Source organism: Anolis sagrei, chromosome 4 (genome assembly GCF_037176765.1).
Source record: "Anolis sagrei isolate rAnoSag1 chromosome 4, rAnoSag1.mat, whole genome shotgun sequence".
NCBI classification, from domain to species: domain Eukaryota; kingdom Metazoa; phylum Chordata; class Lepidosauria; order Squamata; family Dactyloidae; genus Anolis; species Anolis sagrei.
In genome coordinates, this window is record NC_090024.1 from 123,606,215 (window position 1) to 123,678,303 (window position 72,089).

The 72,089-nt window shown below is 42.9% G+C and overlaps 1 protein-coding gene across 3 annotated transcripts; it reads left to right on the forward strand.

Moving 5' to 3' along the window:
• Positions 1-10,844: 10,844 nt before the first annotated feature.
• GLUL (glutamate-ammonia ligase) lies at positions 10,845-41,938 on the forward strand. Of its 3 annotated transcripts, XM_060774467.2 has the most exons (8): positions 10,848-10,955; positions 14,512-14,569; positions 21,869-22,058; positions 29,285-29,446; positions 34,747-34,893; positions 36,572-36,699; positions 36,838-37,037; positions 40,159-41,938. In XM_060774467.2, the coding sequence occupies exons 3-8, from the start codon at positions 21,893-21,895 to the stop codon at positions 40,475-40,477; spliced, it is 1,122 nt and encodes a 373-aa protein (XP_060630450.1). In that variant the 5' UTR covers positions 10,848-10,955; positions 14,512-14,569; positions 21,869-21,892; the 3' UTR covers positions 40,478-41,938. The 3 variants fall into 3 exon arrangements, with proteins under 3 accessions (XP_060630451.1, XP_060630450.1, XP_060630449.2); XM_060774468.2 differs by lacking the exon at positions 14,512-14,569 and having other exon boundaries at positions 10,845-10,955; XM_060774466.2 differs by lacking the exons at positions 10,848-10,955; positions 14,512-14,569 and adding an exon at positions 11,099-11,252.
• The last annotated feature ends 30,151 nt before the right edge of the window (positions 41,939-72,089 follow it).

Here is a 72,089-nt window from a genome sequence, read left to right on the forward strand (position 1 = left end):
GTAGAGTGCGTTGCAGTAATCCAATCGGGATGTAACAAGAGCGTGGACCACCGTGGCCAAGTCCGACTTCCCAAGGTACGGGCGCAGCTGGCGCACAAGTTTTAGTTGTGCAAAAGCTCTCCCGGCCACCGCCGAGACCTGGGGTTCCAGGCTCAGCGATGAGTCCAGGATCACTCCCAAGCTGCGAACCTGCGTCTTCAGGGGGAGTGTAACCCCGTCTAACACAGGCTGTAACCCTATGCCCTGTTCGGCCTTACGACTGACCAGTAGGACCTCTGTCTTGTCTGGATTCTTGTCTGAAATGCCTCTAGAACATGGCCATATAGCCCGAAAAAACCTACAACAACCCATTCTTCATATTGTCATTTTCCAAAGCCACTGTTTTTGTTTTTTTATTAGTGATTCAGGATTTCAGTTCATCTTTCTTTCCCCTGAGGACTGGGGGAACTTGGTACCTAACTCAGAAGGATCAAATGGCTTCATGTGCCATTTCAGTAATTTCTTTCATGTTCTAACTAGTTCAAGATCTAATTAGCCAAGGGGAAAATACACCTTCATGTTTTGCAGATACGTTAAAAATGCAAATAGCAACCACTAAGGAGGGTGGGTAGGCTGCGAAAAGTAAATAAGAACCCAGCAGCATAATTTTAACTCTTGCATAGAAATACAATAATTTCCTATCAGCTGAATTTTTAAGGAAATTCATTCTTCTAGGGCTGATATTTCCATTGGAGTAATTTTCCAGAGGCATCAGTGGGAAATATACCATCCCTCCAACAAATACCAAATTCAAAAGAAGGGCTCTCTTGGGACTGCAGGGGTCAAGGGGTTTAACATCTTCCTGTCTTCTATCTCTGATCCTGATAGTTAACTAGCTTCTATTTGCTGTCCGAAAACTAGCATATTAAATACAAAGTTTAACTTCCATGGCTCATTCACAGGAGGGAAAGTTGCTCTTTTTGTTGCAACTTCTTCTCTAGTTCCTAGTGGTAATTCTGGTTCCCCAAAGTTGAAATATAGTCTTCCAATACAAGTGAAGTTGTAATGTCATTCTTATTTTTATAGGAAGGAACAATAATCGATGCGTGCATAATTCCATGTATTATATAGCATTATTTCCTATGACATTGATATAACACAGTAAAACGGAGACGTTTATGAAGGCATTTGAAATCCTTGTAGTTCATTTTTTACATTACACAGGATGAACTACACATTTGTAGTAAAGGTAAAGGTAAAGGTAGTCCCCTGACATTAAGTCCAGTCATGTGTGACTCTGGGGTGTAGTGCTCATCTCCATTTCTAAGCCGAAGAGCCAGCGTTGTCCGTAGACACCTCTGAGGTCATGTGGCCGGCATGACTGCATGGAGCGCCGTTACCTTCCCGCCGGAGCGGTACCTATTGATCTACTCACATGTGCATGTTTTCGAACTGCTAGGTTGGCAGAAGCTAGGGCTGACAGCGGTAGCTCACGCCGCTCCCCGGAATCGAACCTGCGACCTTTCGATCAACAAGCTCAGCAGCTCAGTGCTTTAACCCACTGTCCTCCAATTTACAGATTTCTTTTTGCGGATAGATAGATAGATAGATAGATAGATATGGGAAAGAGAAATGCCACTCTGTACTTTTCTCCACAACATTTGGGAAATTATTTGTGTAACTTTTTAAATTTTGCATTTGAAAATTTCTATAGTTTAGTGACTTGGGCCCCTTCTACACTGCTATGTAATCCAGATTATCAAAGCACATAATCCACATGATCTACTTTGAACTGGATTATATGAATCTACACTGCCATACAATCCAGTTCAAAGCAGATAATCTCAATATTATGATGGTAAATGAAAAGTAATGCCTCCGCCTTCATAACTCCTCAACAGATGGCAGTACTGGTATGCAGCAGGTACTGGCTTGTTCAGTAGACTCTCCCCTACAGTTCCATTTTGGCAGGAAGCCTTAGCATTGAATGGTTGTGTTGTTAAAGTGCAAAGTATGGAATCCTGTGCAGACGGCCGGCCAATGCAACTTAAGCAACGTGTAGTCATTGAATTCTTGATAGCAGAAGGTGTCACCCCAAAGGAGATTCATCAGAGAATGCAAGCTGTTTATGGTGATTGTGTTGATGTGAGTACTGTGCGTCGTTGGGTGAGTAAGTTCAAAGATGTTGAGGTGGGAACATCTGTCTTGAATGACAAACAAAGAGTTGGATGTCCTGTGACAGCAACCACCGAGTTTCACAAGCAAAGGGTTGACAGATTGATTCAGGATGATCCTCGTATCACTCAGAGAGAAATTTCAAGCATAATCAGCATTTCAAAAGAACGTATGGGTCACATTATTGCTTTGCTTTGTTATCGAAAGATCTGTGCACAATGGGTACCCAGGATGCTGACGCGATTATGGTGAAGACTGCAGTCTTTTTTATATGCAGATTTCGAAGGAGAAAAAAACATGTGCATGAAGGCAATTTGGAATTGCAGGCAAGAAATTTGTATAGACAGTCCCTAAGTATAGACAAGACAAGTTCCTTAGGGTTGTTCTTAAATTGAATTTGTATGTAAGTTGAAACTGGTACATTTTTATGTGTAACTCCAGCCAACTATGTGTGTGTGTTGCTAGTCAACCTGAATTAGAATAATAGAATCATAGATTTGGAAGAGGCCTCATGGGCTATCCAGTCCAACCCCCTGCCAAGAAGCAGGAATATTGCATTCATAGCACCCCTGACAGATGGCGATCCAGCCTCGGTTTAAAAGCTTCCAAAGAAGGAGCCTCCACCACACTCCAGGGCAGAGAGTTCCATTGCTGAACGGCTCTCACAGTCAGGAAGTTCTTCCTCATGTTCAGATGGAATCTCCTCCCTCGTAGTTTGAAGCCATTGTTCCACGTCCTAGTCTCCAAGGAAGCAGAAAACAAGCTTTCTCCCTCCACCCTGTGACTTCCTCTCACATATTTATATATGGCTATCATATCTCCTCTTAGCCTTCTCTTCTTCAGGCTAAACATGCCCAGCTCCTCATAGGGCTTGTTCTCCAGACCCTTGATCATTTTAGTCGCTCTCCTATGGACACACATATAATTGGATTCCTGTGCTGCAAAATGCTGCTCGTCGAAAAAGTGTGGCCCCAACATCAAATGTTTGGAAAACTCTGCTCCAAGCCTTCGACACTTATCTAAATGGAGAATAATCACGATACCTCGGCCAACCAGTGGCCATAAACAATCCCAATTTGGGAAATAGGAAAACAGCCCAAAGAGGGGACTCTCACCTCCTGTGGAAATACGTTTACTGTTGAAATTTCACTTCCCAGTAGCTGCATTAATAGCTAAACTGGTTTTACTTTTGGAAAGTGGGAGGGGAAAACTTCTTTGAGGAGGCCCCAGCTTCTTCTTGTTTTCCCTCTCAGAAGAGAAAGTTGAGCAAACATTTTGAAAGAAGCCCCAGAGCTGCTCCTGTCCTCACTTTCCAGGAACTCTTTCAGTTGTGCTTAGGTCAGGAGGAGGGCCATAGAGAACAAGCCGATCCATCCTGTTGAAGAACTGTGAACATTTCGTTTACATTGCATAGACGGAGCCAAGGAAGGCTCTGTGGTTTCGCAAAACACACCCAACGTAAAGGCCCAAGAGAACAACAAATACATGGAACGTATTGCCTTATTACCATCAGATCCTCTGAATATGCTAGCCACAGATTCAGGTGAAACATCAGGAGAAAATGCTGCTAGAACATAGCCACATAGCCTGGAAACCACACGAAATCTTTTTTGGGAGATAAGGGTGAGTTGCAATGCTCTGCACACACACTAGTCAGGGAAAACTAGTACCAGCCTGCATTGGGCCACCTCATCCTCTGCACAACGAGCAAACTCTATTAAATGCTATAGAACAGTGGTTCTCAACTTTTCTAACACCGTGACCCCTAAATATGGTTCCTCATGTTGTGGTGAATCCCAACCATAAAATTATTTTCGTTGCTCCTTTATAACTGTAATTTTGCTATTGTTACGAATCGTAATGTAAATGGCTTGCACCCTTGCTGGCCAGCGATAGGGTGAGGCAGGTTTTGCACGAAATGTGTTTATTTTGAAATAAACCCATTTCAAAACAGATATTATGGGATTTTCTGCCTTGATATTCTGGGATATAAGGCTGTGTAAAAGGGCTCTCAGACCCTTTTCCATACAACTGTATAAAATCCACATTGAACTGGATTATATGGCAGTGTGGAGTCTGATAACCCAGTTCAAAGCAGATATTGTGGATTATTTTAGGTCCCTTCCACAGCTGAATAAAATCCCACATTATTTACTTTGAACTGGAATATATGGCAGTGTGGACTCAGATATGTGTTCAAAGACACATTGTGGGATTTCCTGCCTCGTAGAAGGGCCCACAGTCTCCACTGCCATGTAATCTAGGACAAACATAATCTAGGATTGACTTCTGGGATATAGGGCAGTGCAGAAGGAGCCTTAGGCCACATCTAATTGATAACTGGGGCAACTTACAGGGAGAGGTCAACCCCCCTGTTTAAGGGGCTCCATTGGCTGCCATTCATCTTACGGTTCCAATACATGATTCAGGTTCTTACCTGTTGTTGTTCATTCGTTCAGTTGTCTCCGACTCTTCGTGACCTCATGGACCAGCCCACGCCAGATCTCCCTGTCGGCCGTCACCACCCCCAGCTCCTTCAAGGTCAGTCCAGTCACTTCAAGGATGCCATCCATCCATCTTGCCCTTGGTCGGCCCCTCTTCCTTTTACCTTCCACTTTCCCCAGCATAATTGTCTTCTCTAGGCTTTGCTGTCTCCTCATGATGTGGCCAAAGTACTTCAGCTTTGTCTCTAGCATCCTTCCCTCCAATGAGCAGTCGGGCTTTATTTCCTGGAGGATGGACTGGTTGGATCTTCTCGCAGTCCAAGGCGCTCTCAGAACTTTCCTCCAGCACCACAGTTCAAAAGCATCTATCTTCCTTCGCTCAGCCTTCCCTAAGGTCCAGCTCTCACATCCGTAGGTGACTACAGGGAATACCATGGCTTTGACTAGGCGGATCTTTGTTGCCAGTGTGATGTCTCTACTCTTTACTATTTTATCGAGATTGGACATTGCTCTCCTCCCAAGAAGTAAGCGTCTTCTGATTTCCTGGCCACAGACTGCATCTGCAGTAATCTTTGCACCTAGAAATACAAAGTCTGACACGGCCTCCATGTTTTCTCCCTCTATTTTCCAGTTGTCAATCATTCTTGTTGCCATAATCTTGGTTTTTTTGATGTTTAGCTGCAACCCAGCTTTTGCGCTTTCTTCTTTCACCTTGATTAGAAGGCTCCTCAGCTCCTCCTCGCTTTCGGCCATCATTGGTGTCATCTGCATATCTGAGGTTGTTAATGTTTCTTCCAGCAATTTTCACCCCAGCTTTGCATTCATCAAGCCCCACACATCGCATGATGTGTTCTGCATACAAGTTAAAAAGGGCTTTATAGGTTCTTACCTATAAAGCCCTAAACGGTTTGGGACCCACCTACCTTCGTGACTGTATCTCTCTCCAGGAACCAGTCCGAACTCTTCGATCTTCAAGGGGGACCCTCCTTTCGCCCTTGCCAGTCCCTCAGACTCGCCTTGTGGGTACAAGGGAGAGAGCCTTCTCCTCTGTGGCTCCCTGACTCTGGAATTCACTGCCTGGAGAGATTAGGAAAGCCCCTACTTTGGAAACTTTTAAAAAGAGTCTTAAGACCTGGCTCTGCCATTGCGCTTTCAAAGAGTAGCCACATAATTTAATGCTAGTGCTCCTCCAATGTTCTTGTCCCAGGAGTCTGTCTGTCCTTCCGTCCTCCCCCCCCCCCCCCAATACGAAGGTTGGTTTAATTTCCTATCTCTCTATGAGTTCGCCCTTACAATTAGTTCTCCCCCCTTATCTCACCCGGAGTTTTTTTAATCATTTTATGTACATGCGGCCTGCCCTTTGTCTGTCTGTCATTATGATTAGTTCCTGTGTTTTGTGTATATTGTTTTATATGCTTTGATGTTTTATATTTACTGTTATGTTGTTTATTTGACTGTAATTTGCATTGTTATATTGTATTTTTTGTTCAGGCTTGGCCCCATGTAAGCCGCTCCGAGTCCCCTTTGGGGAGATGGTGGTGGGGTACAAATAAAGTATTATTATTATTATTATTATCATCATCATCATCATCATCATCATCATCTATACTGCCATATAAAATACAGATTATCTATTTTGAACTGGATTATATGGCAGTGTAGACTAAGAGCGGAGCCCCCGGTGGCACAGTGGGTTAAAGCGCTGAGCTGCTGAGCTTGTTGACCGCAAGGTCGCAGGTTGGTTCATCAGGTGCTCTCTAGTTGAAGTAGTCTGCAATGCCTACAGCACTGTGGACACAACATATTATTTGAGAACACAGAAATGCTGGATCACTCTAACAACCACCATGTCACACCACACAGAGAAGCCATTGAAATCCACAAGCATGTGGACAACTTCAACAGAAAGGAGGAAACCATGAAAATGAACAAAATCTGGGGATCACAACCAGACACAGTGAAGACATCTGCCCTTGCGCTACGCTACTCTGCTGCTGAGTATGCATGCCCAGTGAGGAACACATCTCACCATGCTAAAACAGTGGATGTGGCTCTTAATGAGACATGCCGCATTATCACAGGGTGTCTGCACCCTACACCACTGGAGAAATTACACTGTCTAGCCAGTATCGCACCACCTGACATCCGCCGGGAAGTAGCAGCCAATAGTGAAAGAACCAAGGCAGAGACATCTCCAGCTCATCCCTTGTTTGGGTATCAGCCAGCACGTCAATGACTTAAATCAAGAAATAGTTTTCTTAGATCTACAGAGACACTCGCTGGAACACCTCAGCAAGCGAGAGTCCAAAAGTGGCAGGCTCAAACCCAGCACCTCAATCCATGGGTGATACCAGATGAGAGACTCCCCCCTGGGCACACAGAAGACTGGGCGACCTGGAAGGCGCTGAACAGACTGCACTCTGGCACCACGAGATGCAGAGCCAACCTAAATGGGGCTACAAAGTGGAATCCTTGACATGCGAGTGCGGAGAAGAGCAAATCACAGACCACCTGCTGCAATGCAACCTGCGCCCTGCTACATGCACAACGGAGGACCTTCTTATAGCAACACCAGAGGCATTCCAAGTGGCCAGATACTGGTCAAAAGACATTTAATTAACTACCAAGTTGGAAAAATTTGTGGTTTTTTATCTGTTTGTTTGTTTTGTTCTGTTAGAAATATAATACAATGGTATGGTTTATTTATTTATTATTTATTTATTATTTATTATTTATTATTTGAACTTATATGCTGCCACTCCCCTGGGGCTTGCAGCAGCTTACAAGAATGGCTAAAATCTAACAAAATTTAAAAGCAATTTAAAACGATTTGAAACAATTTAATCAAACATTAAAAGCCTGTCAAAACAGATATGACTTACATGTCCTGCGGAAAGCTTATAAGTCCCACAAGGCACGGATTTCAGGTGGCAGAGTATTCCAGAGTGATGGTGCCACTGCTGTAAAGGCTTTGTGTCTGGTTGCTGTTAGACGCAAGGTCTTGACACTGGGAATTTCCAATAGATCTTGGTCCTCAGAACGGAGGGATCTCTGGGGTTGGTAGGAGGTGAGGCGGTCTCTCAGGTACATCGGCCCCAGACCATGCAAGGCCTTAAAGGTGAGTACCATCACTTTGAAAGTGCTCAATTGGTAACCAATGCAGCTGTAGTAAGATTGGTGTTATGTGGCATCTCATCGGAATTCCCGCAAGAAGCCGAGCAGCTGCATTTTATACCGGATCACGGACAGAGGAAGGCCAATGTAGAGGGCGTTACAGTAGTCCAGTCTTGAGATGACCATAGCCTGGATCACCGTAGCTGATGACACGATAAATAAATAACAAAATCTGGCTATTAGTATTAAAAACTCTAAAATTACAACAGCAAAACAACAGAGGGGAAACAATCAGGCACATCTAATCACCTCTCAACAAAAGATTGCCCCAGGCACTGCCAGGCCATCAAATGCTAATCAAGGTGGTCAGCTGAAACATTCACACCTAGTTCCAACAGACAAGAGTCCTTTGGGTTGTTGTAGGTTTTTTTTCGGGCTATATGGCCATGGTCTAGAGGCATTCTCTCCTGACATTTCACCTGCATCTATGGCAAGCATCCTCAGAGGTAGTGAGGTCTGTTGGAAGTAGGAAAATGGGTTTATATATCTGTGGAATGACCAGGGTGGGACAAAGGACTCTTGCCTGCTGGAGCTAGGTGTGAATGTTTCAACTGCATAGATCTGGTGAGCCTGTGGTGTTTTGAAAGTCCTTTTGGCTGCGAGAAATTGTGAGATGGTATCTGTGTCTCTGCAGAGTGGAAGGAAAGTCAGGGAGCACAGTAGATGTGCTTTCCTGGTCCTTCGTTTTTCCAATTTTCGTGTGTCTTGGAACAGTTTGTCCCCGTAGAGATGTTCAATGTATTGTCGAAGGCTTTCATGGCTGGAATCACTGGGCTGTTGTAGGTTTTTTCGGGCTATATGGCCATGTTCTAGAGGCATTCTCTCCTGACATTTCGCCTGCATCTATGGCAAGCATCCTCAGAGGTAGTGAGGTCTGTTGGAACTAGGAAAAAGGGTTTATATATCTGTGGAATGACCAGGGTGGGACAAAGTAGTTTGCAGTGCCTTTCATGTTCCCAGTATTGTCTGCTGGAGCTAGGTGTGAATGTTTCAACTGACCACCTTGATTAGCATTTAATGGCTTGGAAGTACCTGGGGGAATCTTTTGTTGAGAGGTGATTTGATGTGCCTGATTGTTTACTCTCTGTTGTTTTGCTGTTGTAATTTTTGAGTCTTTAATACTGGTAGCCAGATTTTGTTCATCTTCCTTGTTTCTTCTTTTCTGTTGAAGTTGTCCACATGCTTGTGGATTTCAATGGCTTCTCTGTGTAGTCTGACATGGTGGTTGTTGGTGTGGTCCAGCATTTCTGTGTTCTCAAATAATATGCTGTGTCCAGGTTGGTTCATCAGATGCTCTATTATGGCTCACCTCTCTGGCTGAAGTAGTTTGCAGTGCCTTTCATGTTCCCAGTATTAAAGAACTCAAAAATTACCACAGCCAAAACAACAGAGAGTAAACAATCAGGCACATCAAATCACCTCTCAACAAAAGATTCCCCCAGGCACTGCCAGGCCATCAAATGCTAATCAAGGTGGTCAGTTGAAACATTCACACCTAGCTCCAACAGACAAGAGTCCTTTGTCCCACCCTGGTCATTCCACAGATATATAAACCCAATTTTCCTAGTTCTGTAGATAGTTTGTATGTTGTGTTTCCTCATCAGCTTTCCTATGTGGTCAGTGGTTCCCTTGATGTATGGCAAGAACACTTTTCCTCTGGGTGGATCTTCGTCTTTATTCTTGTGGCTTGTTCTTGGTCTAATTACCTCTCAACAAAAGTTTGCCCCAGGCACAGTCAGCCCATTGTATGCTAATCAAGGTGGTCAGTTGAAACATTCACACCTAGCTCCAACAGACAAGAGTCCTTTGTCCCACCCTGGTCATTCCACAGATATATAAACCCAATTTTCCTAGTTCTGTAGATAGTTTGTATGTTGTGTTTCCTCATCAGCTTTCCTATGTGGTCAGTGGTTCCCTTGATGTATGGCAAGAACACTTTACCTCTGGGTGGATCTTCGTCTTTATTCTTGTGGCTTGTTCTTGGTCTAATTACCTCTCAAGAAAAGTTTGCCCCAGGCACAGTCAGCCCATTGTATGCTAATCAAGGTGGTCAGTTGAAACATTCACACCTAGCTCCAACAGACAAGAGTCCTTTGTTACCACCCTGGTCATTCCACAGATATATAAACCCAATTTTCCTAGTTCTGTAGATAGTTTGTATGTTGTGTTTCCTCATCAGCTTTCCTATGTGGTCAGTAGTTCCCTTGATGTATAGCAAGAACACTTTTCCTCTGGGTGGATCTTCGTCTTTATTCTTGTGGCTTGTTCTTGGTCTAATTACCTCTCAACAAAAGTTTGCCCCAGGCACAGTCAGCCCATTGTATGCTAATCAAGGTGGTCAGTTGAAACATTCACACCTAGCTCCAACAGACAAGAGTCCTTTGTCCCACTCTGGTCATTCCACAGATATATAAACCCAATTTTCCTAGTTCAAACACATCTCAGTACCTCACTATGGATGCTTGCCATAGATGCAGGCAAAACGTCAGGAGAGAATGCATCTGGTTCTCAACCTGTGGGTCCACAGATGTTTTGCCTTCAACTCCTAGAAATCCTAACAGCTAGTAAAGTGGCTGGGATTTCTGGGAGATGTAGAGCAAAAACATCTGGGGACCCCAGCTTGAGAGCCACTCTAGAACATGGCCATATAGCCGAAAAAACCTACAATCCAAAGTATTATTATTATTATTATTATTATTTTCTTCTTGGTTTCCCTTTGAAGAAAAGGCAGAGAGGGACCACTTGCCTTCCTCACACACACAGGGCGCGCGCCCGAGCTCGAGGTGTTGATTTGTACTTTGCGCGCGACGCCTGGAAAGACATGTGGGCGCGCGCAGGGCTCCCCTGCTGTCTGTCCTTTGGAGGATCCTCGCGAGCAGAGAAGCCCCGCCCCCTCCCAGGCGGAGAAAGGGTGTCCCGCGCCCCCCTCCCTCAATTGGCCACTCTTCAAGCCTCGTCGCCCCCCTCCCCCTCGCTCCCCGCAGTTGACCCTGCCCCCCTGGCTCCGGAGGGGCCAATCAGCGTGCGGGGGGACTGGCGCTGGGCAGCCCTTAAAGGGGCCCGCCGCCAGCCTTGCGCCCCCAGAGCCAGGCATGGGCCAGGTCCCCTCGCAGTGAGCAAAGCAGGCCCCCGCAGCCCGTGTTCCTCTCTCTCTGTCTCTCTCTCTCTCTCTCTGCGGCTAAGGTAAGGAATAGAGTGTGGCTCCTGGGAGGGAGGAGGAGGAGGAAGGGGGGAGCCTATGGGAAACTGAGGCGCGGGCACGAGGCACCTCCGGAATTGGCTCGAGGCAGGCTCGCGACGTTTTCTCCCATGTCTGCGACGATGCTGTTCACACGGGTCTCGGGGGGCGGGTGGAAAGGGCTCGGCTTGGCTTCTTCCACCAAAGCCGCTTTCGGTTGTGGGGCTGCCTATAGGGCGAGAAGAAGGGGCTCCGAGCTTGGCAACAACCCCCGTCTCCTCCTTCCCGCTCCTTCTCTCAAGGTATGCAAAGGGCTGGCTTAATGGGGGGGGGGGGGGGGTTCAATGCCAACAGCTCTGGCTTTCCTTCCAACTGGGTGGCTCTCTCCTCCTATGTTTTGTATGCCTTAACTCTTTCATCCTTGCCATCTCATGTTTACTACTCATGTAGACCCATCTGATGCTGTTTTGGTCCCTTCCACACAGCCGTATAAAACCCACACTGAGCTGGATTATATGGCAGTGTGGATTCAGATCATCCCACACTGAACTGGATTATATATAAAAAATAATAATCATAAAAAACCATAGAATCAAAGAGTTGGAAGAGATCTCATGGGCCATCCAGTCCAACCCCCTGCCAAGAAGCAGGAATATTGCTTTCAAATCACCCCAGACAGATGGCCATCCAGCCTCTGTTTAAAAGCTTCCAAAGAAGGAGCCTCCACCACACTCAGGGGCAGAGAGTTCCACTGCTGAACGGCTCTCACAATGAACTGGATTATATATATAATAATAATAAAAAATCATAGAATCAAAGAGTTGGAAGAGACCTCATGGGCCATCCAGTCCAACCCCCTGCCAAGAAGCAGGAATATTGCATTCAAATCACCCCAGACAGATGGCCATCCAGTCTCTATTTAAAAGCTTCCAAAGAAGTAGCCTCCACCACACTCCGGGGCAGAGAGTTCCACTGCTGAACGGCTCTCACAGTCAGGAAGTTCTTCCTCATGTTCAGATGGAATCTCCTTTCTTGTAGTTTGAAGCCATTGTTCCTTGTCCTAGTCTCCAGGGAAGCAGAAAACAAGCTTGCTCCCTCCTCCCTATGGCTTCTTCTCACATATTTACACATGGCTATTATATCTCCTCTCAGCCTTCTCTTCTTCAGGCTAAACATGCCCAGCTCCTTTAGCCGCTCCTCATAGGGCTTGTTCTCCAGACCTTTTATCATTTTAGTCGCTCTCCTCTGGACACATTCCAGCTTGTCAATATCTCTCTTGAATTGTGGTGCCCAGAATTGGACACAGTATTCCAGGTGTGGTCTAACCAAAGCAGAATAGAGGGGCAGAGAGTTCCACTGCTGAACTGGATTATATGGGAGTGTGGACTCGGATGATCCAGGACACATCAACACAAGCATATAAACATATAAAGACAGATAACCCACAATATTTGCTTTGAACTGCATTACCTGAGTCCACACTGCCATGTAATCCAGTTCAGTGTGGATTTTATACAGCTGTGTGGAAGGGGCCATAGACCCTCTTTTCAGGGCTGTCCAGTGGATTTGGGCTTTGTTGGGTTTTTTTTGTCGTGTCAGGAGCGACTTGAGAAACTGCAAGTCGCTTCTTGTGTGAGGGAATTGGCCGTCTGCAAGGATGTTGCCCAGGTGACGCCCGGATGATTTGATGTATTATCATCCTTGTGGGATATAGGAGCCCCTGGTGGCTCAGTGGGTTAAACCCATGTGCCAGCAGGACTGAAGACTTGACAGGTCACGGGTTCAAATCCGTGGAGAGGCGGATGAGCATCCTCTATCAGCTCCAGCTCCTCATACGGGGACATGAGAGAAGCTTCCCTGACAGGAAGGTAACAGTACTCCATGTAGTCATGCCGGCCACATTACCTTGGAGGTGTTTATGGACAATGCCTGCTCCGGCTTAGTAATGGAGATGAGCACCACCCCCCAGAGTCAGACACGACAGACACTGCAGTACATGTCTTCTTTTAATAGGTATAGTAAAGTAAAGGTTTCCCCTTGACATAAGTCTAGTTGTTATGTCAAGGGGAAACCTTTACTTTACTATACCTATTAAAAGAAGAAATGTACTGCAATGCCCTAATAAAGTTAAGTCAACTTAGAGCAATGGGCGAAATTCTTCCATGGCCTCATCTATTGATACAGAATTAAATTTTTTAATTCTGCCAACCTAGCAGTTTGAAAACATGCAAATGTGAGTAGATCAATAGGTATCGCTCTGGTGGGAAGGTAACGGTGCTCCATGCACATGACCTAGGAGGTGTCTACGGACAACGCCAGCTCTTTGGCTTAGAAATGGAGATGAGCACCAACCCCCAGAGTCTGACACGACTGGACTTAATGTCAGGGGGAAACATTTACCGTACTTTTACCTTAATTTTTAAAAGACATTCCTTTGTATTGTATCATATTCGTAGAATAATCTTTGTAGTGGTGAAGGCTTTCATGGCTGGAATCACTGGGTTGTTGTAGGTTTTTCGGGCTATATATGGCCGTGCTCTAGAAGCATTATCTCCTGACATTTCGCCTGCATCTATGCAGAGGTTGTGAGGTCAGGCCATAGATGCAGGCGAAACGTCAGGAGAGAATGCTTCTAGAACATGACCATACAGCCCAAAAAAACTACAACAACCCAATTGTATTGGATCCCATTCATGTTGCATGCTAGGCATATTACTTTGAAGTTGTTACGGGTGCAGTGAACATGTATGATGTGGTGGTGATAAGCGAACAGCCTTCACAAACCTGGTTTTATGGGAAATAGCCCATTAAAATGGTGTGGTTAGTATCCAAGATTGCAGGCATCTTGGATTAAAAAGTAGAGCTATCTTGCATGTGATAAATAATGCCTGTCTGTGTATTAGTCAGCAAGTAGTCAGGATTTCCTTCTTTAGGAAGAAGTAGCAGTGATTGGATCTACACTGCCCTGTATCCCAGGATCTGATCCTAGATTATCTGCTTTGCACTGGATTATATGAGTCTACACTGCCAGATAGTCTGGGATCAGATCTTGGGATATAGGAGCAGTGTAGATCCAGCCATTGAGGCTATAGTGATATAATGAGGTCCCCTTCCACCCAGAATATCAAGGTAGAAAATCCCACAACATCTGCTTTGAACTGGGTTATCCGAGTCCACACTGCCATATACTCCAGTTCAAAGCAGATAATGTGGGATTTTATACAGCTGTGTGGAAGGGGGCTCAGTGGTAACTTGCAGTCCACCCTTCAGTTGGTGTGTTTAAAGGAAAAGGAATAATCCAGACTGTGAGGAAAGGGATTTGGATTATTAGACTCACTGGTAGAGAGCAAAGTTGGCAACATTCATTCTCAGTGTGATGTCTCCAAAGATATTAACTGTCTTAATCCCTCAGAATTAAAAGTTTAGAAAACGAAATCCATTTATCAAAGATGGGGACAAACGTCAACTGTTGGTTTTCTGATATAGAAATTTGTTATTAGAAATAGAAGGGTAGATCTGTAGTATTATTGATTTACTTTACTTGTATACCACCTTTCTCAGTCTATCGGTGACTCAAGGCGGTTAAAGGGAACAGAAAATCAGTGAAAATCAACAGGCAGTAAGTGTGACACTTGTAAAGTAGTTATTTTTGGTATGTTTAGTATGTGTTTAGTGCGGTTTTGTATAGGTTAAGATGATCGCTTTAGAGGTAGTTTTGTTAGTTGTAGAAAAAGTTGTGTTTTAGTCTATCTTTAGTATTATAACCATTAGTAAAGAAAAGTTGTGCTTTAGTCTATCTTCAGTATTATAACCATTAGTAAAGATCTGTGTTTTTAATGTGAATTTAATAATTCAGTTATTGAATTATGTCAGTAGTACATCATGCATATGTGTTCGCTATACTTGATTTTTTTCTGCTTCACAAAACACTGAGTATAATTGGAAAGCCTTGCTCAGTTTTGCATGTTATCTCTGCAATAACAACTTGGGTGCCACTTTGCATTACTGGACAGAGAAGCCAAAATCAGTCAGTTCTCCTGTGACTATATCCGTATGATAAAATATGCTGGTTATATTCCCGTTTTCACATTTGAAGTGTGATGATTGAAATGTGGCACTTTAGGAATGTGCAGAGTTTTTCTTCCATAGAATCAAAGAGTTGGAAGAGACCTCATGGGCCTGCCAGTCCAACCCCCTGCCAAGAAGCAGGAATATTGCATTCAAATCACCCCTGACAGATGGCCATGCAGCCTCTGTTTAAAAGCTTCCAAAGAAGGAGCCTCCACCACACTCCGGGGCAGAGAGTTCCACTGCTGAACGGCTCTCACAGTCAGGAAGTTCTTCCCCATGAAAACTTACTACAGCAGTTGTAAACATTTGTGAAGGCCGTAATGCTCCAGTCATAAATGTTTTTAAGTGCTGTAAGACTCTTTATAAAGGACACATTACGGGAAATTATGGAAAGAAGGAAAAGGAATTAATCGGTACATTATCTGATGCAGTTCCAGGAAGCGTTTAAAGTGGTGTCAAACATTGTCGTGCCTGAAACACACTCGGCAGGCTGTTAATACACAAATCAGGATGTATAAATGTGTATATTTGGGGCACCTTTAAGTTTTCAGTGTTTCAAGATGAATTATTCTTGAGTGATTTCCAACCATAAGTCCTACAGGTTTCAGGAGTTCAACTCTTAGAAGTCTTGGCAGTTTGGCCAACTGTCAAGATTTCTGGAAGCTGAAGTCCAAATCAGCTGGGAGGCCAAAGGTTGGGAGCCACTGTTCAAGGTTGCAGAGAGCTTTAAAGAAAGCTTTTCATAAGCTATTTATTGTGAAAGCAATCCATTACATGGCTACCAGCCTCCTCCCAGTAGACTCAAATCAAGGAAAAGCTTTATGAGATCTACCACTCCTCTTGGCATCTCCCCAGCAACAAGGGTATCCCTCTGGGCAGCTAGACCAGGAAATCCCAACTGGATGCCTCCCCCCCCCCCCCATGAGGGTCTTCCTCCAGGGGTAAACCTCCCCCCACCCACAAGAGTCTTCCTCCAGGGGTAAACGAAGAATGGGCAACTTGGAAGTCCAGGAACAGACTGGACAGATCAAAAGACAACCTGGCAAAATGGCACTACCTAAAAGAATTCCACACCTTATGTGACTGTGGAGCAGAACGGACAACTCTGCATCTGTATGCTTGCCCATTGTGCCCTGCCTCATGTACAGAGGAAGAATTGTTGGAGGCTACAAACAATGCCATTGCTGTTGCGCGTTTTTGGTCAAAGGATATTTAGCCACCTGTGCTCCTTCTATTTTATCTGTTTTATACTAATTTATGCAATGCTTTTCATAAAATCATATAGTTGGAAGAGAACTCATGGGCCATCCAGTCCAACCCCCTGCCAAGAAGCAGGAATATTGCATTCAAATCACCCCTGACAAATGGCCATCCAGCCTCTGTTTAAAAGCTTCCAAAGAAGGAGCCTCCACCACACTCCGGGGCAGAGAGTTCCACTGCTGAACGGCTCTCACAGTCAGGAAGTTCTTCCTCATGTTCAGATGGAATCTCCTCTCTTGTAGTTTGAAGCCATTGTTTCGTGTCCTAGTCTCCAGGGAAGCAGAAAACAAACTTGCTCCCTCCTCCCTGTGGCTTCCTCTCACATATTTATACATGGCTATCATATCTCCTCTCAGCCTTCTCTTCTTCAGGCTAAACATGCCCAGCTCCTTAAGCCGCTCCTCATAGGGCTTGTTCTCCAGACCCTTGATCATTTTAGTTGCCCTCCTCTGGACTCCAGTTTGTCAATATCTCTCTTGAATTGTGGTGCCCAGAATTGGACACAGTATTCCATGGCTATCACATCTCCTCTCAGCCTTCTCCTCTTCAGGCTAAACATGCCCAGCTCCTTAAGCCGCTCCTCATAGGGCTTGTTCTCCAGACCCTTGATCGTTTTAGTTGCCCTCCTCTGGACACATTCCAGCTTGTCAATATCTCTCTTGAATTGTGGTGCCCAGAATTGGACACGATATTCCAGGTGTGGTCCAACCAAAGCAGAATAGAGGGGTAGCATTACTTCCCTAGATATAGACACAATGCTCCTATCGATGCAAGCCAAAATCCCATTGGCTTTTTTTGCCGCCACATCACATTGTTGGCTCATGTTTAACTTGTTGTCCACGAGAACTCCAAGATCTTTTTCACACGTATTGCTCTCGAGCCAGGCATTGTCCCCCATTCCGTATCTTTGATACGTAATAATAATAATAAGCTATTTATTTACTTCATTTGTATAACACTTTTCTTGGGAGGGGGGCTCAAAGCGGTTTGCAACATACATACGGAAAATTCAATGCCTCACATACATAAAAACCTAACATAAAACAATAATAATATACAGCTATCAAATCATAAAAATGCAATTACATTTAAACATTAAAATGTGGTGTTAAAAACATATAAACATTAAAATTACACAATCTTAACAATCCTAGTCCAGGGCTGTTCCTTTAAGCTACACTGTTCAGGGGGTGGGCAGAGTCCTCTGCTAGGATGTTGCTGATTTTTTTCGAGTTTCTCTATGGGCCCTTCCACACAGCCTTATAACCCACAATATCAAGGCAGAATAACCCAAAATATTTGCATAGAATTGTGTTATCTGTGTTCACACTGCCATATATTCCAGTTCAAAGCAGATAATGTGGGATTTTATTCAGCTGATCCTCTGACTGTGTGCTTCTGTTTTTGGTAGGCTTGGCAAATTCATTCTGATTAAAGAGTGTTGTACAATTCCATATAGGAAAACTTCGCATTTCTAGTCTTTGGAGTGATAAAGGGCCACAGAAATTTAGGAAGCCAGCTTTTTCTTTTCTGTAAATGTTCTTCCTTCATATATTTGGGACAACGGAAAAATATGCTGCATACACTTTAATTACACTTTGGCACATTGAAAACATTTCACTGTGAGCCTTTCAGAAAACTGTTTCTTTGTACAATAGATATCACTTCTCGCAGCCAAGTATATCATGTTACAGGTATGGGAACAACGTATTCTTTGACTGGATGGTAAGAGGCTAAAAATAGTATAAACAGTGTTTTCGGTTTACAGTGCAGAGATAGATTTGGTTTGGATGTGAATTATTGAACAGAATCATTTGGGAACTCCACTCATAGGGGAAATCAGGGCTAGTTCTAATGAGGTTCTTATGCGGAACAACACTCAAAACATGCATTCGTCGCTATTGGTTTTACTATTATAGACACCATGTGTGTTGTAGCCTCACTAAACTTTTTTTCTTACAAGAATTGAGCATGTTTATTAGGTCTTTTCCTCATAACCCAAAATATCAAGGAAGAAAATCCCAGAATATCTGCTTTGAACTGCGTTATCTGAGTCCACACTGCCATATATTCCAGTTCAAAGCAAATAACGTGGGATTTTATTCAGCTGTGTGGTAGGGAACTCAGTGAATTTAAAACTTCTTAATTCGATCATCAAGACTGTTGAGATTAACTTCACAATTCAGCAGCACATCAGTTGCACAACTTCAGCGCTTTCCAGTAGCTTCTTCCTGCACAGTATTTTCAGTCAACTGCTCCCACAAACTGCAGTCACTCTGGAAGCTTTTACAGACACTTTTGAGCACATGCCCGACCATTGACAGTTTTACCATTGTCTTTCCCCCAGTCTAGATGATATTACAAACTTACCACAGCATACAGTTATATCTTGTCTTAGCAGACAGGTTCTTTTAATTACATATAGCCTTCGATGAACAACATCACAGCACAAGGAGAAATATACACTGTACATGACTTCCTTATATACAATTCTATACAATTACACATAGCAATCTCTGATTGGTTCCCAACTCATTAACTTAACTCAGACCCAGGATTGCATCATTCGCAATCACCTGGACTAGGCCAGAACACATTTCCCAAATGATTCCCTATATACAGTGAATGCATGACTCAGCATTTCCAATAGAAGCCCATTAGCAGTGCATGACTCAGCTATATTACATTACAATACATTGTAAAACTTGACAAAGACTATTATATTTTTTTACTAGTTAAATGAATAAGTATTACTGCTTGTTCGTTTTCCAGGTATGGATAGTATACCATACATAGTAAAATGCACGGTTATGGTGGAAAAAGAGTGCCATCCATTTCTAAGCCCCTTGGAGGGGTATGTCTACAATATCCTGCAACATTATGCAGTGGGCGTTGAGTGTCCGCTGAGCATCCCTTCTGGATACCAAAATCAATGTTGATATTATAATTATATATTTTATATTACATGCAATATTACTAATAATATTACAATATAATGGTATAGTACAATATAGTAATATATAATACTGATATTGCGCTATGCTAATAATATAATATATTGTATGTATATATCTCTTGTAAGCTGCTCTGAGTCCCCTTCGGGTTGAGAAGGGCGGCATATAAATGCCGTAAATAAATAAATAAATAAAATGTATGCTCAAGTCTCAAAAGTAGTAAAACTGTGTTCAGTATATAACATGATAAAATGAAGGTTTTCTTCTTGGATTTTTTGAAAAATATTTTCAATCTATACATGAAGCAATCTGTGGACATATTTGGCCAACTGTGTCCAAGTAGAGCAGGGATCCTCAAATGTTTTAAACAGAGGGCCAGGTCACAGTCCCCCAAACTGTTGGAGGGCTAGATTTTAATTTGAAAAAAACATAAATTCCTATGCACATAGCACATATCTCATTTGTCGTGCAAAAAACACTTTAAAACAATACAATAAATAAAATGAAGAACAATTTCAAGAAATATTAAATTATTAGTAATTCATTGGGAATTGTGGGCCTACTTTTGGCTGATGAGATAGGATTGTTGATGTTGTTGTGTGCTTTCAAGTCATTTTAGACTTAGGTTGACCCTGAGCGAGGGCCGGGTAAATGTCCTTGGAGGGCCGCATCCGGCCCCTGGGCTATAGTTTGAAGTAGAGCATGCTGCCTCACCTTCCACCAGCTGATAAAGCAGTTGCCCATTTGGGTGGGATGGGGATTTAAACCTTTTTCTCAGGCATTAAGGATGTCTTCATAGTCTCAATGTGGTTTACTTTCTGAGGATGAACCTGCGCTGTAGAATTAATTCAGTTTTACATTATTAACTGCCTTGAATCAATCAGGCAGAATGTAGGCTGGACTCTCAACATGTCACTATTTGTTTGATTTTTAACATATTTATTTGCCTGATGGAGAAGCTAGTAACACTTCAAAAGTGTGCATAATTTTTATGTTTTGGAACTGACCCGATAAAGATATTGCTGCTTATGGATTTTGGGTTTTGTTGTATTTTGCTGCTTGGCCAATAATGTTTCCCCTCAGTATGTTTGAAATGGTTGCTCCATTCTGAAGATATGTTCTAGATTAGGTAATGTCTGACATCCTACTGGTTAGTCTCTGGCCATACTAGATCAGTTTAATCCATTTTGAATGGTGAATCAACACATAGGTAAACCCACATGATTCAGATACACTATCCTAGTCAAGACTAATTTTTCAATGTATTGTCGAAGGCTTTCATGGCCAGAATCACTGGGTTGTTGTAGGGTTTTTTGGGCTATATAGCCATGTTCTAGATCAGGGGTCCTCAAACTAAGGCCGTGGGCTGAATATGGCCCTCCGAGGTCATTTACCCGGCCCTCACTCAGGGTCAACTTAAGTCTGAAATGATTTGAAAGCACACAACAACAACAACAACAATCCTCAGCCAAAAACAGGCCTACACTTCCCATTGAAATACTAATAATTTTAAATTTGTTTAAATTGTTTTTCATTTTAATTATTGTATTTTTAAAGTGTTTTTGCACTACAAATAAAATAATGTGCAGTGTGCATAGGAGTTCATTCATATATATTTTTTCAAATTATAATCCGGCCCTCCAACAGTTGGAGGGACTGTGACCATCTGAACATGAGGAAGAACTTCCTGACTGTGAGAGCCGTTCAGCAGTGGAACTCTCTGCCCTGGAGTGTGGTGGAGGCTACTTCTTTGGAAGCTTTTAAACAGAGGCTGGCTGGCCATCTGTCAGGGGTGATTTGAATGCAATATCCTGCTTCTTAACGGCCGACAGGGAGCTCTGGCGTGGGCTGGTCCATGAGGTCACGAAGAGTCGGAGACGACTGAACGAATGAACAACAACATCCTGCTTCTTGGCAGGGGGTGGGACTGGATGGCCCATGTGGTTTCTTCCAACTCTATGATTCTATGACCTGGTCCTCTGTTTAAAAAGTTTGAGGACCTCTGTTCTAGAGGCATTGTCTCCTGACGTTTCGCCTACATCTATGGCAAGCATCCTCAGAGGTATCCTCATACCTCTGAGAATGCTTGCCATAGATGCAGGCGAAATGTCAGGAGACAATGCCTCTAGAACATGGTCATATAGCCCAAAAAAACTTACAACAACCCACTAATTTTTCAAATTCTCATTTTGAATGGCACCATTGCTCAACTATATGATGTTTGCCTTGTCACATGTTTTAAGATAACTTGTCCCAGACATGTTTGTCACTCAATCAGTTGAGATTTGGATCAAATGTAGATTGATCATGAAACATATGTAAATGAGCTTTAGCAACCTACTTTCAATGTGTGACCCTTTTTATGGTCCAGCCGTCCAATAGGAGTTGAATTTTTCAGCTGGTGAAAGTCACTGGCAGCCCTCCAGGAGAAACACGATGACTTGTAGCAGCTGCAGAATTTGTTCATGGTTTCTAATCAGGTGTGAAGAGTTTCCTGGTAAATCAGGTCAACTTAATCTGTCTGGATCTAAATCCCATGTGTGAAAGTGCCCCCATCTGACGTTTGGTAAGAATACATTTGGAAGTTTTTATGAACATTCCTTCCTCTCTTTCCCCTCTTGCTCATTTTGTAGGACTTCAGGAAGACTTTTGCAGCCATGGCCACCTCTGCGAGTTCCCATTTGAGCAAAGCTATAAAGCACGTGTACATGAAGCTGCCTCAGGGGGACAAGGTGCAAGCTATGTACATCTGGATAGATGGGACTGGCGAGTTTCTGCGTTGTAAGACCCGGACACTGGATCATGAACCCAAGAACATTGAAGGTAAGTCCAAAAATATTTTTTTCAAGCTTGGGCAATCCAGGTAATTATTCCTTTGCTGTACTGTTGAGAATGACAAAGCAGCTCCATTGGACATTATATGATTGGGTAGGAGATGGCTAACACTGACTTTATGTTGTGTTGGTTATGCTGACTTCTTTTCCAGCAAGGTGAGACAAACTGCAATGTTTTATCAAAGCTTCCAAGTCTTCAGAAGTAATTTGCAAAGCAGGGTTAACTTGGGTAAAAAATATGCATAGGGTGGCACTGTGCACAAGGAAAATGGCAAAGCTATCTAGAGTTGATTTTTTTTTTTTTTGCAGTTAAGCTTGCATCTCCTCAAAGCTCTTTAGGTGAATTCAGCTTTGAAGACAGGGAAGGCCACTTGTAACCTTAATTCCTCAATTCAGTAATGCAGCTGAGCCAAAATGGCTTAAACGAATTTATTTAAAACATTTCAGTGGCATTGATATAGAAAAATAAAAAATATCATTGATTATTCAAAGCTTTTGTGAGCTGATGCCCAGTATGTAGGACAGTTAATTATGGACTTGGCAAAACGATGGCATTTTATTGTATTTTTATTGTATTAATGTAATGTTTTAACTGTTATAATTTATTGTTACTATGTATTTTACTGTGTGAATTGTAGGCATCAACGTATGCCAGTTGGAAGCCGTCCTGAGTCCCCCTTCGGGGGTTGAGAAGGGCGAGGTAGAAATACCAGAAATAAATAAATAATAAATATAGTCTTAAAGATGTTTTGCCAGAAGAAGTCACAGTACATACATGTGCATGTGCTGGCGGTGACATACACAGACTGAGAGTAACCCCCATTGAAATCAATAGGGTTCACTCCTAGGTAGACCTCTCTGGTTGTTGTTGTTCATTCGTTCAGTTGTCTCCGACTCTTCGTGACCTCATGGACCAGCCCATGCCAGAGCTCCCTGTCGGCCGTCACCACTCCCAGCTCCTTCAAGGTCAGTCCAGGCACTTCAAGGATGCCATCCATCCATCTTGCCCTTGGTTGGCCCCTCTTCCTTTTGCCTTCCACTTTCCCCAGCATAATTGTCTTCTCTAGGCTTTGCTGTCTCCTCATGATGTGGCCAAAGTACCTCTCTGGTACTGTGCCATTAATATCCCATTTTCCAAAAAGCTCCAATCATTCTTCCCTATTGTTCAATAAATTTCCCTCTTCCAAAATCTCAATTTTAGGGTGAGAATTGTATCACTTTCCAAATGTTATTGGACTGTAACTCCCATTTTGCCTAGCCAGAGTAGTTAATGGTAAGGAATTATAAAATTGCAGTCTTAATAGCTTTGGGGAGGGCTAAACCATTCATAGTTCCTGTCCCTACTCTACTTGATGCCTCTTCTTATTATCTTCTTTTCTATGAATGTATTGTACCAGTAAATAATGTACCAGTAAGGCCTTCTCGCGGACCACCCTAAGAATTTGGGGAGGGTGCTCAAGACCCTCAAGCCCCCCCCCCTCCCCCCCGGGCTACATGCCTTGGTTGAAATATACTTTATCCATATTCTGTGGGATGGCCTGAGCAGAGTACATCTAAGAGGCCAACAGCATATCACTAATCAGCACTATGTTAAAAGTCTTTATTTACCCTATTCCCCAAGATAGTTTTATTATTTCCCATTTAATTGTATTCTGTGACCATGTCATAGAATCCCAGAATTGCAGACCACAAGATATCACCCAGATAAACCCCTTCCATGCAGGAATATACAATCAAAACATTGCGGAGAGATAACCAGAGATAAGCCTCCAGAAAAGAAGATTCCATCACACCCCAAGGCAATTCTTACTTCCTAGTGTTTAAGTAGAATATTTTTTCTTATGCCTCTATTAAAGCAGCCTAGAATTACATTTGCTTTTTTGGGAGTATTAGCTACCCATTCCAGTTTGGTATGATTATCACATTTAATAAGCTATTCAACCATGAGAGAAGCCTCCCACAAGGATGATAAAAACATCAAATCATCTGGGCGTCCCCTGGGCAACATCCTTGCAGACGGCCAATTCTCTCACACCAGAAGCGACTTGCAGTTTCTCAAGTTGCTCCTGACACGACAAAAAAAAATCCAAGTCAAAATGGTAAATAGTAGTGGACACAGGACAGAACCCCATGGCACCCCATTGGTCAGAGAGCACTGTTTTGATTTGGTCAATTATTGTTTTAAACCTATTTTTAGATTTCTGACTGACTATTTGTTTATATCTTTTGGTGATTTTCCTTTTTTTTTGTTTTTTGCACAAATCCCTTTTAAATCTTAGCTCAGTTGAAAATTCTATAGGCATCCATTTTGGTTTCTTTGGACATGTTGCATTTTCCCTACTTGAGATTGTGCTTTTAAAATCTCCCCTTCAAGAAATTTCCCTCTGTTACTAACTTCTTTGTCTTTTAGTATTCTTGATCATAGGATCACACCCAACATTTCTCTATGTTTACTGAAATAAGCTTTCTTAAAATCTAGGATGCTTGTCTTCCTCTTTTCGCTAACAAACTCTAGGAAAACAGGGCTACTCCCACCTTAGGATTCCACCACTTCCACAATGTTAACCAGATAATGGGCTGACAGAAGGAGCTCAACCTGTTTAAATCTGGGGAGAGTGTGTTGAGCTCCCGTTTGTCAGCTCCATCTCCCCAAGCGGGGATATGAGAGAAGCCTCCCACAAGGATGGTAAAACAGCAAAACATCTCCTGGACAAAGTCCTTGCAGATGGACAATTATCTCACACCAGAAGTGACTTGCAATTTCTCAAGTTGCTCCTGACAATGTTTTTAACCAGATCTGGTTATTTATTTATTTTATTTATTTACTATATTTGTATACCGCTCTTCTCAGTCCTTGGGCGACTCAGAGCGGTTCACAATAGCAAAAGTTAGATCAGGTCTAAGATAGATCTGAAGTAGACCCTCACAATGACATCTGTTTCTTGCTCCTTAATTTATATCTGGGAATTTTCAACTTGTTTTCCAGGATTTATGATACACTTGCACATATATAAACATCCCTGATATATAATGCTCCTCCCTCTCCTTTCCTGTTTGGTCTATTTCTCTAAAAATGGGTTATAACCCTTTATTACTACCTTCCATTCATGAGATTCATCCCCCTAGGTTTCAGTGATGTCTGTTGTATCATACTGCTTTTCTGGGAGATCAAGTTCATTTTGCTTATTTCCCATGCTCTGTTTATTAGTGTAGAGAAATCTGAAACCATTAGCCATTCCTCTAGCTATTCATTTAATTTTTTTCCTCCCACTCTTGAGTTGTTCTATTATTTACCCAGTTACCTTCATAACAGTCAGACTATTATTTCCAGCATCTGATGAGCTCCTGCCCTCAAGAATAGTGACTCTCTTCTCTATACGACTCTGTTTTTAAATCCTCCTGTGTCCCTTGTTCCATATAATGTTTTTCCATGGGTGGCAGTATTACAAAAATAGGTCACTTAATGGAAGGGGCTTTTAAACAGATATTTTAAAAGTAAATTTTTGGTATCCTTGCTCTGGCTTCTACATAGATTGCACCTATTGCAATTTAGTTGTAAATACAAAACTGGACTATTGCAATGCGCTCTACGTGGGGTTGCCCTTCAAGACAGCCCAGAAGTTTCAACTGGTACAATGGACGGCAGCCAGGCTCCTTACTGGAGCAAACTATAGGGAGCATACAACACCCCTATTAAAACAGCTTCCTTGGCTGCCAATAAGTTGCCGAGCGAAATTCAAGGTGACCTATAAAGCCGTAAACGGTTCAGGCCCCACCTATCTCCGCGATCGCATCTCCTTCTATGAACCGGCACAAACTCTTAAGATCTTCCGGGGAGGCCCCCGTCTTGGTCCCACCTCCGTCACAAGCACGGTTGGTAGGGACGAGAGAGAGGGCCTTCTCAGTGGTGCCCCCCTGCCTCTGGAATGTGGGGAAATAAGACAGGCCCCATCCCTCCCCTCCTTTCGTAAGAGCTTGAAGACCTGGTGGTTTCAACAGGCCTTTGAAAATGACCAGTTCTAACTCAGTCTTACACATTGTCGAATATGGCCATATTCTTCCTACCAATTACCCAGATCACTTCCTCTAATCGGACCCCGAATGAACAGCCACAGACCCTTACCTAATATTATTGTTGCCTGCCATAGCATTGCACTTAATTCTTGCCCCCCCCCCCCCTAGAATTTTGGGGCTTGCACAAATCTTGACCCGGCCTTTTAAATTTTAAAATTGCCTTGAACAGGCAGGATTACTTTTAATATATGTGTGTTATGGAGACAATTTTTATTCTTATATTGTTTTGTTAATCTTATGGTTATGTTGTTTTACTTTGTATGTTTTGTGATGTTACCTGGGAATCGCTCTGAGTCCCCTCGGGGAGATAGAGCGGTATATAAATAAAGATTATTATTATTATTATTATTATTATTATTATTATAGATATGTTTGCAGATCCATCCACATTAATGCATGTTGATCCATTTAGAATCAATCTACCAAACAAAAGTCATATACAAACTTAAATGAACCAGATGGGTATGGAGCTGTGACCTGAAAAGTCCTTACATTGTCTGTCTTCTTGTTGGCTTGCTCAGTTTTTAATGTTGTACTATTCGTTTTTCGGACTATGATAGGTTGGGAAACGAGTGGGAGGGAAACCATGAGAGTCCTTCAGAATAAATCACCCCCCCCCCCCCCAAACAATAAATAGCATTGGAATTTCTTCAACTTTTCCATGGAGCTGGCCAGAGATAGTTATGAAACCAATACAGCATGTATGGCTAATTAGAGGTATTTAGCTTGGGTGCTTTGTTGTTATTCTGAAGAGGTGGTTGGCAGTGCTTGGTTAAATAATTGCATCACCTCAAGCATATGAAAGGGATCAAGTTGGATGGAGGGATTAACCACTTTAATTCCATTTCAAATATGCTTCTGTGTCACCTAATTCTCTTTGGGGTGCTGACATACTTGGTTGTACAGTCATAAGTTGTGCTGCACTATAATCGAAGTTTCACAATAACAAAACTTGAATCCTATGCAACTTGCATGGAGTTCGGTTTGCAGCTCTTCAGGTTTTTGTTTTAATTTAATGTACTCTTTGCTCAGTTTTTTGGTGGAGCTGTAATTAGTTGGTAAAAAAATAATGTGGAGGCAACATATGGAAATGTGTGAGGCAGTTAAGGAAGGAACTTTAGAATTATTTTAAAATATGTGCAAGTTTTTCTGAGAATTTTCCATATTGACATTAAGAAAATGGAGTCAAAAATCCCCTTCACAATCTACGCACCCTCCTCTCCCTCCCTCCCCAGATCCCCTTTCTTTTTTTCCCCCATGACCCAAACAATCCCCTTCACATCCAACACTAGTCCTGGATCTGATCCTTTTTACCCTTTTCCTGACTCTTCCCTCCCCTATTCCACCCTACCTTCTATCCCAGTGTTTCTCAACCTGGGAGTCGGGACCCCTGGGGGGGGGGGTCGCGAAGGGGTGTTGGAGGGGTCGCCAACGACCATCAGGATTCACAGTATTTTCTGCTGGTCATGGGAGTTCTGTGTGGGAAGTCTGGCACAAGTCTATTGTTGGTGGGGTTCAGAATGCTCTTTCATTGTAGGTGAACTACAAATCCAAGCAACTACAACTTCCAAATGTCAAGGTCTATTTTCCCCAAACTCCACCAGTGTTCCCATTTTGGAATATTAAGTATTCATGCCAAGTTTAGTCTAGATCTATCATTGTTTGAGTCCACAGTGCTTTCTGAATATAGGTGAACTACAACTCCCAAGCTCAAGGCCAATGCTCACCTACCCCTTTCATTATTTTTTGCTGGTCATGGGCGTTCTGTGTGCCAAGTTTGGATCATTTCCATCTCTGGTGGAGTTCAGAATACTCTTTGATTGTAGATGAACTATAAATTCCAGCAACTACAACTTCCAAGGTCCAGAGAATGAAAATATATTCTGCCTATCAGATATTTACATGTCGATTCATAACAGCAGCAAAATTCCAGTTATGAAGTAGCAACGAAAATAATTTTAGAGTTGGGGGTCACCACAAAATGAGGAACTGTATTAAGGGGTCGCAGCCTTAGGAAGGTTGAGAACCACTCTTGTATCCTAAAATCCACTTTTCCCCTCTTACTTTTAATTATACAATTGTAAGAAAACTCTTTTATTTATATATATAGAGAGAGAGAGAGAGTGAGAGTGAGAGAGAGAAAATGGAGATTCTTCACAATCCCAGTTCTGTGCCACAAGGCAGATATGTCTGTCCAGATTTCTTAATGATTTACCAAATTGTTTGCTAGGATATAACTGCAGCAACTTCCTCCTTTGAAGAGAGATCTAAATGTATTCTATGATAATCTTGCCAGTGTCAAGATACTAGTCAATGGGGTTTTCATTCCTTGTTTTAGAGACCAATGGCACCTATTGCAATTTAGTTGTAAATATAAAAAATGACCATGACAGCAATGTAATAGGAAATAATAATAATAATAATAATAATAATAATAATAATAATAACAATAATAATAATCATCATCATCATCTTTATTTATACCCTGCCACCATCTCCCCCAATGGGGACGCGGCTTACATGGGGCCAAGCCCAAACAACAAATTACAATACAAAAATACAAATCGCAGTAAAATAAACATAACAGTAAAGTATAAAACATCAAAGCATATAAACAATATACACAAAACATAGAAACCAAAACATAATGACAGAGAGCGGGCCGCATGTACATAAAATGATTTAAAAACTCAGGGTGAGATAAAGGGGCAGAACTGTTTGTATGGGAGAACTCATAGACAGAAGTAAACATTCGTACAAGGGTGGTGGGGGTGGGGAAGAACTCCTGGAAATATACTAAGGTTTCCATTCCATTCCTCCTTGCCTGGGAGAAAGACCCATTCATCTCAGTGGGACTTTAGGATTGCATTGTGAAGCTATTTCTGTTATTGAAAATGGTTTGATGTTAGTAAATATCACAACCTTCTGGGGCAGGGTGCATGCTTCCATCTTCATTTATGGAGGTTTTCTCTATGTACACAATTTCTTCTGTACACAACTGTGTAAACTAATAATCTCTTCACGAGGGGTCCTAATATTTCCAATCATGATTATTGATTGGAGCAGTGTCAATTCATAAAAAGCCCCTTTTCTATGTGTCTGGGAAACAGTGAGGCTCCATTCTTCTTCTTTTGCTTCCAGATCTACCAGAGTGGAACTTCGATGGCTCCAGCACCTACCAGTCCGAGGGCTCCAACAGTGACATGTATCTTGTGCCTTCTGCTATGTTCCGGGACCCTTTCCGCAAAGACCCCAACAAGCTGGTTCTCTGCGAGGTCTTAAAGTACAACCGCAAGCCTGCAGGTGTGTTCCTGTTATCTCCTTCTCTATCCTGACATACCTGAGAAAAGCAAAGAACACTAGCACTAGAATAAATGAATGAGACTAATAGGAAGTGGACATATTTAAAGCCCATGGAGGTTAATTTCTAACATGGGCCACCATTACTCTTGAAGCCTCAGACTACAAAATACCAGCTAGTGAATCTCTCTCCTTCACCCCCCCCCCCAACCTTTAAACCTAGAGGCTCTTTCACACAAAATAATTATGACATGGATTATTTATTTATTTTTTATTTATTTATAGTATTTATATTCCGCCCTTCTCACTCTGCAAGGGACTCAGGGCAGATTACAATGTACACATATATGGCAAACATTCAATGCCATAGACACACAACACATATAGACAGACAGTCAGAGGCTATTTTACATTCCAACTTTCCTGGCCACCAGGGGAGCTGTTCCTTCACCGTCCATCTGCGACACTGATGAAGTACTTTCTGCATTCCCTGCATGCTTTCGCAAGAGATTTTTTATGGCCTCGTAAATTTGTTAAATTAGCCTCCCCACACATAGGTGGTACCTAAATTTCCTAATTGACAGATGCAACTGTCTTTCGGGTTGCAAAGGTCGACAACAAGCTACGCGATTTGGTCGGAAGCTCACTCCAACCCAGGCTGGCTTCGAACTCATGATCTTTCGGTCAGTAGTGATCTTAATGCAGCTGACACCCAGCCAACTGCGTCAATGTCCCGGTGCTTATGTTGTTTTCTTTTTAAAAGAAAGCAACTGCTAGCCACAAAGAGCTTTTCTTGCTGTGACTTTTAAGCCCTCTACCTCTCCCTTGTACTATACAAGCAGGCCCCAGATTCCAAACATCCAACTTACAAACAATTCATAGTTAAGAATGGTGGTGAGACAACAGGAAGTGAGAGATATCTACCCCTTCGGAAGTAAAATCCACCCCTGAAAAAGTTCTAATGGGGAAAATGTGTGTCCACCGAAGCTTTATCACCAATCCCTTTTCCACAACAAGCCATTTTTTTTTCAAAATCAATTATTTCAGGGACAGAAAGTGAGGTGAAATCTTCTGAACAGGGACAGAGAGGGGAAAAAACAAACAAACCACATATATATACCACAGTAGTGTGTGTGTGTGTGTGTGTGTATATATAATTTTTATTAAGGGTTTTCCAAGATGGGGGGGGGGGGGTACATCCAAGTTACAAGAATCTTTAACTTAAACTTAACCATTACATAAAAACAGATAACAGGGATTAGGGGGGGGGGGGGGTTGAGGAAGGGGGGGGGGAGTGAAGGGATAGAAGTTAATGGGGAAGTGTGGGGGTTGGGGAATGGGTCAGGGGAGAGTTATTGGTTTTATTTATCCATTTTGCCCCAAGAAACATTATTAGTGTTATTATTTTCTAGTCATTAATTCTCACATGTCTAAGTCTAGTTAATCTTGAAGTATTTTTTGATTGGAGACCAATCCGTCCTGGCTACGCCTGTCTGTTTGTTTTCCAAATGCCATGTTAGAGAGTCCATGTTTATTATATCTAGAAGTTTGATTATCCATTCCTCCACTGTTGGTAACTCTTTGTTCTTCCATTTTCTTGCTATTAAACACCACAGTGGTATTAACCCCCTCACCCTGCTATCCAAAGCTAAAATATATATATATTTGGCTGGAGTTCTGCTTTAAAATGTACCTGTTCCGACTTACAAATGAATTCAAGTTGAGGACTGCCTGCATTATCTTGGAAGTATTACTTTTTGAGCTGCAGCTCCCAGAATTTGCTAGCCAGCATGTTTCAGCTTGAGTTATCATGGTATAGTGGTTTGAGCATTAGGCTACAATAGTAGAGAACAGAGTTTGAATCCTCACTCAGCCATGGAAACCAAATGGGTGGTCTTGGATATGTCTCATTTAGCCTCCAAAGAAGGGAAAGGCAAACTCTCTGAATAGATATTGTCAAGAAAACCCTGTTACCAGGGTTGCCTTGGCATCACCATAAGCTGGAAATGATTTGAAAGAGTGCAACAACAACATTCCAGCTCAGCCCTGGATGTAATGTTTCCTTGTCATTTGACAGAACAATCTAGAGTAGTGGCTTATGATGTGGTTTCATAACCATCTGGTAAATAATCTTTCAAATTCACCAACATTTTGATTTGGCATTTGCAACATGACACTGATCATGTAGCATGAGGTCCTTGTTAAATGTGATACTTTCAGATTTTTGGTCCATTACTTCTCAACATCTCAGCTGAGACTTTACTCCAGTAGGGACCAACCATCATCTATATAAATAAAAATGTAATGTTCATTTGTGGGATTAACAGAACTCAAAAACCACTGGACGAATTGACACCAAATTTGGACACAAGACACTTAACAACCCAATGTATGTCCTTCACTCAAAAAATTGGTTTTGTCATTTGGGACTTGTAGTTGCTGGGATTCACTTACAATCAAAGAGCATTCTGAACCCCACCAACGATGCAATTGAACCAAACTTGGCACACAGTTCTCCTGTGACCAACAGAAAATACTGGAAGGCTTTGGTGGGCAGTGTCCTTTGGTTTTGGAGTTGTAGTTCACCTACATCCAAAGATCACTGTGGACTCAAACAATGATGGATCTGGACCAAACTCTACAAGAATACTCAATATGCCCAAATATGAACACTGGTGGAGTTTGGGGAAAATAGAATCTTGTCATTTGGGAGTTGTAGTTCCTGGGATTTATAGTTCACCTACAATCACAGAGCATTCTGAACCCCACCAACGATAGAATTGGGCCAAACCTCCCACACAGAACCCCCATGTGGGCCACAGCAATGCGTGGCAGGGGACAGCTAGTTATGTTAATGTAATTCATCTGTAGCTGCAACAATGTGATTGCAATTAATTGTATTAATGTACTAATTGGCTTCTAACTCTGAGCCATCCATTATATTGGTACTGTAGTTAAATAAGAATGTAAGTTATTTCTTTGGTATATCAAAACAAGTCCAGTCTGACATTTCTTTTTGAGTAAAAGAGAGCCAAATGCCTATGGAAATTCAAAACCACAGCATGCCGTTGTTAGAATGAAACCAGTAAGCCTTTCTTCTCCCCCCCTCCCAAGCCACAAGACGTTCATTCTTTCAAATGCACCAGCTGATTGCTCATCAGCTGGTCTGATGATCACATGCAAAGTTTTTTTTATTTTTGCTTCTCACACACAGAATACTAAATATTCTACTCTTTTAACCCTTGCTTCACCTTCCTTAGCATTTCAGAGCCTTTATATTGCAGTAGCTATGGTGATAATGCTCTTGTCAAAGGTAGTGGTTCTAGCATTGTCAATATCTGCATCATTTACCTCTTCAGTGCTCAAACTGGTTGAGTTGTAAGGTGCAAAACCCACTGTAGATAGCTTTTTTGAATGAATGTGAGCAGGCCGTAGCCAGGATTTTGATTTGGAGGGGGACGGGGGACGGACTGAGTCTGAGTGAAAGAGGGTCTACCCTAGCAAACCTTTTGTATCGTTACCCCAACACCCCCATGCGTATGGGATATATTGAGCATGGTGATCAGCTCATGATATGAATAAACATAACAGTTTAAATCATGTACCACTAAGGCCTTCTCACTGACCACCATGAGAATTTCGTGTGGGGGGGGGGATGGCACTTGAGGGGCTCCAGCCTGAATGTGGGCAGTAAATGAGCCCATGTAAAATGAGGGTAATGATACATCCTACTGAGCAGTTAGGAAGAATTGATTACAAAGAATATTTAGATGCACTGAGCTTTAGAGACTGGTTTTGCTGCACTCCTCCTGTGAACCCAAACTGAGTCTATCACCCTGTCTCTCTACGAGTTCTCACTCACAAATAACTCTGCTCCTTTATTTCACTTTGAATTTTTAATCATTTTATGTACACTGTCATTATGTTTGGTTAACTGTTTTTTTAATCATTATTTTTTCTATTGTAGTCATATGTTCTGTATTTTTCTGCAATGTGTATTTTATTGTAACTTGTATCTTATTTTATTGTAATTTGTTGAATGGGCTTGGCCTCATGTAAGCCGCCCCAGGTCCCCATTGGGGAGATGGTGGTGGAGTATAAATAAAGATTATTATTATTATTATTATTATTATTATTATTATTATTATTATCATCATCATCATAGAGTTGGAAGAGACCTCATGGGCCATCCAGTCCAACCCCCTGCCTAGAAGCAGGAATATTGCATTCTAAGCACCCTTGACAGATGGCCATCCAGCCTCTGCTTTAGAGCTTCCAAAGAAGGAGCCTCCAACACACTCCAGGGCAGAGAGTTCCACTGCTGAACGGCTCTCACATGGAATCTCCTTTCTTGTAGTTTGAAGCCATTGTTCCGCATCCTAGTCTCCAGGGCAGCAGAAAACAAGCTTGCTCCCTCCTCTCTATGACTTCCCCTCACATATTTATACATGGCTATCATACCTGCTTTCAGCCTTCCCTTCTTCAGGTTAAACATGCCCAGCTCTTTAAGCCGCTCCTTATAGGGCTTGTTCTCTAGACCTTTGATCATTTTAGTCGCCCTCCTCTGGACACATTCCAGCTTGTCAATATCTCTCTTGAATTGTGGTGTCCAGAATTGGACACAATATTCCAGGTGTGGTCTAACCAAGGCAGAATAGAGGAGTAGCATTAAGTATGACACATGCATGTTTAAAACCAACCTAAGTCCACATCTTTTATAATTCTCTTGTTTCACCATAGATCTTTGTCCTTAGCTGTATTCACTTAGATTCATCCTTACCTCTACTCTGTAACTAGGATACTCATAATCTGTAAATTCCTAGAGGGTTTAGGGATCCTCTAGGATCATAGAATCAAAGAGTTGGAAGAGACCTTATGGGCCATCCAGTCCAACCCCCTGCCAAGAAGCAGGAATATTGCATTCAAATCACCCCTGACAGATGGCCATCCAGCCTCTTTAAAAACTTCCAAAGAAGGAGCCTCCACCACACTCCGGGACAGAGAGTTCCACTGCTGAACGGCTCTCACAGTCAGGAAGTTCTTCCTCATGTTCAGATGGAATCTCCTCTCTTGTAGTTTGAAGCCATTGTTTCGCGTCCTAGTCTCCAAGGAAGCAGAAAACAAGCTTGCTCCCTCCTCCCTGTGTTCTGCTGCTGGATGGAACTGCAAGCCAAAACATCTGTAGGGCTCAAATTTGCTCATACATGATGCTGGCAGATTTGTGTGTGTGGGTCATAAAAACTTGAAAAACTCCGTGATGTTGTATGAATAATCATGATTGCTTTACTCTCTCTTTCTCTTAGAAACAAATATAAGGAACAGCTGTGCAAGAATCATGGATATGGTGTCTAATCAGACTCCCTGGTTCGGGATGGAGCAAGAATATACTCTTCTGGGAACAGATGGACATCCCTTTGGCTGGCCTTCCAATGGTTTTCCTGGACCCCAAGGTGAGATTGCTAAAAAGGGAAGTCCACTTAAAATCTTGCATTAATAGTCTCAAAAGAGATGGGAACGTTTGAGACGGGAACATTCATATCACCAGGAGGAACCCTATGACCAATAATGGGAATTTTGGCAGCAGCCAATGATGAGCTAGATGGGCAAAAGAAAGCTGCAAAATCCTCAGTGAAAGGAATCCATGATAAATAACAGAAGCCTTTAAAAAGGAAGAATTTATTTACTTATTTGAAACATTTATATTCCGCCCTTCTCACCCTGAAGGGGACTCGGGGCGGAGCACAGCATATATATGGCGAACATTCAATGCCAGGACACAAATTCTTATATACATACATAAACATTAAAAACATTTATCAAAATATTAAAATACACCATTTAAAACTGTCCTAGTTATCCACTTCAATAAGTTCTCCCAAAATACAGTTGGCCAGAAATGTGTCCCATGCTGCCTAAAATGGTCAGGTTGCTGTGGGAGACATGGTTCTCATTTAAAAATGGTGTGTCCACGTTGTTTCTTTTAGCAGAAAATCCATTTGAGTCGCCTGAGGGCTGAGAAAAGCGGTATATAAAATAAATAAATAAATAAATAAATAAATTTTATGTTTTTTCCCCCACTTTTAGAAATAATTGTGTTAGTCTCTGACTGGACATGATTTCCAACTACTTCCCATTTTGGTTTCAGGGTGATGGTGCAGCTACCCTCCGAAAGGTCTTGAAACTGTAAAAGAGTTTTGGGAACCTACCTGACCCAGATTTATGTGTTCACTTTGAAAGCAATGCTGCTATGGGATGGTTCACACATGCGGCAATTTTGCTGTACACCTGTTTAAAATAAAACAATGGCTTTGACAAAATATTAGATAATCTAATAGGGTATAGTGGGACACAAGCATTATTAATTATTTATTATTTATTTACAGCTTTTATATTCCGCCCTTCTCACCCCTCAGGGGACTCAGGGAGGATTACAGTGTACACATATATGGCAAAGATTCAATGCCAATTTTTGACATACAAATATATACAGACATAGACAGAGGCTATTTAACTTTTTCTGGCCGCCAGGGGAGCTGTCGCTTTCATCGTCCATCTGCGACGCTGATGAAGCACTTCCGCATTCCCCGCATGCTTCCCCAATGGAATACTTTGCTGGAGTCTTCTTTATGGCCTCATAAATCAATTAATTTAGCCTCCCCACACTTTAAGGTGGTACCTTATTTTCCTACTTGACAGATGCAACTGTTTTTCGGGTTGCAAAGGTCGACAACAGGCTACACACAATTGGTTGGAAACCCACTCCAATCCGGGCTGGCTTCGAACTCATGATCTTTTGGTTACTGAGGCAGCAGCTCTCTAGAATGTAATACAAGACTGAAAGATGAGCTGGTATTTTTCCTTTTCTCCAAATGTACCCCAGTGGGTTCTCTAATCAAAACTATTTAAAGCTAAGCTATACTGAATATACCCCAGGTACAAAATCCGAGTTGTAATCTAGCAAATGAATGGTTTAGAAACACCACAACCTATGGCTGGTGTGACTTCAGGCTTAATGGTCCAGATGAATGTAATCTAGTTGACTTTGCAAAACGTCAAATTCTCAAACAGTGGCTAAAAGATGTCAACAAAACCCCACTGATATCGTTTCCTTTTTGCCCTTTTCCGCAGGCCCATACTACTGCGGAGTTGGAGCAGACAAGGCTTATGGGCGAGACATTGTGGAAGCCCACTATCGAGCCTGCCTCTATGCTGGTGTGAACATTGGTGGCACAAACGCAGAAGTTATGCCAGCACAGGTAGCTGCTTGGACCAAAATCCTGTAATGGGTGTTTTGGGAATCTTTGCTTGTTTAGGATTTGGGGAGAAGTGTGAACAGCATCTTGCAGAGGGCTTTCCACCATGCCAATCCTGAGTGGCTTTGTTTTCTCTTGTAGTGGGAGTTCCAGGTGGGTCCATGTGAAGGAATTGAGATGGGTGATCACCTCTGGATTGCTCGGTTCATCCTTCATAGAGTATGTGAAGACTTTGGGGTCATTGTGTCTTTTGACCCGAAGCCCATCCCAGGCAACTGGAATGGAGCTGGATGCCACACGAACTTCAGTACTAAAGCCATGCGAGAGGAAGGAGGCCTCAAGTAAGTCCTGCTGCCCACTTACAAAGCTTTATTTATGAGACATTAAAGAAGTGATGGGTGTCTAGGAGTGCTGTTCCTTCACATTCTAAAGCAGGGGTCCTCAAGCTAAGGCCCGGGGGCCGGATACGGCCCTCCAAGGTCATTTATCCGGCCCTCGCTCAGGGTCAACCTAAGTCTGAAATGATTTGAAAGCACACAACAACAACAATCTTATCAGCCAAAAACAGGCCCACACTTCCCATTGAAATACTAATATGTTTATATTTGTTAAAATTGTTCTTCATTTTAATTACTGTATTGTTTTAAAGTGTTTTTTGCACTACAAATAAGATATGTGCAGTGTACATAGGAATTCTTTCATGGTTTTTTTAAAAAAATTATAATCTGGCCCTCCAACAGTTTGAAGGACTATGACCTGGCCCTCTGTTTAAAAAGTTTGAGGACCCCTGTTCTAAAGGGTAGAATATGCTGGAGGACTTCAGAAAGTAGTTGATGTGGATCTGCAGGCTTTTAAAATTTTGCAAGTGAAGAACGCACAAGAGGAACGGGCTTAGCTAGAATGTCTTTTCCATATTCAACCTCCAAAGTTGTATGTGTGGCTATGATTTTACATATGTAAGTGAGCAAAGGTGGCCTAGAGAAATTCCTAAAATATTTGAACACATGCTAGAAACACTAACATGTCGTCATGTCATTCTGCATTGTTTCCATGTAAACATCTCAAGCCTCTGTTGGCTGCCTTGTGCACTCAGGTGACTAGTATCTTCTGTGTCAATGGGGCAGTGAATCAGGGGTTTAGCCTGGGCTTTAAAGGAGCTATCTGAAGTGTTGCACTTGGGTGAATATGACTCAGGATTTTAGAAACATTTATTTACTACTAGCTGTCCCCTGCCACGCGTTACTGTGGGGTTACATGGGGGTTCTGTATGGGAAGTTTGGTTCAATTCTATCGTTGGTGGAGTTCAGAATGCTCTGTGATTGTAGGTGAACTATAAATCCCAGCAACTGCAACTCCCAAATGTCAAGCTTCTATTTGGACCAGTGTTTGCATTTGGACATATTGAGTATTCGTGTAGAGTTTGGTACAGATCCAACATTGTTTGAGTCCACAGTGATCTCGGGATGTAGGTGAACTACAACCCCAAAACCAAAGGACACTGCCCACCAAAGCCTCCCAGTATTTTCTGTTGGTCATGGGAGAATTGTGTATCAGGTTTGGTTCAATTCTATCTTTGGTGGGGTTCAGAATGCTTTTTGATTGTAGATGAACTATAAATCCCAGCAACTACAACTCCCAAATGACAAAATCAATTTTTGAGTGAAGGACATACATTGGGTTGTTAGGTGTATTGTATCCAAATTTGGTGTCAGTTCGTCCAGTGGCTTTTGAGTTCTTCTTAATCCCACAAACGAACATTACATTTTTATTTATATATATAATATAATTGCATACTGCCTTTCTCAGCCTTACCGGCGACTCAAGGCGGTTTACAACAAGTCAGTACACATAACAACAAAATACAAATTGAACGTTAAAACAGTATGAAACCACAGTAGCAGCAATAAAAACCAACATCATTATCACCAGCGTCTCATAGTTAAATAATGTTGTCCAAGTTCCATTATCGAGTGATTCTATTTCCTATGTTAGTTACTCTGTATTTGTAAATGCTTGCTCATAAAACCATGTCTTCACTTGTCTCCAAAACGTTAAGAGTGAGGGAGCCTATCTAATCTCCCGAGGGAGTGTGTCCAAGGCCGAGGGGCCACCACGGAGAAGGCTTTGTCTCGTCCCCACCAAATGTGCTAGTGATGAGGGCGGGATCGAGAGCAGGGTCTCGCTGGATGATCTTAAAAGTCCTAGATCAGTGTTTCTCAACCTGGGGGTCGGGACCCCTGGGGGGGTCACGAGGGGGTGTCAGAGGGTCACCGAAGACCATCAGAAAACACAGTATTTTCTCTTGGTTATGAGGATTCTGTGTGGGAAGTTTGGCTCAGTTTTATTGTTGATGGGGTTCAGAATGCCCTTGATAGTAAGTGAACTATAAATCCCAGCAACTACAACTTCCACATGTCAAGGTCTATTTTCTCCAAGCTCCACCAGTGTTAACACTTGGGCATATTGAGTATTCGTGCCAAGTTAGGTCCAGATCCATTATTGTTTGAGTCTACAGGGCTCTTTGATTGTAGGTGAACTACAACTCGAAAACTCAAGATCAATGCCTGCCAAACCCTTCCAGTACTTTCTGTTGTTCATGGGAATTCTGTGTGCCAAGTTTTATTCAATTGTGTGTGGAGTTCAGAATGCTCTTTGATTGTAGTTGAACTATAAATCCCAGCAACTACAACTCCCAAATGATGAAATCAACCCCGCCCCCCCCCCCCAACCCCATCAGTATTCCGATTTGGGCATATTGGGTATTTGTGCCAAATTTGGTCCAGTGAATGAAAATACATCCTGCATATCAGATATTTATATTAATATTCATAAAAGTAGCAAAACTACAATTATGAAGTAGCAACGAAAATAATTTTATGGTTTGGGGTCACCACAACATGAGGAACTGTATTAAGGGGTCACCACATTAGGAAGGTTGAGAAACACTTTCCTAGATGGTTCATAAGGAGAGATGTGTTCGGACAGGTAAATTGGGCCAGAACCGTTTAGGGCTGGCATTTCGGAGGAAAGTGAACAACAAGCATTTGATTAAACGGTGTAATTGAACATAGGAATACGGAATAATGGATGATGAGACTGGATTCTGATTTTACTGTTGAGGCGCTAATGATTGTTGTTCTGATGTTAATGATTTATGTTACTATTGTTTTTAATTGCCCTACACTTGTCTTGTGATTTTTTGTATTGATGTTGTTCACCACTTTGAGTCGCCTGAGGGCTGAGAAAAGCGGTATATAAATAAAGTAAATAATAAATAAAGTCATGGACCAAATACTTAACAGACACTTTTGCACATTGATGAAATTGTGATACACAGGCAGTCCTATAGTCCTTCTAGTAACATGCAGTTCAGCTAAATGATCTCTTTGATAATGCTATAGTATCCTGCTATAGAGAGAAATGTGAAGGAATTGAACATCCTGCCTTTCATCCTTACCACAGGCACATTGAAGAAGCCATTGAGAAGCTAGGCAAGCGCCATCAGTACCACATCCGTGCCTATGATCCCAAAGGGGGGCTGGATAATGCCAGGCGCCTGACCGGGTTCCATGAGACCTCCAACATCAATGAGTTCTCTGCTGGAGTAGCCAACCGTGGTGCCAGCATTCGCATCCCGAGAAGTGTGGGCCAAGAGAAGAAGGGCTACTTTGAAGATCGCCGGCCCTCCGCCAACTGTGACCCTTACGCCGTGACCGAAGCGCTAGTCCGCACCTGTCTCCTCAACGAAACTGGGGATGAGCCCTTTGAGTACAAGAACTAAGTGGACTTGTCCCACAGACACCCCACCCTCTTTCCCCCGTCTGTCTCCTCTCTGTTCTAGATGTTAATTCTGAGGGCATGAGATACCATATTTGTGCCTCTCCTCCCCTCAAACTCACCCTCTCTTTTCCTTCTAATGGGAGGCGGAAGTCTAGTCTTCTTTCAGCATTCTCTCTCTCACTTGAAAGGCTGAGAAGACGAGGAGTGGGCATTAGAGGAAACAAACCCGAATTAACCACTATTTCATGTAATTTGTATGTCTTGAAAGGGTTTCAGTAGCTTCCAAAAACAGAGAATACGGTGATCGGAGAAGGGAGTGATTAGGGCCTGTCTCCTTTCCGCAAGGCTTGTCCTTCACGAGTACTAATGAAATTTGTGAAAACACAACGGTGTATCATGTGTCAAATATTTGGAAGGTGGTGGTGGTGGTGGGGGGGGGGGGAATTCTCCAGCCCACCACTAAAAAACGTGGTGATACCAATGTGGGTGCATATGCCGATTCTCTGAAAGGCATCTTAATACCCTCCTATTATAAGTAAGACGGGGCACTTACCTTTCAGCAGTGTTCGATCTCTTGGGCATTTTTACAGCCACACTAAAATTTTCTCTTAAGTTGTATTTAAAAAGCTGTCAAACACTTTGATCTGTTTTTGGAAGCTGTCAGGCTTTCTGTTTCTAACACAGAGTGAGGTAGGGTTATTTTATATTTAAATGTCTAAAAACAATGTGGTTTTGTTAATAAAAAAAGGTCCACTAAATCAGCTGTTTGCAGAAAGGCTGAGATTGCCTTCGGTTTGTTGTGGGGACTCCAAAGTCAGAAGGAGAAAAGATTGTTGAGACAAGAGAATGAATATCTGTGTTTTTAATGTTTGAGAGCAGCTTTGATGGGTTGTTAGAGACAAGGGGCTATCCGTTTACAAGCTTGTAAGTTAAAATAGGTATTAATTTTTAATTTAAAGGCTGTCAGGGCAGTGCTGCGTGCGGCTGGCTGCAGCAACAAAGATGCACCTGTGCTTCAAAGAAAGAGTTGGCTGGTCAACTTATAATCATGTTATTGACAAGTATTTGGCAGAGAATGGGGGCAGAAAAAGGAGCACATTCAGAATTTCCAGCAGGATTTGCATGTCAACTAAAGCAGGGCTTTTGATGAAGCAGGAAGGGGGAGAGAATAGGGAAATGGGTTTTTAGAGATTTTAAAATAACATGTTTTTAGGGGTTTCTAAAGCTGTACAGTTCTACAGAGACCACTGCTGTTCCTGTAGCTACGTTCTGGTGGTCAAAAACGTCTGCCACTTCTGTCAAGATTCCACTAATAACCATAGCTGCCCTCAGAGGTAATGCTAGCAGGTTCAAACGTTCCGGGATTTTGTACCTTGGTATCTTGGATGGTGCCGATGAGGTTCCGCTGCATTTGGACTTGGAAATAGGGTTTTTTTGTAATAAAAGAGATTTTTAAACCTAATTTTAGTCCATGGTCTCTCTCCTTTCAATTCTGAATCGCTTTGTGTGCTGTGCTTTCCTTGCTCTTCCATGAATTCAGGAGATGTGTTTAGCAATTGTGTTTGGGTGTGACTGATCCAGTTCAGTTTTCTTGAATCTGACAATCTCTACTTATGTGGGACTATTACTCACATTATCCCCAGACATTATTTATTTATTTATTTATTTATTTACTGCACTTGTAGACCGCCGTTCTCAGCCCTAGGGCGACTCACGGCGGTGTACAACATATAAAAACAGGTACAATTTGCAACATAAGCAATATCACAAACAACAATAAACAACATCACTATCAATAATACAATTACACTAAATCATTCGCGACGTCTCATCATTGAATCACAATCCAAATCTCGTTATCCATGTTCCGTTCCAATCGTCAATTGCCAATTGTTGCAGCATTTACTCAAACACCTTCTCAAACAACCACGTCTTTAGTCTCTTGCGGAATGTCATAAGGGAGGGCGCCAGTCTGATGTCCACAGGGAGGGTGTTCCACAGCCGGAGGGCCACCACAAAGAAGGCCCTGTCCCTAGTCCCCGCCAGGCGTGCCTGTGAGGCAGGCGGGATCGAGAGAAGGGCCTCCCCGGACGATCTCAAAGTCCTCGTGGGCTCATAGGCTGAGATGCGGTCAGACAGGTATTTTGGGCCGGAACCATTTAGGGCTTTGTAGGCCAACACCAGCACCTTGAATTGGGCCCGGTAGCAGATCGGCAGCCAGTGGAGCTGGTACAACAAGGGCGTTGTATGCTCCCTGCGTCCCGCTCCTGTTAGTAACATGGCTGCCGCGCGCTGGACTAGCTGGAGCTTCCGGGCCGTCTTCAAGGGCAGCCCCACGTAGAGAGCATTGCAGTAGTCAAGGCGGGATGAGACCAGAGCGTGTACTACCGTGGCCAAGTCAGACTTCCCAAGGTACGGGCGCAGCTGGCGCACGAGCCTGAGCTGTGCAAATGCTCCCCTGGTCACTGCTGAGACCTGGGGATCCAGGCTCAACGATGAATCCAGGATCACACCCAAGCTGCGAACCTGCGCCTTCAAGGGGAGTGCAACCCCATCCAGCACAGGCTGTAACCCTATACCCTGTTCGGCCTTGCGACTGACCAGGAGTACCTCTGTCTTGTCTGGATTCAATTTCAATTTGTTCGCCCTCATCCAGACCATTACAGCGGCCAGGCACCGGTTCAGGACCTCGACAGCCTCCTTAGTAGCAGGTGGGAAGGAGTGACAGAGTTGGACATCATCTGCGTACAGATGACACCGCACCCCGAAACTCCGGATGATCTCACCCAGCGGCTTCATGTAGATATTAAACAGCATGGGGGACAGTATAGAGCCCTGTGGAACCCCACAAGTCAAAGGCTGTGGCGTTGAACAGGTGTCCCCCAATAACACCTTCTGGGTGCGACCCTCCAGAAATGACTGGAGCCACTGTAGAACAGTGCCCCCGAGGCCCATCTCCGCAAGACGCCCCAGAAGGATACCGTGGTCGACGGTATCGAAGACAGCTGAGAGGTCCAGGAGCACAAACAGGGACACACTCCCCCTGTCTAGCTCCCGGCGCAGATTATCCACTAAGGTGACCAAGACCATTTTCACTATGCATGAAAGTCATGATCATATCACATTTATTTATTTACTAGCTTGGTGACCCAGCACTGCCCGGGTTATTTGAGATAGGCATTGTGTATCAAGTTTGGTCTTTATCAGTTAGTTATATGGCTCACAGTGGTCTCAGGAAGTTAGTGAAGGTACTGTGAGTCCCATAATCTGTGGTCCATCCTCCTCCAAACAGCACCGGGATGTAGAGTGGGTCATGGGGGCTCTGTGTGCCAAGTTTGGTCTTGATCGGTCATTAGATGAGGGTTGCAGCAGTCTTGGGTAGGGAGTGGAGGTACCTGAAGTCCCATCATCCATGGTCTGTCCTCGAAAGTGCACCAGGATGTAGAGTGGGTCATGGGGGCTCTGTGTGCCAAGTTTGGTCTTTATCGGTCTTTGTTGGGGGCCACAGTGGTCTGTGGGAACCGAAGGGTTGGAAAGTACTACAAAGCCCATCACCCATTGTCCAGCATCTCCCAAACCTCAGGGGCACATAAAGGGGGTCATGGGGGTTATGTTTGCCAAGTTTGGTCTTGATCAGTCATTGGATGAGGACCGCAGCAGTCTCGGCAAGCGAGTGGAGGTACTTCAAGCCCCATCATCCATGGTCCACCCTCATCCAAACTTCAGTAAGACATAGAGTGGGTCATGGGGGCTCTGTGTGCCAAGTTTGGTCTTTGTTGGGGACCACAGTCGCCTGTAGGAACCAAAAGGTTTGAAAGTACTACAAATCCCATCATCTGTTATCTGTCTACTCCCAAACTGGACCAGGACGTAAAATGCATCATGGGGGTTATGTGTGCTAAGTTTGGTCCAGGTCTGTCGCTCGTGCAAGTCTCTGTAGGCTGTGAAAGTGAGAGCCAATCAGAAAGCTGCCACATACACTGCCGCCCTCCGCATACATACATACATACAAACAAACATTCACTTTTACTATATATATAGATTTATTTAGAAGTTTTATATACCAGTCTTCTCACCTCCAAGGAGGGACTCGGGCCGGTTCACAACATGTGTTCATATACAGTAATATACAAAACAGCACAATGCATCATCATTATATATTAAAATATAAATACAATAAAAACATCATCATTACATTACACAAGCCAAGTCGTCAATACAGTCACAATTCATCGCCATCCTTCCATGTGGACAAGGGTTATTGACTCAATCCTCAAATGCCATATTCCAAAGCCAGGTTTTTATTCATTTTCTAAAGGTCAGGAGGGAGGGAGCAGATCTAATCTCTGGTGGGAGGGAATTCCAAAGCTAAGGAGCCACCACCGAGAAGGCCCTGTCCCTCATTGCCACCAAACGCGATTGCGAAGGTGGTGGACCGAGAGCAGGGCCCCTCCGGAAGATCTTTGTAATCTTGATAGTTCATTGGGGAGAATCCGTTCGGACAGATAAACTGGGCCGGAGTCGCTTAGGCTTTATAGGTCAAGACCAGCACTTTGAATTGTGCTCGGAAGCGAATCGGCAGCCAGTGGATCTGGCGTAACAGAGGGGTCGTATGGTCTCTGTACCCTGCTCCTGTTAGCAATCTGGCTGCCGCTCGTTGGACTAATTGAAGCTTCCAGGCAGTCTTCAGAGGCAACCCCACGTAGTAGTCTGTACTGTCCTGTATGTGAAGCCGTTGGGAGAGATCATCCGGAGTTTTGGGTTCGGTGTCGTCTGTACGTTGTGGGTGGTCTGTCCATTTTCCCATCCATCATTATCTGATAATCATAAGTACTCTTTCTATATACAGCTGTTGGCCATTGTAGCAAAACAATCTATGGAAGACTCATCTATCATCACTCTACAGCTATTTGTGACTCCACACTCTAATCTGTACCTTTGTCATTAGGCAGAGGGGAAAGACTTCAAATACCATTCATTGTAGAGCTCGGAGAGGCTATTTTGCTGAGTTCCCCACCCAGTCTAATAATAATAATAATAATAATAATAATAATAATAATAATACCTTTATTTGTACCCCGCTACCATCTCCCGAAGGACTCGGTGCGGCTTACAAGAGGCCGAGCCCAAAAACAATAAAAACAGCAGCAACAACAACAACACAATAACTCAAAAAACAAAGCAATAACATTAATAACATCTAATGACGCAGTTAAAAAAAATGGCCGGGCCAAATGTAATAATTAAAATTAAAAAGTGCTGGGCATGACAAGGTAGGGTGTTTGGAGGGGGATGGGCATGCAGATATCCTGGATCTCTGATAAAGTGCGTTGGGACATAATGCTAGGAGTTTCCTTATTCTGGAAAGGCACACTGGAACAACCACGTTTTCAAGCTCGTCCTAAAGATTGCTAGCGATGGGCCTGCCTGATGTCCTTAGGGAGAGAGTTCCAGAGTTGTGGGGCCACCATTGAGAAAGCCCTGTCCCGCATCCCCACCAATTGCGCTTGTGATGCCGGTGGGATCGTGAGCAGGGCCTCTCCAGATGAACGAAGAGATCGTGTGGGTTCGTACACAGAGATGCGGTCACGCAGGTAGGCGGGTCCCAAACCATTTAAGGCTTTGTAGGTAAGCACCTGCACCTTGAATTGGGACCGGGAAATGAATGGCAGCCAGTGGAGCTCCTTAAACAGGAGGGTTGACCTCTCCCTGTAAGGAGCACCAGTTAACAATCTCGCTACCGCCCGTTGGACCAACTGAAATTTCTGGGCCGTTTTCAAGGGCAGCCCCACGTAGAGTGCGTTACAGTAGTCCAATCTGGAAGTGACTAAGGCGTGGACCACCCTGGCCAGAGCCGCCTTCACGAGGTACGGTTGCAGTTGGTGCACGAATCTTAGTTGTGCAAAGGCCCTCCCAGCCACCGCCGACACCTGAGCTTCAAGCGACAGTGATGAGTCCAGGAGGACACCCAAACTGCGGACCTGTGACTTCAGGGGGAGTGTAACCCCGTCCAGCACAGGTTGACACCCTATACCCCGATCCGGTTTACAATCGACCAGGAGGACCTCTGTCTTGTCAGGATTAATCTTCAGCTTGTTCTTCCTCATCCAGACAGCTACAGCGGTCAGACACTCGTCCAGCACCCGAGGGGCTTCCCTTGAGTTTGGTGGAAAAGGGTCTAACCCATGTCTATGACTGGCTGGAAGATCCTGGGAGTTACAATACAAAATGGGTTCCCTAGATGTGATCATTGGTATTTTGTGGGTTCATCCTTCCACCCCCAGAACTCTCTTCCGTAAGCTTGATTTTGGCTAAGCATTAAGAAACATGGATACTTGCCATGAAATAAATTCAGCTACAAGACTACATGACTGCCTTTAAAAAACAATTCTAATCAAAAGGCACTCTATGGTGGGTACAAATCAAATATTAGTTGTGTTGTCGTAGGCTTTCATGGCCAGAGTTACTGGGTTGCTGTGAGTTTTTCAAGCTGTATGGAAAATATTAGTTATTAAATTTGTGTTGTAACCTGTCTTCCAACTCTACAATGTTATGAAGTTCACATACATTAATCCAGGGGTCCTCAAACTAAGACCCGAGGGCTGGATATGGCCCTTCAATGTCATTTACCCGGCCCTCGCTCAGGGTCAACCTAATTCTGAAACAACTTGAAAGCACACAAAAACAACAACAATCCTATCTCGTCAGCTAAAGGCAGGCCCACATTTCCCAGTGAAATACTAATAAGTTTATATTTGTTAAAATGTTGCTTAATTTTAATTATTGTATTGTTATTAAGTGTTTTTGCACTACAAATAAGATATGTGCAGGGTACATAGACATTCATTTTTTTCAAATTATAATCCGGCCCAGTTTGAGGGACTGTGACTTGACCCTCTATTTAAAAAGTTTGAAGACCCCCGCATTATTCCTAAACGGAGGCTACAATTTTGTAAACACATTGAGAGCCCCAAACATTTGGGATTTACTTCTGAATGGATATGTCCCAAATTCCCATCCATCTTTATCTGATAATCATAAGTACCCATAAGTGCACTTTCCGACCTCAAGAATTCCAGAGTATTTAGGGTAAAAGATCAAGGATAGGGTTGAGGTATAATAACACACTTTGTACTGTGAGATATTTCTGCACTTATGCCTTTGACTCCTCTAATGAAAGAAGCACCACTCTCCCTCAAGCCATAAAGTTCTAGGACAATGAAGTCCTGACAGTTAAAGTGACATCAAGCTGTTATAATTGTGCGGAGTAAGAGAGGCATTCTGTATCATAGCCCTCCATATTGACAGATTCAGTCATCCATGGCTTGAAAATATTCAAGAAATATTCCCAAAAGCAAACTGATTTTGCCATTTTGAATATACCACTGTATAAAGTGGCAGCCGAGCATCTTTGGATTTCAGTATCTCTGGGGAGTTGGTCGTGGAACCAAATCCCAACAGATATCAAGGGCCCACTGGATTTATATTTACAATTATGTGAAAAAGTTGTCCTTTGATGGACAACTTTCCCAACACTTTACCAACAACTTTGCCATTCAGATGGCTGTAACGGTAAAGGGTCAGCTATCATGATTTTTTTTTTGCCTGAAATGCCGCATGTGGCTTCTATTCGGAAACACATGGTGCATGCTTCCTTACCTTCATTGCTCAAACCCATACTCCCTTGACAGGAAGAGTTAAGTGTAACAAACTCTCAAGAAGATACTTGTAATCGCCAAGAAAAGTCAAGAGTTAAGTGTAACAATAATAAGAAGATACTTGTAACCGCCAAGCATTGTGAACCTGAGAAATCAAGTAAAAGTTCTTCTGGTTCAGTTCAACTGCTGAAGACTTCTACCTGTATTTCCTGGGTGTGTACTACATATTAAATGGTGGCAGCCATGGGGTAGAAAAATAAGATCCATCCTGCCACGTGACAGTTTTGAGTTCTTTACAAAAGGGTTCCAGAAAGGATGCTCCCTTAACCCCGTTCTTCAATACAGACTCCCTTGTCAGGAAAAAAGGAAAGGGTACCAGGAAGGATGCTCCCTTAACCCCATTCTTCAAATACAAACTCCCTTGACAGGAAGAAAGGAAAGGGTCCTAGGAAGGATGCTTCCTTAATCCCATTGCTCAAACCCAGATTCCCTTGACAGGAAGAAAGGAAAGGGTCCTAGGAAGGATGCTCCCTTAACCCCATTCTTAAAATGCAAACTCCCTTGACAGGAAGAAGGGAAAGGGTCCCAGGAAGGATGCTCCCTTAACCCCGTTCTTCAAACACAGACTCCCTTGACAGGAAGAAAGGAAAGGGTCCCAGGAAGGATGCTTCCTTAACCCTGATCTTCAAATGCAGGCTCCCTTGACAGGAAGAAAGGAAAGGTTTCCAGGAAGGATGCTCCCTTAACTCCATTCTTCAAACCCAGACTCCCTTGACAGGAAGAAAGGAAAGGGTCCTTGGAAGGATGCTCCCTTAACCCCATTCTTAAAATACAAACTCCCTTAACCCCATTGCTCAAACCCAGACTCTCTTGACAGGAAGAAAGGAAAGGGTCCCAGGAACAATGCTCCCTTAACCCCGTTGCTGAAACCCAGACTTCCTTGTAAGGAAGAAATGAAGGGGTCCCAAGAAGGATGCTTTCTTAACCCCAATCATTAACCCAGGCTCCCTCCAAAGAAAGATAAGAGACAGTCCCAGAACGAGTGCTTCCTTAACCTTATTGTTCAAATCCAGACTCCCTTGACAGGAAGAAAGGAAAGGGTCCTAGGAAGGATGCTCCCTTAACCCCGTTCTTAAAATACAAACTCCCTTGACAGGAAGAAAAGAAATGGTCCCAGGAAGGATGCTTCTTTAACCCCGTTCTTCAAACCCAGACTCCCTTGACAGGAAGAAAGAAAAGGGTCCTAGGAAGGGTGCTTCCTTAACCCCGATCTTCAAATACAGGCTCTCTTGACAGGAAGAAAGGAAAGGTTTCCAGGAAGGATGCTCCCTTAACCCCGTTCTTCAAACACAAACTCCCTTGACAGGAAGAAAGGAAAGGGTCCCGGGAAGGATGCTCCCTTAACCCTGTTGCTCAAACCCAGACTTCCTTGTAAGGAAGAAATGAAAGGGTACCAGGAAGGATGCTTTCTTAACTACAATCTTTAACCCAGGCTCCCTCCAAAGGAAGATAAGTGACTGTCCCAGAAGGAGTGCTTCCTTAACCTCATTGTTCAAACCCTTGAAAGGAAAAGGTTCCAGAAGGGGTGCTTTCTTAACCCTGTTCTCCAAACACAAACTCCCTTGAAAGGAAGAAAGGATCCCAGAAATGGAAAGGAGAGCCTCATAAGTTCCCCATTCCCACCAATGGGGCGAATCTTCCTGATCTTCCAGCTGCCTAGCCAGAAACAGATTTTCACATTAGCCAATTTCTGGGGGGCTCCTGAAAAATAGATCTGGGTACCCAACAAAATTCAAAAATGGATCATCCTCCAGCTGAATTGGTTAGGCCTACTCCTTAATAGACACAGAGTTACAGACAATAGGCACGGTCTCCATTCCAGAGCCTTTAAAAAGAGAATCCATGTTGCATTAGGACTTCCCTATACTATTCTCACACAACACCATACTATCCAAGCATCAAGTTACACATTTGCAGAAGCCTGTTGTTATGTGCTGTACTTCATTCTGCCATAGCTTTTCTGCAATAGGGTCAGAACCATAGGGTTACACATTTGGAAAAATTGGCCAAAGCCTCAAAGGGAGTTGCTCCTGGTGTTTCCAGTTGTTTCTTTGTAAAACTTTGAAAATTTCCTAAAAATCATTGGATGAGTGTATATTTCTGAAAGATGGCAAGAAGGGTGCCAGAATGATGCCCTGTTCCTTTTCTCTTGCTGTGAAGAAATTCCAGGAGATACCTCCTTTGTTATTTTTTTTTAAAAATGTTGGTCAAAACTTTAAAAAAATTCTTAAAATTAGTGGATGTGTGAATCTTTGTGAAAGGTGTGTCATTGTAGAGAAATGTGAGGGGATAGATCATGTATTTTTTTTTTTAAAAAAATATTGTTTGCAAAAAATTTAAAAATATCCTAAATAAAAGTGGATGAGTAAAACGTTCTGAAACTGGGGGGCTTAGAGTGGTAAATGTGTAGTACAATTGAGGCAAGTTTCATCACGATTGCCCTAAAATTGAGGGAGGGAAGAGCCCCATTAGTGTCCCCATTGGCATAAATGGGAAGATAGGTAAAGGTTGTCCCCTGACATTAAGTCCAGTCATGTCTGACTCTGGGGTGTGGTGCTCATCTCCATTTCTAAGCCAAAGAGCCGGCGTTGTCTGTATACACCTTCAAGGTCATGTGGCCGGCATGACTGCATGGAGTGCCGTTACCTTCCCGCTGGAGTGGTACCTATTGATCTATTCACATTTGCATGTTTTCGAACTGCTAGGTTGGCAGAAGCTAGGGATGACAGCAAAAGCTCATGCTGCTCCCTGGAATCAAACCTGCGACCTCTCAGTCAACAAGCTCAGCAGCTCAGCGCTTTAACCCACTGAGCCACTGGGGGATAACACAGCAAAAAAACTAATGATTTTTTTGGAACGCTGTAATATATCCGACATGGACCCCTTATGCCTTTTTGAAACACTTCAGTAGCAAAACGGGGATCACATGAATTTTGTTAAGACAAACAAAGCAGGTTTTTTTGAGTCATGCACACTCCTAATAGGTATCACCCTCTAGCTAATAGATATCACAATGAAGGAAGTTGAAATGAGTACAGACACGTTTTCGTAAACAACGAATGGGCAAGAGGATTCTGCCTGTTGTGGCATGAGATGTTGCCCTAGGTGGTACAGGTACTTTCTTGGGATATCCCTGTCCAAAGAAGTTCACATGCAGGTGCATCTGCACAGAAATAAAGTCTATATATCCTGAACATTTTTCAAGGTGCAGCAATATCTGAAGTTGGGCAGTGTATCAAAGAAATGTCAAAAGTGAATGAGCTGTTTTCATAAGAACAAGCCTATGGCAACAACATTAGGCATGTATTTATAGAAGGACTTTTTTTACTTCAGTACTAATGAGGCAGTGGGTACTTTGTCCTCAAGGTTGCAGCTCCCAGCACCTCTCAAGATTTACTATGCTTGTAAGAGTAAATAAAAACTGTATTTTCTTTTTTTCCAGTAATTTTTTATTTTATTAGTATAATATAGGATTACATGGAAAGTGGGGGAATATTTCAGAGAGGATAGAAAAGTAGGAAAAAAGAGACAGAGAAGGGAATTAGAATAATGTGAAAAATGAAAAAGTAAAAAGTAAAAAGTAGACAAAGAGGGGAAAAAAAGTGTCCGTCCCATGTCATAGAATCATAGAATCATAGAATCAAAGAGTTGGAAGAGACCTCATGGGCCATCCAGTCCAACCCCCTGCCAAGAAGCAGGAATATTGCATTCAAATCACCCCTGACAAATGGCCATCCAGCCTCTGCTTAAAAGCTTCCAAAGAAGGAGCCTCCACCACACTCCGGGGCAGAGAGTTCCACTGCTGAACGGCTCTCACAGTCAGGAAGTTCTTCCTCATGTTCAGATGGAATCTCCTTTCTTGTAGTTTGAAGCCATTGTTCCGCATCCTAGTCTCCAAGGAAGCAGAAAACAAGCTTGCTCCCTCCTCCCTGTGGCTTCCTCTCACATATTTATACATGGCTATCATATCTCCTCTCAGCCTTCTCTTCTTCAGGCTAAACATGCCCAATTCCCTTGGGCATGTTGGTCCTTGGGATTAAAAAAGAAAAGGGATAAAATAATAATAATAATAATAATAATAATAATATGAAAAAAGGATATAAAATAAAATTGACTTCCCTCTATTTCTTTGAAGATCTTTTGTCTGTTTATTTATTTATTATTTATTTACTTTGCTTATATACCGCTGTTCTCAGCCCGGGGGCGACTCACAGCGGTGTACAACATAGAAAGAACAAGGTTCAAAATTCAAGACACAATATAAAATGATCCACAGTCCAGCAATAAAAAAAAACATCATAATAAAAAAACATCATCATTACTACAAAAGCCATTCCGCGTCGTCTCATCGTCCAAACCACAATCCAGTATCCTTTTCCATTGTTCCATTCCTATAGTCATTACCAATCATTGCACTTCTTGTTCGAACGCCTTCTTGAACAACCAAGTCTTTAATTTCCTGCAGAATATCATCAGGGAGGGAGCCAGTTTATGTAGAAACATATTTCAGTAACAGCTTTCTTTTTTCTGTTTCTTCTTTCATCCTTTTACTCAGATAATCTCTATTTTTTGTGGTTTGAAATAACTTCTTACCATGTTCCAGTTTATATGTTTCTTTGGGATTCCTTTGTTTGGCGATAGCCAATAGGTTAGTTCATCCATGTTCATTATTTCCAGAATTTATTTTGCTAGTCTTCTCTTTTTGGTAATTCCTTCTGTCTCCATTTTTGAGCATATACAATTCTGGCTGCGGTGGTTAAATAATTGAAAATTATATCCATATTTTTGTCAGCGTCGAGGTCGAGCATTCCAAGCAGGAAAAATTCTGGTTCCTTTTTAAATTGTATTTTCAAAATTTTTTGTATGTCCTTGTGTATCATGTTCCAAAAGTCTTTTGCCTTTGGACAGAACCACCAAATATGAAAAAAAAAAAAAGATCCTATCTGTTGTTCACATTTCCAACATTTGTTTGATGCATTTTTGTAGAATTTGGAGATTTTTTGGGGTGTAATATGCCAGAGCCGTTCAGCAGTGGAACTCTCTGCCCCGGAGTGTGGTGGAGGCTACTTCTTTGAAAGCTTTTAAACAGAGGCTGGATGGCCATCTGTTGGGGGTGATTTGAATGCAACATTCCTGCTTCGTGGCAAGGGGTTGGACTGGATGGCCCATGAGGTCTCTTCCAACTCTTTGATTCTATGGTTCTGTGATTCTATGATCTGTGGACCATTTTAATTATATTTTCTTTTAAGTTATAAGAATAAGTATATTTAATTTTTTTGGGTCCCAGCGATTCAGGTTTATTGGATGACACACATTTTGTGCCCATTTAATCATGGATTATTTTATCTGTTCTGTTTCTGTAGTCCCTTCTAAAAGTTTTTGTAGATTTTCGTGATTAATTTATTAATTGTTTTCATGATATTGTCCCAGAAGCTATCTTTGTCCGCAATTTTTTTTTTCCTTACCAGTTTTGTAGCAATCTAGTGATTGTCTGTAATTTAACCATGATAGGCTGGCAAAGGTTTATTTCACTTCTTTTTCTTCTTTTAAGACATAGTTCTCTCTTACTTTCTTTAAGACGTCTCTATATGTAGGCCAAGTGTACTTTCTGACAACCTTTGGAGGTAGTACGTAAATCACAAAGGTAATTTTTTTTCAGCTTATATAATACAATACGATACAATATTAAACGTATAACCAACTTATATGATGCAGCATTGAGCAATATACAATGAACAAAAAACTGTTGTTTATACAGTGATTTTACATCAGTAACAAGAGTAGAGTCTTTCTTGCTGTAAAGCAGACTTCTCTTAAGGGCATAAGTTCCCTTACGTTCTCTAAAGATACTCTTGAGTGGAGCTTCCAGTCCCTTGTAAGAGGATATCCATGTAGAGGATTTCCAGACCGGTTTCGACTAACGTCTTTCTCAGGTGGAGAAATGTGAAGAGTACAATGAAGTGGACATCAAGTTCCCCAAAAGAATAATTAGGGACATAGTGTCCAAATTTGGTGTCAATTGCCCCAGTGGTTTCTGAGTTCTGTGAATAGCACAAATGAACATTACATTTTTATTTATATAGATGTAATAGGCAAGTCATTTTTATGTCTACAAGTCCCACAGAGGCCAGGTGGCATCCAACTGTTAACGTACTCTCTGCTTTCATATCTAAACACCGACCTTTAAAAGAACTGGCTAAAGAAGAAAATGAGCATCAAAAAGGAATAACAAGTATGACATACAAAATATTAATAGAGATTAAAGGGGAGGGAAAAGGGATACAAACAAGGGAACTATGAGAGGAAGAATTGGGAATAAAAATAGGAGAAGGGAATTGGGAAAAATTATGGAGAGCAAGACACCTCAAGAATTTATCAATTAGGATAAAAGAAAACTACTACAAGATGGTATGGAAATGGTACCTGACCCCGACAAAGATATACAATATGGATAAGGAATCCACACGCATGTGGACAATTTCAATAGAAAGGAGGAAACCATGAAAATGAACAAAATCTGGCTACCAGTATTTAAAAAACTCTAAAATTACAACAGCAAAACAACAGAGAGGAAACAATCAGGGTCAGCTAATCACCTCTCAACAAAAGATTGCCCCAGGCACTGCCAGGCCATCAAATGCTAATCAAGGTCAGTTGAAACAGTCACACCTAGCTCCAACAGACAAGAGTTCTTTGTCCCACCCTGATCATTCCACAGATATATAAACCAATTTTCCTAGTTCAAACAGAGCTCACTACCCCTGAGGATGCTTGCCATAGATACAGGCGAAACGTCAGGAGAGAATGCCTCTAGATCATGGCCATATAGCCTGAAAAAACTTACAACAACCTAGTGATTCTGGCCATGAAAGCCTTCAACAATACACTGGATAAGGGTTGTTCAGAAAATTTTTGGAGGGGTTGCCAAGAAAGGGGTACGTATATCCACATGTGGTGGCAATGCAAATATGTACAGAGGTTCTGGGGAAAAGTTATGGTAGAAATAGAAAGCATCATGAAGAAAAAAATATTAATATAAATCCAGCGACTATACTGTTTTCTATTTATAATACAGATGAATGGAAGGAAAATGAAAAGAATCTGAAAACAATGTTGTTAATGGCTGCAAGGCTACTAATAGCAAAATATTGGAAAGGAGAGGTGGAAATTAAGGTAGAAGAATGGTACAAGGAAATTTGGAAATAATAATAAATGATCGATTAACATGCAATCTAAAGGTCAAAAAAGGCCCAAGGAAGGATAATGATTTTGAAAATATATGGAAAATATTAATTAAAGAAACATTAAGGAAAGAAGATGGGAATCAACCCCCGCCAGAAGAAATGAGGTTCTGGTGGGAGCATAAAGAAAAGAAGAACTCCGGAGATGGGGAGCACAAGGGGCAGCGCAACTGGGGAAAGGAGAAGAAGCAATTATATGAATTACTAGCTGTCCCCTGCCACTCGTTGCTGTGGCCCAGTCTGGTGATCTGGAAAATAAATGAGAAAGTGTTGGTTTCTAATATATGTAATTTCTTTATGCTTGTGGGTAAACAGTATTTCTTGCTGTTTCTTTGTCAGTGTTGATGTGGAGAGTGTTTGGTTTGCCTACTCTGGAATATGCAACATATCATTGTCCTTCTTTTATGGTCCCTTTCAAATTTATGATACTATATCTGTGTGTGTGTGAATCATATCTATCTATATCTATGGCGGGATGGCTCTTTGTCAGGAGAGCTTTGATTACGTTTTGTTGCCCTGATGAAGGGAGTGGGATTGGATGACCTTAAGTATTTTCTGTTGTTCATGGGGGTTCTGTGTGGGATGTTTGCCCCGATTCTGTCATTTGTGGGGTTCAGAACGCTCTTTGATTGTAGGTGAACTGTAAATCCCAGTGACTACAACTTCCAAATGTCAAGGTCTATTTTCCCCAAACTCCACCAGTGTCCATATTTGGGCATATTGAGTATTTGTGCCAAGTTTGGTCCAGATCCATCATTGTTTGAGTCCACAGTGCTCTCTGTATGTAGGTGAACTACAACTCCCAAACTCAAGGTCAATTCCCACCAAACTCTTCCAATATTTTCTGTTGGTCATGGGAGTTCTGTGTGCCAAGTTTGGTTCAATTCCATTGTTGGTGGAGTTCAGAATGCTCTTTGATTGTAGGAGAACTATAAATTCCAGCAACTACAACTCCCAAATGACAAAATCATAATTTTTTGAGAGATGTTTTGTTGCCAAATTTGGTGTGATTTCATTCATGGTTCTTTTGTTTTTAAGACACTCATTATGCACAGAGCATTTTATATAGATAGATAGAGATTGTATTTGTAATAAATTGAATATAAATGCAATAAAAATTATTAGCTTTTTTTTTTAGAAAAAAAGAGGAGAGCAAGTTGAATTGCTGTAAAGAATCTGGCTGAAAGAAAAGGATGAATTAGTTTTTGTTAAGACTTATACATCTTTATTTCCTACTTTTCTTTCACTATATTGTTCCACCTCTTTTTTATGTATCTAACATTTTTTTTGTGGTTAATAAAAATATTCCAAAAAAAAAACCCCACCGACCTTTGTTGTGTGAAAATAAACGTCAACGCTTGATCTTCTGGGTCTGATTACATTGCCAAAGGTGGCAATTTATCAAACAGTTTGAGTAACACTGCACTTGTTGTGGAGTCTTGAGTGGAAAGCATTACCCATGCAATACACACAATACTGCTCCAGAGAGATTGGGCAATATAACAGTTTTAGGTTTCATCACCCATTACGTAACCTGCTTAGGTGAAGCCAGTACAGTACTGTCTAATTATCCACTGTTACAAATTATGTAAATTATGCACACAGGATAATAGAGTCAAACATCTTCTGAAACATTGTGTTACATTTATATAACAGTAACAGCTACTTGTTCTTTTCTCTTGTTGCTGCTTCTCCTTGCAACTGCGCAGTCACATTCTTCCATAAGGACCACTGCGTATTTTGGTTCCTATGTTAACATTGCTGTTTTCTGTAAATCAGGCATGTAGCCGGGGGGGGGGGGGGGTGGGTGGGGTGGTGGTGGTGGTGGTGGTACATTATTTAAACCAGGGGTCCTGTTGTTCTGTGCTTTCAAGTTGTTTCAGACTTAGGTTGACCCTGAGTGACGGCCGGGTAAATGACCTTGGAGGGCCGTATCCGGCCCCCGGGCCTTAGTTTGAGGACCCCTGATTTAAACTGTTATGTTTATTCATATCATGATCTGATCACCATACTCAATACGTCCCATGTGCATGGGGGTATTAGGATAATGATACAAAAGGTTTGCTAGGGTAGATCCTCAGTCCCCCCCCCCCCCCCAAATCAAACTCAGCCCCCCCCCAAATCAAACTCAGCACCCCCCGAATCAAAATCCTGGCTACGGGCCTGGTGGAACTTTCTGCCCTGGAGTGTAGTGGAGGGTCCTTTTTTTGGAGGGTTTTAAACAGAGGCTGGGGGGGGGCATCTGTTTTTTCCTGCTTACTTAGGCGATCCCTCATTGGACGAGAAAGATGGTATTCCATGATAGGTTTCCTTGTGGATTCGTAGGTGACTGTGGAGCCCTATTCTTGACCCGCATCTTCTCCCACAGTGAAGGCATTGGTTTCCAGGTGGGAGGCGGTCCCGGTCGGGGTTGGCTTGGCGTGCCTTCCTCCTGCCACATTTCTCTCTTTCACCCTCCACTCGTGACTCCTCGAATTCTGCAGCACTGCTGGTCACAGCTGACCTCCAGCTGGAGTGGTCAAGGGCCAGGGCTTCCCAGTTCTCAGTGTCTATGCCAGAGATGTTAAGGTTGGCTTTGAGGCCATCTTTAAATCTCTTTTCCTGTCCACCAACGTTCTGTTTTCCATTCTTAAGTTCAGAGTAGAGCAACTGCTTTGGGAGACGGTGGTCAGGCATCTGGACAATGTGGCCGGTCCAGCGGAGTTGATGGCAGAGGACCATCGCTTCAATGCTGGTGATCTTTGCTTCTTCCAGCACGCTAATGTTTGTCCGCTTGTCTTCCCAAGAGATTTGAAGGATTTTCCGAAGGCAGCACTGATGGAATCGTTCTAGGAGTTGCATGTGACGTCTGTAGACAGTCCACGTTTCGCAGGCATATAGCAGGGTTGGGAGGACAATAGCTTTATAGACAAGCACCTTGGTATCCCTACAGATGTCCCGGTCCTCAAACACTCTCTGCTTCATTCGGGAAAATGCTGCACTCGCAGAGCTTAGGCGGTGTTGTATTTCGGTGTCGATGTTGACTTTGGTGGAGAGGTGGCTGCCAAGGTAGAGGAAATGGTCAACATTTTCTAATGTTACACCATTAAGCTGTATCTCTTTCATGCATTTGATAAGTCTTATACAATAATACATTTGTTAGATTTTGGAGTACACAATTAGGTACAGGCACTACCCAAGTTACAAACAAGATAGTTTCTGTAGGTTTGTTCTTAAGTTGAATTTGTATGTAAATCAGAACAGGCACATTTTAAAGGGTAACTCCAGCTACATATATATAGGGGGGGGGAAGGGGGGGGAGAGTGTGTTTTTGATAGCATAAAGAAAGATTTCTCATTGTGTTTTTTTGTTTTGTTTTTTGTTGTTGTTGGTTGTTTCTCTGTTTAGAATACTTCCCCCAATTTTCCATTTCTGTGAAAACTGGATTTTGAAAAAGTACGGCTTGTTTTGCAAACCAGGATTGGCGATAAAGCTTCAGTGGAGACACCTTTTCCCCATGATAACTCTTACAGGAGAGAATTTCTCTTCCGAGGGGTAGATTTCTCTCACTTATAATAAATATGGAAAACACAAGACTGGCCATCAGACTGGAAAAAATCAACTTAAATCCCCATACCCAAAAAGGGAAATGCTAAAGACTGCTCAAACTTCTGTACAGTGGCCCTTATTTCTCATGCCAGTAAGGTAATGCTCAAGATCCTGAAAGGAAGACTCCAGCAATACATGGAGAGAGAGTTGCCAGATGTACAAGCTCGGTTTAGAAAAGGCAGAGGAACAAGAGACCAAATTGCCAATATCCACTGGATAATGGAGAAAGGCAGGGAATTTCAGAAAAACATCTATTTCTGTTTTATTGACTATTCTAAAGCCTTTAACTGTGTGGATCATAATAAATTGTGGCAAGTTCTTGGTGGGATGGGCATCCCAAGCCACCTTGTCTCTCTCCTGAGGAATCTGTACAAGGACCAAGTAGCAACAGTAAGACCTGACCATAGAACAACAGACTAGCTCAAGATTGGGAAAGGCGTATGGCAGGGTTGTATACTCTCACCCAGGGGTCCTCAAACTATGGCCCAGGGCCGAATATGGCCCTCCAAGGTCATTTACCCAGCCCTTGCTCAGGGTCAACCTAAGTCTGAAATGACTTGAAAGCACACAACAACAACAACAACAATCCTATCTCGTCAGCCAAAAGCAGACCCACACTTCCCAATGAAATGCTAATAAGTTTGTATTTGTTAAAATTGTTCTTCATTTTAGTTGTTGTATTGCTCTAAAGAGTTTTTTGCACTACAAATAAGATATGTGCAGTGTGCATAGGAATTCATTCTTTTTTTTTTTCAAATTATAATCTGGCCCTCCAACAGGTAGTAATAAAAATGGGAGAAAACGGCACTCTCTAACTTGACACTTTCCAAAAGTCTTGGGGGACTATAACCTGGCCCTCTGTTTAAAAAGTTTGTGGACCTCTGGTCTCACCCAACCTATTCAACTTGTATGCAGAACATATAATGCGATGGGCAGGGCTTGACAAATGCAAGAATGGGGTGAAAATTGCTGGAAGAAACATTAACAACCTTAGATATGCAGACGACACCACTTTGATGGCCGAAAATGAGGAGTTGAGGAGCCTTCTAATCAAGGTGAAAGAAGAAAGCGCAAAAGCTGGGTTGCAGTTAAACATAAAAAAACAAGATTATTGGCAACAAGAATGATTGACAACTGGGAAATAGAGGGAGAAAATGTGGAGGCCATGACAGACTTTGTATTTCTAGGTGCAAAGATTACTGCACGCGCAGACTGCAGCCAGGAAATCAGGAGACGCTTACTTCTTGGGAGGAGAGCAATATCCAATCTCGATAAAATAGTGAAGAGTAGAGACATCATACTGGCAATGAATATCTGCATAGTTAAAGCAATGGTATTCCCCATAGCAACCTATGGATGTGAGAGCTGGACGATAGGGAAGGCTGAGCGAAGGAAGATAGATGCTTTTGAACCGTGATGTTGGAGGAAAGTTCTGAGAGTGCCTTGGACTGAGAGAAGATCCAACCAGTCCATACTTCAAGAAATAAAGCCCGACTGCTCATTGGAGGGAAGGATAGTAGAGGCAAAGATGAAGTACTTTGGCCACATCATGAGAAGACAGGAAAGCTTAGAGAAGACAATGATGCTGGGGAAAATGGAAATAAAAAGGAAGAGGAGCCAACCAAGGGCAAGATGGATGGATGGCATCCTTGAAGTGACTGGCTTGACCTTGAAGGAGCTGGGGGTGGTGACAGCCAACAGGGAGCTCCGGCGTGTGCTGGTCCATAAGGTCACGAAGAGTCAGTAACGACTGAACGAGTGAACAACAACAAATAATAATAATAATAATAATAATAATAATAATAATAATAATAATAAAAATTAGGGGACTCAGGGTGGTTTCCACACATTCAATGCCTTGATCTAATACCTTTAGATCAAGGCATAGTAAACACCTAGTCCTTATATGCTCCTTGATTGGAGTGTGTTGAAAATTTTAAGCCCTAAAAATCTCCTTTCCTTTTTTTCTCACTCACAGTACATTATTCCTGAGTTCAATGGACAATGGTCTCCCATGTGTGTATCCTGCAAGGACCACGTGCAGCTTTGTTCTATTTGGCGACCCACCCCACAAAACCTCAATGCTCTTGAACAAACAAACTCCAATTAGGACAGAATTCAAAAAGATGAAGCATTAGGGTGTTTTCTCTATTCACACTGGCCTAACTGGCCTGGCAGAGCCCAGTAATTCTGCTTTCATAAGCTCCATTATGTAACCCCCATCTTGAGCAGGATGGGTGCCAACTTGGAATTCAAAACAGGGGGGCAGGCAGGCAAGGAAGTAGGAAAATGAATAACACTGTTTCCCTGGTTGGACTTAATCTCTGCCTCCTGTCAAAATCTGCTCAATCCTTTTACTAAAATAATTGTTTGTACACTGAGAACTTTTCCTTTTGTGCTTTGTTGTGGGTTTAGCAAGTTTTCTCTTGGTGCCCAATTCAGGCAAGACTTCACCCATCCAGTCAGCAGCCAGGAATCGTACCCATGTGGACTGAATCTAGTATTGTGGGGGTCTTTCTAATGCAATTTCCAGTCCATTTGAATAAAAGGCACCATTTCATAGAATCATAGAATCATAGAATCAAAGAGTTGGAAGAGACCTCATGGGCCATCCAGTCCAACCCCCTGCCAAGAAGCAGGAATATTGCATTCAAAGCACCCCCAACAGATGGCCAGAAAGCTTCACAAGTCCCGTGCCTCATCTCTACTTGTGTCATTCACATGGTGCCCTAATTGACACAGAAGCCACAAAATATGGCTTCCAAATAGTAGTCACACAATATCCAATACTATTGGATATTGAAATAAATCCAAATCCAGCCTATAAATCCAAAACCGAGTCTCAGATGGATTACCTTGAAGGGCCTCCTTGGTTGCTACTCCACAACAACCACCTGGGAGGATATAATTTCCTTTCCTTTCATGGTAGCCTCTAGTGAACATGTGAATTGTGCACAGTAAGCCAGAATTAGCTATCAAGTAATTTATTTATTTATTTATTTATTTATTTCGGGCACTTCTATCCCGCCCTTCTCAACCCCCGAGGGGGGACCCAGGGCGGCTTACAACCGGCACAATTGGATGCCAACAATTCAACAGATAAATTACATAACAGCAAAAACCACAGTAGTTAAAACAATCAATTAAAACAATAACAATTAAAAGCCAATCTAGTGGCAAACGTTCTCCAAGTTCTGATATCCGTAACTCCATTCAGCATTACCCTAGTCCTTTCCAATTTCTGGTCATCATTATCTTGTCAGTCTGCCAGATTACCCAAAGGCCTGGTCCCATATCCATGTTTTCAGCTTCCTTCTGAAGGAGAGGAGGGATGTTGATGACCTAATTTCCCCGGGGAGTGAATTCCACAGGCAAGGGGGCCACCACCAAGAAGGCCCTGTCCCTCGTCCCCACCAGCCTCACTTGTGATAGAGGCGGGGCCGAGAGCAGGGCCTCCCCTAAAGATCTTAAACTCCGAGGTGGGACATAGAAGGAGATACGTTCGGACAGGTACGCTGGGGCGGAGCCGCATAGGGTTTTATAGGTCAAAATCAGCACTTTGAATTGTGCTTGAACTGGATTGGCAACCAGTGGAGCTGACATAGCAGAGGGGTGGTATGCTCCCTGTATGATGCTCCGGAACTGCCTGACTGTGAGAGCCGATCAGCAGTGGAACTTTCTGTCCCAGAGTGTGGTGGAGGCTCCTTCTTTGGAAGCTTTTAAACAGAGGCTGGATGGCCATCTGTCAGCGGTGATTTGAATGCAATATTCCTGCTTCTTGGCAGGGGGTTGGACTGGATGGCCCATGAGGTCTCTTCCAACTCTATGATTCTATGATTTAAATCCACTAATTTCTTTCATCCCGGTTCTTTGTTTCCCGTCTGGACCGCCTCCTCATCCCTCATTGGGCGAAAGGCAAAAGCGGCGCTGGCTCCCTGATTGTCCGAGGCGTGTCTACCCTCCAGTTCATTACACCCACCAATCAGTGTGAAGCCAGCAAGAGGGGGTGGGAGGTTTGAACCTTGCAGTACTGTTTTCTCTATTAAAATGTACCATTCTGCCTTGCAAAACATGTCATTTTTTAGCAAGGGATTGCAGCTTGACATCCGTACCAGCTGGGACGAAATAAAGACAACTTGGTGAGACTTTTATTGGAAAATCAGGGAAAACTCTATTGGGTGCTTCTTTTCTCTCTTTGATGGGTCTGGCCGGTGTCTGCCTCCTGGCAAAGACCCCTAAATTCTTGCTCGATATCAACCTCTGTCTTGTTTTGAGGGCTGTGGATCTCTGGACCTTTCCCTTTGCAACATACTGTTGGCCTGGGCTGACCTCACAAGCAAAGCCAGGCAAGAAAAAAAAAGGAAGTGCTTAGTAAGTAACTTGGCAACTAAAGGGCAGAGTGTGTTTCCTCATCTTCTTATGAAGCAGTGAATGATTAATGGTCACAGTGAGAGATGGAGCAAAGGAAAACACTTTCATGTAATGACTGGCTGATTTGCTGCTGTCACAAAGAGGCAGATAGAGATATTCCAATGACTAACTCAACACATTCTCCTCCTGGACACACCTCATGCTTAATAATAAGATCTTCCACTTTCTGGTTAAGACTCACCCCTCCTTTTTCTTTCCTTCTGAAGTCAAATAATTGAGTGTCATATGACTCATGTATTGTCGAAGGCTTTCATGGCTGGAATCACTGGGTTGTTGAAGGTTTTTACAGGCTATATGGCCATGTTCTAGAGGCATTTTCTCCTGACGTTTTGCCTGCATCTATGGCAAGCATCCTCAGAGGTAGTGAGGATGCTTGCCATAGATGCAGGCAAAACGTCAGGAGAAAATGCCTTTAGAACATGGCCATATAGCCCGGAAAAACCTACAACAACCCAATATGACTCATTTTCATAAAATATGGACATTTCACAAGGTGCTGTCTGTTGAAAGTTACCACTGAAAATGTAAACAGCAAAAGAGTAATTTTTAAAGTCACTTCGTAGGGATACTCTGGAAATGTGCCCATGATGTTAAGTCCAAGCAATGGTACCTTTCATGTCCAGAGCTGAACCCCTGCTGTGGAATTCTGGTCATTATACCTGGAAATGGGACTCAGGACCTCATCACACAGAGGTTCCTATGACAGGAGACAACATGGACATCTGAGGGTAAACTATTGGGCATCACCCTGCATCACACCCTTTGCATCGCATGTGGAAATGCATCTGTCCCTGGCTTGATCCTGTGTTGTCCCCAGCTTACTCTAGGACAGTGGTTCTCAACCTGGGGGTCACGATCCTCAGTGGGGGTCATTGGGCCATTTTCGGGGGTCGGTTGGCTCTGCCCTCTCCGCCTCTCCAAAATGGTTGCCGGCCCTTCAGCCAGCCAAACTAGCTGACCGGGGATCCTTGGCCACTCGGCCCTCGCCCTTGCTGGGTTAGAAATGGTCGAGGGGAAGGCTCCTCATCCAGCCTACCCACCCAAGTTTGATCCAGGACCATCATAGGTGAAGATCGATTTCGTTGGTTGTGAGTGAACTAGAACTCCCAGAAACAAAGGTTAGCTCACCCTCAAAGCCCTCCAGAAATCAACTGTAAGCATATCAGGTATGTGTTCCAAATTTGTTTCCATTCCATTGTTGTTAGAGTTCAGAATGTTCTTTGTTGGCGGGGGAACTATACATCCCAGCAACTCCCAAATGCCTAGGTCTATTTTCCCCACAACAACAAAATTTTCCCCAAGCCCCTCCAGTATTTTCTGTTAGTCAATAAGCAGGAAAATTGCATTCAAAGCACCCCCAACAGATGGCCATCCAGCCTCTGTTTAAAAGCCTCCAAAGAAGGAACCTCAACCACACTCCAGGGCAGAGAGTTCCACTGCTGAACGGCTCTCACAATCGGGAAGTTCTTCCTAATGTTCAGGTGGGATCTCCTTTCTTGTAGTTTGAAGCCATTGTTCTGTGTCCTAGTCTCCAGGGAAGCAGAAAACAAGCTACATTTTATTATTTAAAAATATTATTTATTTATTTATTTATTTATTTGATGCACTTATTAACCGTCATTCTCAGCCCATAAGGGCGACTCATGGCGGTGTACAGTACACATAAAAGACAATTACAAAAAAGCCAGTTTCAACAACATATAAACTGTACAACAATTACAGACTACACTAAAAATCCGCTTCGTCTCTTAGTGGAATCATAGCCAGTCTCATATTCCTTGTTCCATTCCAGTTCTCGTTACCGTATTGTTTAGCACTTAATTAAATGCCCTCTCGAACAGCCATGTCTTAAGGCTTTTTCGAAAGGACATGAGGGAAGGCGCCTGTCTGATGTGTGCAGGGAGAGTGTTCCACAGCCGGGGGGCCACCACCGAGAAGGCCCTCTCCCTCATCCCCGCCAGCCGTGCCTGTGAGGCAGGCGGGATCGAGAGAAGGGCCTCCCCAGACGATCTCAAGGTCCTCGTGGGCTCATAGGCCAAGATGCGGTCGGAAAGGTATTTTGGGCCGGAACCGTAACAAAAAGGTGGGGGCATTTGAGGGGCCGTAATGCATTAAGAGCATTTCAATGGGAAATTTTGCTCTGAGATAAGAGCAATGACTTCCCCTCACAAATATATACATGGATATCATGTCTCCTTGCAGTGGCGGCGCAGTGGGTTAAACCCCTGTGCTGGCAGGACTGAAGACCGCCAGGTCGCAGGTTCGAATCCGGATGAGCTCCCTCTGTCAGCTCCAGCTCCTCATGCAGGGAGATGAAAGAAGCCTCCCACAAGGATCGTGAAACATAAAATATCCAGGCGTCCCCTGGGCAACGCCCTTGCAGACGGCCAATTCTCTCACACCAGAAGCAATTTGCAGTTTCTCAAGTTGTTCCCTCCACCACATTCCAGGGCAGAGAGTTCCACTGCTGAACGGCTCTCACAGTCAGGAAGTTCTTCCTAATGTTCAGATGGAATCTCCTTTCTTGTAGTTTGAACCCATTATTCCGTGTCCTAGTCTCCAGGGAAGCAGAAAACAAGCTTGCTTCCTCCTCCCTATGACTTCCTCTCACATATTTATACATGACTATCATGTCTCCTCTCAGCCTTCTCTTCTGCAGGCTAAACTTGCCCAGCTCTTTAAGCTGCTCCTCATAGGGCTTGTTCTCTAGACACGATTATTTTAGTCACTCTCCTCTGGACACATTCAAGCTTGTCAATATCTCTCTTCAATTGTGGTGCCCAGAATTGGACACAGTATTCCAGGCGTGGTCCAACCACTTCTCGGCCTTTAGGCTAAGATCAAGTGTAGTAAACAAAGCAGAATAGAGGGGCAGCATGACCTCACTGGATCTAGACCAGTGTTTCTCAACCTGGGGGTCGGGACCCCTGTGGGGGTCGTGAGGGAGTGTCAGAGGGGTCACCAAAGACCATCAGAAAACATAATATTTTCTGTTGGTCATGGGTTCTGTGTGGGAAGTTTGGTCCAATTCTATTGTTGGTGGGGTTCAGAATGTTATTTCATTGTAGGTGAACTATAAATCCCAGCAACTACAACTCCCAAATGTCAAGGTCTATTTTTCTCAAACTCCTCCAGTGTTCACATTTCACCATATTGAGTATTTGTGCCAAGTTTGGTCCAGATCCATCCTTGTTTGGATCTGGACCAAACAAGGATGTAGGTGAACGACAACTCCAAAAATTCAATGTCAATGTCCACCAGATCCTCCCAGTATTTTCTCTTGGCCATGGGAGTTCGGTGTGACAAGTTTGGTTCAATTTCATCATTGGTGGTGTTCAGAATGCTCTTTGATTTTAGGTGAACTATAAATCCCAGCCACTACAGCTCCCAAATGACAAAATCAATCCCCCCCCAACCCCACCAGTATTCAAATTTGGGCATATTGGGTATCTGAGATTTGAAAATACATCCTGCATATCAGATATTTGCATTATGATTCATAACAGTAGCAAAATTACGAAGTAGCAATGAAAATGTTATGGTTGGGGGTCACCACAACGTGAGGAACTTTACTAAAGGGTCGTGGCATTAGGAAGGTTGAGAACCACTGATCTAGACACTATACTCCTATTGATGCAGGCCAAAATCCCATTGGCTTTTTAAGCTGCAGCGTCACATTGTTGGATCATGTTTAACTTGTTGTTCACAAGGACTCCAAGATCTTTTTCACACCTACTGCCCTCGGGCCATGCGTCCCCCATTCTGTATCTTGACATTTCATTTTTTTCTGTCTCGAAGAGATGGGCAGAGGCGGAGAATCCATCTTTGTTCAAAAAAGGTCTCAATTCAAACAGACTGCTTTTTGCATTCAGAAGCTGAGTCACGACAGTGGAAACAGATTCCAGGGTCGAGCACTTCTTTCCATTAAGCCCCGCTCTTTTTGACTTCACAAATGTTGACATATGCATCGCGGAGTCACCTTTAAAGGTATCTTATGACAACACATGCATGTGCTTGGTAATTGTTACTCTTTCCTACCATGAGTAGAACATTAGGGATGTAGGCTGCATAAATATTGACTCTTGCAAATCTGACCAGCCAGAAGTAAGCCTGAGATACACAGTCATCTAATAACCTGAATCATGTGAGGCTGGGTACCAAGGTGGGGGTGGAGTTTGAAAACGTCTAAAAACACCAAAGTCCCTTTGAAAATCCCTCATTAGGCATTTGGAATCTGGAGAAAAAAATCCTTCCTTTTCAGAAAGATTATATTAATATGGCATAATGGGATTAGCTGATTTTCTGGAACATTTGATACGTTATGCGAAAACAAGAGGAAGAATATTATTACAGAAATAAAATACGTGCAGCATATGCTGCTTTGGCACGATCTTATTCTCTCTCAGTGTGTAAAAACATATGCATGTGTGTATGCAAAGTGAGCCTGGCCTTTTCTCCTGTTTTCTCAAACATCTGAGAGACAACTGCAGCCAGGGATTAGAACTCTGAATGTTGATGGTGTCTATCTCTTCCCACATTTCAGATGAGCTCTCTACATTTTAAGCACCTTTAAAGAAAAGTATTGTTATAAACATGTGCTCGGCCATCATTTTAACAAACAAACAAACAATCTATCTACACATCACTATAGTATAGTGGGGTGGAGAGGCTGATGGTTCCTGGGACAAATGTTGTTGTAAGAATCACCATTGTTGAAGCCTACAGCCTATTTCACCATTCTGTTTAAACTGATTTCTTTTAATGTATACCTGTTCTGTCACGTGCTGGGTCTGTAATGAATTGCTTTTAAAATAGGACGTGCAACTTGAGCCCAGCGGGAAGCCAGGGCCCCCCGAAGAGAAGTTCTCAAGGATTTTCCACCACAAATGGCCTTTAGATGGCTTATGATGTATAACAAAGTCCTTTATTAATGAACAATCAAACAGAAACTTCTCTTGTCTTCAATAATGTTAAACAAATGCTTCCAGGCTTTATGCAACTGGTGGCTTCATTAATCTTGTCCACGAAGGACAGGCAATTGTCTTCAATAACTGTTTCTTTACTTTAAAGGAAAATCCCCTTTTTAACTTCTCCCAGGCTGACTGTAATCTAAGCCTTACTGATGCGGGCTCCGCTACCGGGTCGAACTGCATCTCGAGCACCGAGTGGACCTACCAGTAAGGCCAGTAGATTCTCCAGCTGGAGTTCTTTGTTCTTCCAAACTGTTTACCCTCTGAAATTCCTCAAAGCTTTAGGGCTGTTTCCCTGGAAATCTTTGGAAATCTTTGGATGTTCTTAAGACTGTTCTCCCCCGGAAAGTCTTAAGGGTTGAAGCTTTTGTACAGGAGAAGCTTGTACACGTCCTCTAAATTAGCTTTCCTTACTGAGACTAACTAAAAATGGTTCCCTTCCCTTCCCAATTGCCCTGAACAAGGGGCGGAACCAAAACTTAACAATGATGGACAGGTGACTTGCCCTACGACTGCAACTAAAGGAAGCCACCTTTCTGCAGAATCCCTGAAACCTTGGACTGCAAGCAAACATTTAATACAAAGCAAATAAAGTTGGAGCTCCTGGTACAGCTGTACCAGCACAATAACTGTCCTGCAGATGTAAAGGGTCCTGGAAACAGAAGATCAAGAAACAGCCTCTAAGGCTGGCATGAGAAAGCCCAGAGGCCACGCGTCACATATAACAGACCTCTTCACATGGCGCTAAATTTGGCAGCATGCACCAAATCAGCCTGATCACCCACCAAGCTGGCTGGTTCCCATCACATGATGCTGGCGCAGCTCTGTGGGTGAAGGAGGGCAGAACCAGCACATGCCACCACCAGGGCAAAACAGGAGGGTGCCCATGTGTCCTGATTTGTCCTTCAAAAACATCCTTTAGACAATGTTGAAAGTAAAAGAAAAAATGCTTTACTTCAGCAAAAACCATGGATAAGCAAATGCAATTGAAAAGTGCAAAAGAAAGCAAGGAAGTCTTAATCCAGGCACAAATTAAAGTCTCTTACGAAGGCCCAAACGGAACAGCAGTCTTCCATCAGACAAGAGACAATGAACTAAGTCCTTAGCAGCAGACACAAAACAGATTCCGTAGGAGTGAAAACAGCAGTAGCTGGGTCGTTGTTATCAGCAAAAGCTGACTACTCCTGCCTCTGATTTATAGCCCTGAATTCCCCACACAGGAGGTGGTAGGGCGTCTCCCAATTAGCTCAGTGTTTTTAGCAGCTATTCTGGCTGAACAGTGTCTGTGCTCTGACTCTTTTTCAAACCCTCATCATCTGATTCTTCTTCTTCTTCCTCCAATTCCTGAGCACTTCCCTGCTCCCCTTCCGAAGATGAGAAATCCCCAACACCATGTTGCCATTGTAGTCATCATCATCATCATCATCATCATCATCATCATCAAGCCCCTTGTCTCCTTTTTCAGAGTTCCATTTGTGAGCCACAGCCATGAGCCAAATTGACAAAGAAAAAACATGTCTGTGGCTCACAAATGGAACTCTGAAGAAGGAGACGGAGGGCCTGATTCTGGCAGCGCAAGAACAAGCCATTTGAACCAATGTCATCAAAGCCAGAATTGAAAAGGCGACAACAGATCCCAAATGTAGACTCTGCAAGGAAGCAGATGAAACAATAGATCACATCTTCAGCTGCTGCAAGATGATCACGCAGATAGACTACAAGCAGAGGCATAACACCGTTGCTCAGATGATTCATTGGAACTTGTGCCATAAATACCATCTGCCTGCGACAAAGAACTGGTGGGATCACAAGCCGGAAAAAGTTACAGAGAATGAACACGCCAAACTCTTCTGGGACTTCCAGATTCAGGCAGACAGAGTTTTGGAGCACAACACTCCTGACTTCACAATCGTGTAAAAAACAAAGTATGGAACGTCGATGTAGCAATCCCAAGTGACAGCAGGATTGCAGAGAAACAACAGGAAAAGCTGACACGATATGAGGATTTAAAGATTGAACTGCAAATACTCTGGCACAAGCCAGTAATGGTGGTCCCAGTGGTGATCAGCACACTGGGTACAGTGCCTAAAGACCTTGGCCTGCACTTAAACACAAAGGCTATTTCTAAGGAGAAAGGGCTTTCCAAGGAGTGTGGGGTCTTCTTTTCAGGAAGCTGTTGAAATGCCTACAATAAACTTCTGGAATGACTTGGTCAATCCAGCAATATGAGCTCCAGTTCTAGGAATACTTGGGTAGTGGAAGCAATGGCTGCGCTAAGTGTTACATCATGTCAGCTGACATATGGAACCCCCGGTGGCACAGTGGGTTAAACCCTTCGCCCGGCAGGACTGAAGACCGACAGTTCACAGGTTCGAATCCGGGGAGAGTGTGGGTGAGCTCCCTCTATCAGCTCCAGCTTCTCATGAGGGGACATGAGAGAAGCCTCCCACAAGGATGGTAAAACATCAAAACATCCTGGTGTCCCCTGGGCAACGTCCTGGCAGATGACCAATTTTCTCACACTAGAAGTTACTTGCTCCTGACACGGAAAAAAAAAAGCTGATGTACGCCTTGGCTCTTGTGGACTTTCACTGTGTTTGACTTGTTCACCTGGTTGAATTTGATTGGTTGTGGATCCCAGATTCTTGCTTGATTATCTCTAAACTGCCCTCACCTTATTTATTTACTTACTGTTAAAGTCTCTGGTAGTCTGATTTCTGTTTGCCTTCTGAATCAACTTCTGGGTTCTCCTTGCCAGTTTGCTTTCTTTGCTGTAATTGTAATTGGACTATTGGACTGCGATTTTGGAATCTTACTTCCTTGATGCTGGAACATATTCAGCTGAGAAAGGACAATGAGTGGGATGCTATAACTTATCATCAGAGACCACTGCACACTTTCTCACTCAGCTGCTGCAAGAATGGACTGCCAGTCTCAATGGATCTAATCTCATTAGCCAATAAGTTCCAGCAGATTGGAGGAGGGCCAATGTGGTCCCAATCTTCAAGAAGGGAAAAAAGGATGACCCAAACAATTACAGTCCGGTCAGCCTCACGTCAATACCAGGCAAGATTTTGTAAAAGATTGTTAAGGAAGTGGTCTGCAAACACTTAGAAACGAATGCGGTCATTGCTAATAGTCAACACGGATTTATCAAAAACAAGTCATACCACCTACATATGATTTTCATCCAGTTTTCTCTTAGTTAGTTAGTTAAAGAGGACTGGCTGGAGAAAGTTCTGGAGGTAATGAATATGGACAGGCTCACTTACTGGATCACTCCAAATCAAGAAATCCCTAAAAAAAACATACGAACTGGGACTTGGTTAAGAATTACTTCATAGAATCATAGAATCAAAGAGTTGGAAGAGACCTCATGGGCCATCCAGTCCAACCCCCTGCCAAGAAGCAGGAATATTGCATTCAAATCACCCCTGACAGATGGCCATCCAGCCTCTGTTTAAAAGCTTCCAAAGAAGGAGCCTCCATCACACTCCGGGGCAGAGAGTTCCACTTCAAGCAACTAAAGATAGACATAATAATATGACAAAATAAAGACTCACAAGAAGAGTTACAGGGATTGTTCTGTCACATGCTGGGCCTGTAAAGAATTGCCTTTAAAATAGGACATGCAACTTGAGCCCAGCGAGAAGCCAGGGCCCCCA

What these genes read in the sequence shown, in the direction of transcription:
- GLUL (XM_060774468.2), top strand. Translation starts at nt 21,893, where the DNA reads ATGGCCACCTCTGCGAGTTCCCATTTGAGCAAAGCTATAAAGCACGTG. An exon ending in TGGTTTTCCTGGACCCCAAG is followed by an intron (nt 34,894 to 36,571) that starts GTGAGATTGCTA and finishes CCTTTTCCGCAG; the next exon opens with GCCCATACTACTGCGGAGTT. An exon ending in CGAGAGGAAGGAGGCCTCAA is followed by an intron (nt 37,038 to 40,158) that starts GTAAGTCCTGCT and finishes TCCTTACCACAG; the next exon opens with GCACATTGAAGAAGCCATTG.